The sequence below is a fragment of the Lactuca saligna genome, chromosome 5, assembly GCF_052625555.1.
Source record: "Lactuca saligna cultivar CGN05327 chromosome 5, ASM5262555v1, whole genome shotgun sequence".
NCBI classification, from domain to species: Eukaryota; Viridiplantae; Streptophyta; class Magnoliopsida; order Asterales; family Asteraceae; genus Lactuca; species Lactuca saligna.
The window spans coordinates 222497298-222564894 of NC_136421.1; the positions used below are offsets into that span (position 1 = coordinate 222497298).

General features: G+C 35.6%; 5 protein-coding genes across 5 annotated transcripts; 3 read left to right on the forward strand and 2 right to left on the reverse strand.

Moving 5' to 3' along the window:
* The first annotated feature begins 4154 nt into the window (after window positions 1-4154).
* LOC145045187 (RNA-binding KH domain-containing protein) lies at window positions 4155-9976 on the forward strand. The gene is made up of 7 exons (XM_078993533.1): window positions 4155-5054; window positions 8058-8199; window positions 8274-8488; window positions 8565-8816; window positions 8917-9243; window positions 9432-9575; window positions 9664-9976. The coding sequence occupies exons 1-7, from the start codon at window positions 4314-4316 to the stop codon at window positions 9799-9801; spliced, it is 1959 nt and encodes a 652-aa protein (XP_078849659.1). The 5' UTR covers window positions 4155-4313; the 3' UTR covers window positions 9802-9976.
* Window positions 9977-16589: 6613 nt separating this feature from the next.
* On the forward strand, window positions 16590-21327 carry LOC145045189 (mannosyl-oligosaccharide 1,2-alpha-mannosidase MNS1-like). Its single transcript, XM_078993534.1, has 14 exons — window positions 16590-17016; window positions 17536-17583; window positions 17663-17857; window positions 17930-18042; window positions 18131-18196; window positions 18310-18481; window positions 18570-18659; window positions 18739-18863; window positions 18931-18996; window positions 19077-19185; window positions 19278-19376; window positions 19452-19532; window positions 19612-19782; window positions 20717-21327. The coding sequence occupies exons 1-14, from the start codon at window positions 16861-16863 to the stop codon at window positions 20969-20971; spliced, it is 1746 nt and encodes a 581-aa protein (XP_078849660.1). The 5' UTR covers window positions 16590-16860; the 3' UTR covers window positions 20972-21327.
* Window positions 21328-24076: 2749 nt separating this feature from the next.
* Window positions 24077-27148, forward strand: LOC145045194 (Cation efflux family protein). Its single transcript, XM_078993538.1, has 13 exons — window positions 24077-24502; window positions 24601-24652; window positions 24782-24914; window positions 25041-25096; window positions 25205-25319; window positions 25421-25478; window positions 25571-25689; window positions 25805-25924; window positions 25992-26093; window positions 26175-26247; window positions 26344-26411; window positions 26485-26545; window positions 26824-27148. Exons 1-13 carry the CDS (start codon window positions 24211-24213, stop codon window positions 26946-26948), a joined length of 1374 nt encoding a protein of 457 aa, XP_078849664.1. The 5' UTR covers window positions 24077-24210; the 3' UTR covers window positions 26949-27148.
* Window positions 27149-27364: 216 nt separating this feature from the next.
* On the reverse strand, window positions 27365-29747 carry LOC145045195 (protein MANNAN SYNTHESIS-RELATED 1-like). The gene is made up of 6 exons (XM_078993539.1): window positions 29343-29747; window positions 28910-29048; window positions 28737-28807; window positions 28574-28659; window positions 27918-28500; window positions 27365-27850 (listed from the first exon to the last, which is right to left on the reverse strand). Exons 1-6 carry the CDS (start codon window positions 29451-29453, stop codon window positions 27569-27571), a joined length of 1272 nt encoding a protein of 423 aa, XP_078849665.1. The 5' UTR covers window positions 29454-29747; the 3' UTR covers window positions 27365-27568.
* A 719-nt stretch (window positions 29748-30466) lies between these two features.
* Window positions 30467-32630, reverse strand: LOC145045196 (WD repeat protein). Its single transcript, XM_078993540.1, has 7 exons — window positions 32083-32630; window positions 31676-31738; window positions 31326-31462; window positions 31174-31211; window positions 31055-31100; window positions 30803-30967; window positions 30467-30728 (listed from the first exon to the last, which is right to left on the reverse strand). Exons 1-7 carry the CDS (start codon window positions 32460-32462, stop codon window positions 30550-30552), a joined length of 1008 nt encoding a protein of 335 aa, XP_078849666.1. The 5' UTR covers window positions 32463-32630; the 3' UTR covers window positions 30467-30549.
* Between the last annotated feature and the right edge of the window lie 34967 nt (window positions 32631-67597).

Here is a 67597-nt window from a genome sequence, read left to right on the forward strand (position 1 = left end):
ATACTTAATGAGAATTTATAAGTCTTTGTCTTACCCGTTCGGCTAACGACCCTCCACCAGTCAAGCAAGCGGTGGGTGAGAGTATACACCCATTAAGTCGCTATTTTATAGGCAACAACCTTATACCCACCTTATAGACTGGCTTCGTGAATGAGGCCTACTAACGGTAAAACGACTTGTTCTTATACATATATATATATATATATATATATATATATATATATATATATATATATATAATTAACCATTAATGTTATAAATAGTATAAGTGTTGAATTTTAACTTTTAAAATTCTAAGTGTTGGAATTAAAGTTTATTAAAGTGTGTGAAACTTTTCCAAATTCCAAAACTTGAGGACAAGTTTTGTAACTCTTCAAAACTTTTCATTTCATAACTTATGAATTAAAGGTTTATAAAATGAAGACTCTTCATTTTATGTAACTTATGTGTTTTTAATGTGTGTTAAAGAAATGTGACCTTTGGATATCCATAACTTGAGGACAAATTATGGACTCCATTAAAACACATAAATGATCAAGAATTAATCCTAAACAATTCAGCAAATAATTCCTATCATCTTCTAAATTCATAAGAACATGAACATGATTATCAAAGTTTCAAAATTATATGAGCACATACAAAGCATGAAATTTTGATATATGCTATTGTAAATGGATTAGAACAACCATTACACCCACCAAAATAAGTTTTAAAACATCAAAACAGTTTGGGGTAAAGTTTCTAGTCCATTTCCAGCAGCAAAAGTCGAAAATCTGCATTCTGAACCTTCTACTCGCTGAGTGCACGAATCTACTTGCCGAGTAGGTTGAACTTTGCCTTGGACTCGTCGAGTCCCCCCATGGACTCGGCGAGTCCATCATGCAGACAGCAAAGATTTCGACTTTTTTCACTATTTTGCATCAAGTATCAAACAAACAAGCCTATGCTCTGATACCACTGTTGGGTTTTGAGCAATCTAACACTTCCTAAGTGTGCATGCAATCCTAATAAACCTTGGATCTATGTTTATCTAAATACATGCAAAATAATAATTTTCCAAGGTTCATAACCTATCTAACATGACATGGGGTACTTTTAAACATAAAAGAGTTAGAAGAGATTACATACCTTTTTGATGAGTTTTATTCTTAAGGAGTTTGAGGGCCAAGCACCAATAGTGTGAATGCCTCAAATGGAATTACAAATCACCACAAACTCTTGGAAAACTTTGAGAGAGTGTATACACACTACAATTTTCGGCCACACACAAGCACACACACTAGTGGCTATTTCATGCAACATAAGCATGCTTATATAATGTACATGATTAGGGTGAAACCCTAATAACCCATGACCTTTCCTTTTCCAAGGATCCATGGGTTAAAAGCTCCATGGATCATCCATGGACTTCCATACAAGCCTAGCCCATTAACAAATGGGTGTTAGCCCACACCATATAAAATCAATAGCCCACAATCTAATTAGTCTTCCTTTTAATCTCTAAATTAATTCATAATTAATTTAAAACTAAGACTAATTAAATAACATGACTTCATATTAATATATTATAACTTATAATATATTAATAATAATATGTGTATAACTCTCATAAAATTATCCATAAATAGTTTGGATGAAATGCAACCCAAATGGACCATGCCGGTCGGGTCAAGTATATACCAAATAAGTTATGGACTTAGACACCTTATCCAACAGTTCGAACTATTACCTCAAAATGAAGTCTCTGAATCTTTGGAACTGCTAGGATCGCACCTCCCCTCTTGCTCTTGCACCTCCTTCTTGCCAAACCAAAGATACAAGGATCAAAAGTGACTTCTTCTTCCTCACAACGATTGGGCTCACTTAGGGTTCTCTCAAGGGATTGGTAGCTGCAATGAGAGGCTATAAGTGCCCTTAAATAGGCTCCAAACCCGGGGATTTATGGTTTCATTAAACAACGTGGACTCGCTGAGTCCACTCATGGACTCGCCGAGTCCAAAGTAAATCCGGATGAACAATCACGACCCTATTCGGCGAGTCTACGCATCAACTCGCCGAGTTCCTTCTCATAATTCAAAATAATTAAATAAAATAATCTACCTGGAAACCCGACTGTCACAATTATGAAGTGCTTAAAACATGAATTTGCTGAAATACGATGAACATTGAAAATTTGATTGATTGGTATTCTTGAACTGATCATAAACATTACGTAAAAGATGTTTAGAAGTAGTTGGAAACAAGGTGTAGAGAAAACTTTCTTGAAACATGTTTATATTAAATTACAATTTAATGGTTAGAAAGCTACAATGATTGTTTTCATCATTCAACTTAATCATTTAAATGCCTAACCAAAACATGTTTACATTTAGAGATAGATTTATTCGTATCCCCAGGATTATTAAGATATGAATCATTCAAATGTTAAGATCAAAATTGCTATAAAATTGACCAAAAATAATAAAACTACATGTTAAGGGACTAATTTAGACAATATCAACTAAAATCTGTGAAAATAAATTAATTTTCACTTGGATAAAAAAAAAGGGATTTTTACATTCATGTCCTTATAAACTTTAAAAATTACTTCAATATCCTTATAAACTTGAAAATTACTTGTATATCATTCTAAAAATATAAATATTACATTAATATCCAAATCTATATTTTAATTAGGATTATATCTATTTTTTAATAAATTATTTATCTAATATTCAAAATTATATTTTACTTTACCAAAATACCCTTGCCTAATTAAATCGCAAACTAAATCACAAGGTAGATTAGATTACGTATCATATACCTTCTTGATCAAGTATCTCTTCTTCATACATAAGTAGTTTTGCATCTTCATCACAACAGGTAAACTTCTTTGAATTAATGCTAATCTGATTAGATTAACTTTGCGTTTGATCAATTGTGTATCTGTATTGGATTATCTTTGGTTCACAAAATAGAATTTTTTCTCCATCTATTTCTATCGCTGCCTCATTCTTCATAACAATAGATAATCTTTAAAAAAAATCATAAGTTGTTTTATAAAAAAAAAAACTAAAAAACAAATGGAATTCTTCTTCCTTACCCCTACTATCACATCTCTGTTTTCTTGTTCACAATAGTAGATAATTTTTGTTATATTCTTTGAAGTAATTTTAATTTGCATTAGATTAAATTTGCATTCGATTGTATCTAATTGGATTAATTTGGGTGCACAAAACAGATTTTATACTCCACCTTTTTTTATCACTACATCTGATTAATTTTGACGGATGATATAACACTAAACTTTTCATTTTTTTTGAATGGCTAAAATATTTTAAATATAACAACCAGCAAGATGCTAGGAAAGTTACAATGCATACAAAACAAAAAGCTCCAAAATTAGATGAAAGAAAAGAAAAGCCACCAAAAACATGGTGAAAAATACCAAAATAGCCTAACATGTAAAGACTTTTTAAAAAAACTAGAAACAACAACAATATGGCACTCTACTTGTAGAAGTGTTTCCAAAATAGCAGTCTACTTATGAGATGGCTTCCAGAGGCGCATAGAAATAACACCCTACTTCAAAAGCAACACCCCTTTGTAAAACCCAACATACCTGCAACACCATTATTATAAACAATCCAGTTGATGTTTATTGTTGTAAGTTTGATACGATTAAGAAAAAGGAACCTGATGCCAAACTAAAAATCCAATATTAAACCCAACATACCAATGATCCCTCTGATTAAATAGCCTCTGGTCCAAATTCTGATGTTGAGTACTGCCACCACTCCGACTCCGGCCAACCCCCCGTCTTCCTTGTGTTTAAAGCCAAAATCTAACCGATCATCACAGACCCAATCATCTAGGCTCCGTTCATGCTGTTTAATCCTCTGGTAGTTGGTAGAGGGTTGTAAGGGAGAAGAATGAGTGTGATACTATAAAGGGGGTGTTGAATCGTGGGAGGAAATAATGAAGAAGGCAGGGGTATTTTGGTAAACTAAAGTACAATTTTTAATATTCAATAAATAATTTATTAAAAATTTGATATAATCCTAATTAAAATATAAATTTGGATATTGATGTAATATTTATACTTTTAGAAGGATATGTAAGTAATTCTTGAGTTTATAAGGATATTGAAGTAATTTTCAAACCAAAAAAAAAAAGTGGAAGCGCCGGAACGGAAAATGAATTTTAACCTGCAGAGCTGACAGTTGAGAGCTACCAGACGACGACGGTGGCGGCGGTTTCTTCTTCTGCGTTCTATCGGCTATGAAATTATTTGTCGATTGTTCGGATAATTAGGTTACTTGTGTGTGTTTCAAATGGATGCTTCCTTTCCAAATAAGCGTCCCTTCGACCATTCCACCGCTGATAGGTCTGACCATCCTCACCTTACACCGACATCTTCTACCAAGCGGCGCCATCAACACCACCATCCTCTTCCATCCTCCCCCGCCACTCCTCAATCTAACAACAATAACCCTTTTCGCTCACTCAAACTCTCCTCCGGAGAAACCCTATTCCGTATTCTATGCCCTGCTGCAAAGACCGGAGGTGTCATCGGCAAGGGCGGTGCCATCATCCGCCAATTTCGTGAAGAGACCGGTGCTAAAATTAGAATTGACGACTATACCCATGGTACCGAAGAGCGGGTGATCGTCATAGTGGCTGCTGACTCTACTCATAAGAACAAGGACATTGCTAATAACAATAATGACGATTCTAATAGCGAAGAATCAGGGAATTCTAATTGTGAGGAATCGCCTGCTCAGAAGGCACTGATTAGGATCTTTGAGAGGATCCTGAAGGTCGATGAAGAACGAAGTAAAATGTTCAAGGAGGAGAGTGAGAATGGTGAAGACAACTCCACAGAAGGCAGTGGTGGGATACAACAAGGACCGGTGGTATGCAGGATGTTGGCTGCCAGTAATCAGATTGGATGTGTGCTTGGTAGAGGAGGAAAGATCATTGAAAAGATCCGGCAGGAGAGTGGAGCTCAAGTGAGGGTTTTGCCCAAAGATCAACTTCCAGAGTGTGCATCCCCTGGGGATGAGTTGATTCAGGTAATGGCATATACCATCTTTCTTCAATTTACAAGTGGTATACATATTTGGCATCTTTGATGTGCATAAATTGCTCCATATGTACTTAGTTTGTGTTGGATGAATGATACTCCTTCAATAGAGATGTAGACAGCCTTGCCACACACATGAAACTGATAAAAGAAAAAAGGAGACTAGGAAATAGAACATGTAAAGGAATAAATAAGAACATAAATACATAACTGCACATAAAAATACAGAATAGATAAGAAGAATGAATACAGAAATTAAAGACCTAGAAAATAGAACAAGTAAAGGAATTAGAACCATTGAGAAATACATAAGTAACTAAAGACCCATTACCCATACAACTTATGCGACCTTTCCACTTTAATTATCTTGCCTTTACATTCCCGTTCTTGTGGATTATAGAATTACTTGAAACTCTTATTTGGGTGTTGTGTGTGCTTGTTCTCTGATGCATACTTGTCATCAATATGTTCCATTCTCCCCTTCTTTTGTATCAGATTACTTGTACCTTTCATCATATGCCATGTACTTTGCTTTAGCCATGACCATCAACCCCCTTCGTACATGACTACTGATACTCGTTCAACATCATGGTTAGTTAATGTGATTGGATTTGGTGTTGCTTTTGGCATAATTGACTTGATCTTTTGTCTACTAGTATATGTGTAATTATACATGCCTAAGCACTCGCATGCTTATGCATATGTTGCTTGCTTGTGGCATGGGCGTTCACTTGCTTTGCTTCAATGCCTAACATGACACCTTTTCTTTGGGAGTTCCATTTGCCTTCAGGAATCATGTATATTGTACTCTTAAACAATTATTGTCTTTTTTTTTTTTAATTTTTTTTTTTCCATGTAAGATTAATCTATAAGCACCTTCATAGTGTTCACCTCTCAAATGTGAGGAAATAACCTCAAATAATTCTTACGATAATAAGAACTAAACCTAATTGAAATTCGGAGGTCCCATATTTTCTACAACATTTGACTCCTAACGGGTGTTACTACTTACTACCCCATATCAAAACAACTATACTAAGTATTGAAGTAGATAAACTCTCCAGACTTGCATTACTATCATCAAATAGTACTCTAGTCCTCAACTCACCATCATTATATAAATAAATGTTACAGTTGAATCTGCCAAGTCATCATTTGTTGAAACTGATCAATAAAATTGTCATCACGAACTTGTAGAAACACGTCCATCTCAATGAAAGCGACCAAACAATCTTTTAAAATTTGATCACCCTAGCTATTCTGTAACTTAGTTTTGATATGTCATTCCGAAAAACTCTCTTTACACTTGCCGTAGCAACTAGAAGAATCAACATTAATTTGATAAGCAAAAACTTAAGTGGATAAGTCACATGCCTATTTGTTTCAACAAACATCATTGGAACCAACACCATAGCATATTTTAAAGTTTGCCATCTTTTTGCACACCGCTTATGAATGTAATCATACAATCAAAACTCATCAAATTTGTGCTTGAAAGGATAATGAGTAGCAAGTTTAAATACTTTTTCCTTGTCAAAAGAAGAGAAGCTGTCGTTAGGACTTAAGCAAGCCATGCATGTAAGCTCTTGAGATAGTAAGTCGATTACTCCTATAAACACTAAAATTCGAAAATAATGAAGATTTGTTGCTTGTTGAACAAAGCTCTTTTACCTTCCTTGAGGAATATAATGAGCTTTTATATTCGGACCAACAATGCATATTTATTGCACTAACAATGTCTTGATCTTTTATTTATTAAACAACACACAAATCATTGGTATATCAAAATATAGAAGACATTAGTTGATCCATAAAAGATAAAATCAAATGATTCTAACAGGAGACCTTGGATGGGATACCCACATGAATAAAGTCACATCATTGTGCAATTAATATGACATTGTTGTGCCGAATATGAAAGCCCAATATATTACCAAAGGAAGGTCAAAATGTTTTGTTCAACAAAAGACAAATCTTCATCATTTTCGTGTGGGGGTGTTTATAGGAGTAATCGACTTACAACTTAATATCAGTTTGATAAAGTGAATTTGGAGTTGCTGGCATGCATGGCTTGCTTCAGTGCTAAAGATGACTTTTTCTTTTGATAATGAAAAAGTGCTTAAACTTACTACTTCATAAGCGATGTTGAGTTCCAAACTATGCATGATGTTAGTTCCCTTTCAATGAAACTTGTTGAAACAAATAAGCATGTGACTTATCAACTAGGGCTTTTGCTTATCAAGTTAATATTGATTCTTCCAGTTGACAAATGTAGAGGGAGTGTTAATGCTTTGTGTCAAAAAAGTAAGTTGCATAATAGCATGGGTGATCATGTTTTAAACCATTGTTTTGTCTCATTCATTCAGAATGATGCATCTCTACAAGTTACTATAATATCATTGTCTCATTGATCGATCTAAACTCGGCAGATTCAATTGTAATTTTTTTATTTATATACTTTTGGGATGCACGACTTTAAATATTAAGCAACTTTGAGTACTATTTTGAATTTCTACTATGTTTTTACTTTGTACCCCTATATCCATTTTTTGGCTCCACCGTCGCATGTGATATATATATATATATATATATATATATATATATATATATATATATATATATGTATATATATAACTTGTAAGTACAAGGAATTTATTGCATGTAATACATCATGCAATATATAACCGTACAATGTGACATTTTGACCTCAAATGTAAAATTAATTATCTTTATTAAATGGAAATGCACTGTATTTTATTTAAAATTAATTTAATATAATGATTCCGTCACTATAAATCCCATTAATCCTGACTTTGACCCGAAAAAAGTCAACTCTTGGTCAATCCCTTTTTGTCATCTTTTACTCCCTTAGGCCAAATAATGTTAATTAATCAGGCTCAGCTCATCTACCCTGTGGAACGAGATTTACTTATTTTCAGCCCCATTAGCCCTCTTTCCTTAATTATAGATTTGTATGTTTGGTGATATGCAGATGGCTGGAAAGTTTTCAGCTGTAAAGAAGGCTCTATTATCTGTATCAAGTTGTCTTCAAGAAAATCCAAGGGCAGATGCTACCACCAGTGGCAGTGGCAGTAACAGGCCCATAGGGATGATCCCTCAGGCTCATGGATATGGTATTAATCATACTTTTTCCTAAACAACTGCCTTTCAAAAACCCATAACAATCATTATTATCTATATGTTTCAGGTCCTGAAGGCATGGGGAACCCAAACCACCACAGAATACCCATGGAAGAGGAAGTTATATTCAGATTATTGTGTCAGTTTGACAAAGTTGGCAGCTTGATTGGCAAAGGTGGGTCCATCAGAAGAGCAATACAATCAGAAACCGGTGCATCTATAAAAATCGCTGACTCAGCACCCGAATCAGATGACAGGGTGGTTGTAATATCTGCACGAGAGGCATGTGAGAATTAATTAATTATAAAAAGCTACATATACTTTTTTTTTTTTTCTAATTATTAATTGATTTATACAGAGTTTGGATCAAAGGCATTCTCCTGCACAAGATGCTGTTCTTCGTGTCCATGGTAGAATTGCAGAGATTGGGTTTGAATCAGGTGCTGCCATCGTAGCTAGGCTTCTGGTACACTCACGCCAGATTGGGTGTCTATGGGGTAAAGGTGGCGTTATTATTTCAGAAATGAGAAGACTTACTGGTGCTAACATACAGATATTTCCTAAAGAACAGCTTACAAAGTATGGTATGCCAAATGATGAAGTTGTACAGGTAAGGTAGGTTTTTTTTTTTTTTTTTTTAAATATTTTTTTTACAGCAAATATCATTCTTCTATCGTTATATACTGCTAATTTTGGGGTAATTTATTTAGGTAACTGGCAGCTTACAATCTGTTCAAGATGCTTTGTTTGAAATCACTGGGAGACTTCGTGAAACTGTATTTGTATTTCCTCCTGTGAAATCATATTATCCAAATCATGGTCAAGAAATGAGGCCTCCTCCTCCATTCAGGCCAAGGCATGAACATCCTTTTGAACCTCCACCTCCACCTCCTTATGCCAATGATGGATATGGATATGGATATGGGCCTTATTTTGATCGTGGGCCATATCCATATCCTTATGCCAATGAACGACCTGGATATACTCCTTCACTCAATAGGCAGTCTCCTCCGCCTCCAGGGAGATGGAATTCTCAGGTTGGTGGTTTTATTAAGGAATATGTGCTACAAATACCAATGTACTTTCATTTATTTGTGTATCGTAACATCCTACTTAAATTTCTTTTGCTTTCATTTTTTTCTAAAAAAAACTACCAAATGATAGAATTGTACGTTTGGTAAAACTGGAAAGTGGAAACAGTAACCTGTTTGTATTTGTTCTCCAGTCAGGTAGCAGCAACAGGTATACAGGTGAAGTAGGTGAATCTGAAGGAGGAAGTGTAAGTGTAAGTGTTGAGGTTATGGTTCCTCAAAGCTTGTTAGGCTCCATATATGGAGAAAACAAGACCAACTTAGCTCATATCAAGCAGGTGAGTGAGTCCACTTGCTTTTTTTTTCTTTTCTTTTAGATGAAAGTTATATATTGTTTTTAACTGGAAAAAAGGGGTTTGAGTGCAGATATCAGGTGCACAGGTGGCGATACATGATTCGACGGATGGAGGGCGAGTAGTATTGTCTGGTACATCAGATGAAACTCATACTGCACAGTGTCTGCTTCATGCCTTCATCCTTTCTGAGCAGCACCCCATTCTTTGACTTTGTGAGTAGATGGCAACCAAGAGTTTTTTTTTTTTTTTGGACTGAATCATATTTCCTCAATTGTGAATTTTCTTGATTAAATTTTATGTTGTACTCAGATATGAAAATTTAGAAATTTTTTGTACAACTCAACCATGGAAAAGTTCAAAAGTATTTGAATTACTTTTTTTTATTCATACACAACAATGATATGTTTCTTATGTATATTGTGCAACCCCTCTAAAGCATAAACTGTTGTGCATGGATAAAAAGTGTTGTGTTATAAATCACTTCCCATTTGAATTACATATCTATGAGTTTAATGTGAAGGCTGAAAGTAGAATAGTCAAATTGAATAAGTTGTCTATTTACAGTCAAATTGCATAGTGCCTAGTGGTGATCACTTGGTATGAAAACTTTAAAATAGAGTTAATCAGTCGTTAAAAGAAAATGATTCTTACAATCTTACATAGGTCTTTTAAGGTCTGTTAAGGTTCTGAATTTGTGGCTTGATGTCATCGTTAAAAGAAAATGATTCTTACAATCTTATATATGTTTGTTAGTTATATGGCTTACATCGGTCTTAGGTAGGTGATCATTTACTATATCAGTAAGTTCAGTAATCAGTACAACTCAAGTGATGCCATTTCTTTGATACCGGTTTAGATGGTATCCTTTGAAAGATTATTATGATTGAGAGCTTTTGATGGAACACAAATGTTTTAACATCTTTTGTAGTTATATTTCTGTCTCAGAACCATGAACTCATTAGACGAAATGTTATGCAATGTTTATTGAGTTTTCAATGATGCGTTAAGGAACTTTAGTGAGAAGTACCAGTTCACCGATAAGCGTCTAAACCAAAGCTATAGGATCACTTGCTTAGTTATAACATGGCTTGTTAGATTAATCATTTTCATGAAACAAAGGCAATATTTTAAAACTACAAGTCATATATATATATATATATATATATATATATATATATATATATATATATATATATATATATATATATATATATATATATATATATATATATATATATATGGAGTGGTTTAAATGAGAACCAAAAAATATTAAGAACCATAAGAATCATTTTTTTAAAATGTTTTCATTAAGACATTTTGAAGGTATCCAACATTTATATTTTATTAAACAAACTTTTTTATTTCCTAGTTTATAAACTATTTGCTTGCAACTTGTTGTCAGACCACCATCAAACCGTTGACGGACCACCGTTGGACCGCCTTCGGACTAACATTAAATCTAGTAGTATTTTTCTAGTCGCATTCACAGTTTAATAAAACAAACATTAGAACTCTCATTTCCTTGGTAATAATTTTTTATTTTTCCAGCCAAATATACAAAATCTTAGTAAAAAAATATAGTTATATCTTGAAAAAAATCAAGTTTCTTTTTTCTAAATTGTAGATTTTTTTTAAAAAAATATATCATGTATAATAAATATTTAATATTTACAGTTTAATAAACATATTAATTCACTAATTCACAGTCTATTAATTTCATTCATATTTTAACACAAATTTTATATAGTATACAGAACTTAATACAATTTAATACAGTCCACTATTAGTTTAATACATAAATTTCACAATTAATACAATATGTTTTACACTAATTTATATATTCATAAAAACCAAACTCAAATTTTATCACCACCACAAACTACCACACATCGCCATCAACCACATGTTTCATTGTAACAACTATCATTCCTTCCAAATCATATATGTACACATTATATTTATAGTTTAATAAACCACTTAATTCTTTAATTCAAAGTTTAATGCAAAATAATAATAGAAACTAATATATTTTAACATATTTATACAGCACAAAAAATTTATATATTTACAAGGAAATTAATACAAATATTCGTAAATAAATAAGTCTATTTTTAACACAATATTCTTTAAAAATTCATAGTTTAATACAGTCAATTTACAACTTAATACTACCAGGTTACAATTTAGTAAACAAAATTCACATCTTAATATGATAAATTCATTGGTTAATACACAATAACTATACATTCACAATCATATTCGCAACTTAAAACTTATATTTATACATTTAGATCTATAGCCTAGTACTTCTTTCAAAGATTTTTTACACAAATATTTAGAAATCAAAGTTTACATACTTTATTCAAAAATAGATAAAATTAGATCCGTGTATAGTGTTTTTTTCATCTCATATTTTATATGAAAACAAAGAATTCATAAAAAATTAATAACTCAATATAGTCAATTCACAACTTAATACAGTCAATTCATATTTTGATACATATAATTAACATTTTAATACACAAATTTTACAGCTTAACATAATAAATCCAAAGTTTAATACAAAAAAATATATAATCAAGACTTTAATTCAGAGTTTAATTAAATAGTTTAGGAGTCTCATTCTTAGTATTTACTGCTTCAAAACATTCTTTATTTTGTTGAAACATTTCATAAACACCTTACACATAAATTCATAGTTTATTAAAAGAGTTCATGACTCTCATTCATAGTATGTATAAATTAAAAGCATATAAATTCATCCATTCATAGTTAAAGCTTATTTTAACATAACTAAACAATAGTTTAAACATTAAAACATCACAATTCACAACTTAAAAAAAAAAAAAAAAAAAAAAACTAAATTTACATTGTTTGAAAAAACGCTAGCATAATAACCCACATTCCAAATTCAATTCACATCGTAACAATCATAAAACATAAACCATAAATAACAATTTAATAAAAAATTATAACAAATAACTAAAGAAGCATGGATTCACAAATTAATTGGAGTGGATTCAGAACTTAATATTTTATATAAATATTATAACAAATAATAAAACAAACTTGAATTCCCAACTTAATAGCAGCTAAAATTAAGATTAACAAAACAAAACAATAAATCAGAGTTTTAAATACTAATCCACTAAAACATTTTATTAAATACCTTGTGTAGTAATTTTAAGACTATATAATATTTTATCGTTAAAATTGCACATAATCAATCTCACAATTTTGTATTATTTAAAATTTTCAATTGATTATTAAACCAAAAACGACAAAATTATAGTCTAAAATTTTCAACTTTGATATCCCAACTTCGGAGGACTATAAATCAATGAATATTAAACCAAAAACGATAAAATTATAGTCTACAATCATGTACAAATTCTAAAGTATCGTTGCAAATAACCTCATAATAATCCGATTTCAAACGAATTAGATATGTATTTTTAAAACTTTACAAGATATAAAAATAAACCTGAAAAACAGAAAGTTCACGGTTTTGATATCCCGACTTTGGGGGATTGTAAGTTAATGAATGTGAAGCCAAAAATGATAAAATTGTAGTTTAAAATCATGTATAAACTCTAAGCTACATGTTACAAAAAAACCTTGTGATAATCCGACTTCAAACGAATTAGATATGCATTTTTAAATTTTCACAAAATATATAAATAAAGTCGAAAACAAAAAATTCATAGCTTTGATATCCCGACTTTGGGGGACTGAAGGTCAATGAATATGAAATGAAAAATGATAAAATTATAGTCTAAAATCATGTACAAACTATAAACTACACTTTAGAAAAAACCACATGCTCTTCCGACTTCAAACGAATTAGATATGCATGTTATAAAAGATTCACATAATTAAAAAAAATATGAAAAACATAAAATGTCCAGCTTTGATATCCTGACTTTGAAGGACTGTAAGTCAATGCGTATTAACTCAAAAATGACAAAATTATAGTCTAAAATCATGTACAAACTATAAACTACACTCTGAAAAAACCTCATGTCAATCCGACTTCAAGCAAATGAGATATGCATATTTTAAACTTTTCATAGAAACCAGTTCCAGTTCCTAACACGGTTCCGGTTCTTAAACACGGTTTACCCGGACCCAAAACCCAAAACCCGGATTACCCGGAACTCAAATAAAGCCATTGTTTAAACACGGGACACGGACCGGTTCTACATATTACGGTTCTAACGGTTTCGGTTCCAGTCTGATTCCGGTTCCGGTCCGGTTTTCCGCTTCTGAATCTCATCCTTATTCCACACTATTAGTTTTGGTGTTATTATTTATTTGCATCACAGTTTCTATCGTATGTCTTAATGTTAATTTTTTATTCTAAAATTGAAGATTTATTACAACAACTACATCAGTCATTGCTAATCTTGATTTGGTCCATATGAACGATCAATTTTTGGAACAGTCACCTATTTGATTTCATAAAATTGGGATAATGGTCTTGCTATTGAGTTGCACTCACCTACATGGAATGTACCGATCACTTGAAAACTCTCATTGATGTCCTACTTGATTTGAAGTGAAGCTCATCAAGGCCTCTTTGAATTCTATCCGCCTCTCCCTAACCCTAACTGAAGTATTGGTTCATAGTTAACAAAAATTTTTCTTGAATTTTAGTTTTGGGCTGATTTTGATTCGTTGGAGAGATGAATGAATTTGAACAAGGTAGAAAGCTAAAGTTTTTGAGGAAGGGACACTAAGACCTATTGAGATGAAGAAGGTAAATAAACTTCAATAGATCTCTGTTTCTGCTTAATTAGTATCATTAATTTGTAAGTTTCATCAGAGTTTATTTTGTCATGTTTGTGTCTTTTATGGGTTTTAAACTACATAAAGTTAGATGTGCAGCTAATCAGACAACTACCATACTTTCATCAACTCAGACCTAACCCTAGTAAATTACCTTTAGATATAGATTTCATTTCATTTTCATTTGTGTTTGTGGTTGTTTATATCTAATGTTATCTATGCTTTCTACATCAGGGCTATAGCACATAATGGCCATGCTTTACTAGAGATTAACATCATGTGAAATGTTCTTAAAATAGCTGCTACTCTGGCCGACCAATATCTCAAATATGTAAGTTTTAGATGTAATTTTCACTTTCATTAAATGTATTCATTGGAGAAGAAAATCAAAATCTTTTTTTTACTTTAAGTTTTCTTGATTGAGCTTCTGCTTTTGCTTTTTGGAGATTTACCCAAGATTCAATCTTTGCTTCTTATGTTTGATATCCAACATAAAAGGTGTATAACATCTTGCTTGATGCATTTGTGATATCTGGAATAGTGGACCAGACCAAGATTGTGTTCAAGAGTATGTGAAGAAACATGTGAGGGTATTTGCATCTTTTTTTTTTTCTTATAAACAAGAGATAAAAACTAAAATTCCTTTTTCATATGCAGATGTACACCGGATTTTTGTCCATACACAAGTATGTTGTGGACATATCACATATGTGAATACATCTGACATGGAACGAGTTGAGAAGTTCTTTAGAAGGATGAAGGAAGATGGACTTCAACCAAATGTTACATATCAGACTCTTAAAGTAAATATGTCCTGATTTTCCTAGTCGAAGGAATTGGATTGGTAATTATGCTAAATGGTTAAATTACCCCATGAGGAAGCCATCCTTTTGTGCTACTTTAAATTGAAGTAATGATCTTAACATTTATTTATATGCTTTTCGCCTTATAGGGAAGCTATGAGTGCACGTATAGTGGTGACCTTCTGTATATAAGAGACCATGATACATGCATAAGTACGTCTTTTTTGGTATGATGGGATGAAGTAAGGAATGAAATTGTTCATTTGGTTGCCAGATAGAATGGAATGGACCATTCTGTTCCTCATATTTGTTAATTTTTCATTGTTTACTGAGTAAATGTTTTTTTTTTTCTTTTTCATTCAATCATGGAATGTAATGGATAATTACAACGTAAACAAATTCTATTTATATAACTTTTAATGCCATTTCCAAAAAGTTATTTTCAGCTTTTTATTTTCAAACATTATTTAAACTAGCGCCAACGGTGCAACCGAATTCCTTCTAGTTTAAAACAATGAATGTAGAAATATAAAAGTTTTAAAAGTAATATCTAATAATTTAATAAGTTGGACGACGAATACATCAAAATACAAGAATTAATGTGTTTCCTAATTATATAAAACAAATATTTTGTATTTTAAATATTAATAATAAAAAAAAGAATTATAATGTTGATTGTATACATTTAATTTTAGCATTGTAAAACTATAATGAATGAAATAGTCTTTTAAGCAATGTTCTAAAAAACTCATTGTAGCCCCAAAGTTTGTATTTGCTATCAAACTTTGACAAAATACCGTCTTAAGTTTTATGTATATATATATATATATATATATATATATATATATATATATATATATATATATATATATATATATATATATATATATATATATATATATATATACAAAATTATCGCCTTAAGTCACACTTTACAAACGAATTTGCTCGTCACGACTCAATAAAACTTGAGGTTTGATTTTAACACCAAGTCATGTCTTATGTTATTTAGATCATTGCTTTTAAGTTTCAAAAAACAAATTCATTTAAACTTTTTTTACACAACATGCTGACTTTAAAGAACACACAATTTTTTTTTTCTTACAGACTGTAGACGTTTGATCTATCTTTTCTTCTGTAGATGTCTACAGATATAATTGACAGGTTGCAAACATTTTACTTTCTAGTATAGCGGTATCCGGTATTGCCCTTCATTTTTGAGATCGATGGTTTAAGTCCTATAAGGGAAGATACGTGAAGATTTAAGAAGAATTGTAGGGGTAGAATATAATATATTTGACGGTAAAAAAAATCATAATAAATTTCTTTCCTTTTTCCAATTAATTTCATAGAAAACAAATTAAAAACTCATAATAAATTTCTTTCCTTTTTCCAATTAATTTCATTTGGTGACTTCCGTCATAATAATCCATCCAACATCAACGTCGTCTTCGTCTTCCTCCCGTTTCTTGGAGGATAACAGATTCCACACCGTGTGCGAAACGGGAGAGATCGCCATCTAGATCCCATTCCATTTCTCCGATTTATCTTCAATTTTCTATCCGCTGTGTAACATGTGGAAACCTGATTTCATATTCTTACACCATTGATCGGTTGTTGTAACATATTTATAATAAGTATATACACACATATAGTTGTTAAATATTGAAAGAAAAATGGCAAGGAGCAGATCCTCATCGTCGATCCGATGGAGGTACGTCAATCCGGCATATTACTTGAAACGCCCCAAACGTCTTGCTCTACTTTTCATGGCTTTCGTCTTCGTCTCATTCTTCGTATGGGATCGTCAGACTCTTGTTCGGGAACATGAGGTATCGTAGAGATACATTTCTATTAACTTTTACCCGTTGCAATTCCATTATAGGGTCGTGAGATCATAGTCTTATTTGTCTCGTAGTTTATCAAAGGTCGCTCAAGTAACACGCACTGATGATCCCTGATTGGGAGTGATTGTGAAATAACTCTAAATTCTCTACTTTTGACTGGATTTGGGGAATACCAACTAGAATCAGTCAAAATAGGTGTTTAGTGATCTCATTTAGGTCTACACAGGAAGAGAAGAGATCCACAGAAAATTTCCTTCAATCAATTTCTGTGATATGTTAATAGAAATTCGTGTTAGCAAGAGATCACCAACCTCAGTCCTTTATTCTAGCTTCTGGTAGATTTATAGAGAAATAAGAACAACTCTTCAGTATCAACCAGGCTTCAAGCTATACGATGAGTAGAATATCATGTTAAATTTTAGGGCTTGTGACCTATATGGAAGGGTTAGAAATGCATTTTACTTGTTTTATTTCCTGTATTTACAAACCACTGTTGATTGACAGGAAGAGCTCTCAAAGCTGAAAGAAGAGATGGAACGTTTGCAAAATGAGGTATCACATTTTGATCTTTATCTCAAGATCCATACAACTTGGAAATCACCTGTATTCTAAACTTATTGCCTCCTTGCAGCTAGGAGAGTTAACGCAAGAAGGTGGTGTTTCAGTTAAAAAGATGAATACTACAACCAAAAGAACTGATCTAACCAAAATGGACAGTTATGTCCCTGATCCAATTGAGACTCAACGAAGAGAAAAAGTCAAAGATGCTATGGTTCATGCATGGACCTCATATGAAAAATATGCTTGGGGCCATGATGAACTTCAGGTATATCATTCTTTAAGTCAAACATATCATTTATATTTAAATGCTGAGTTCTTTTAAAATCTTGTTTTGTAGCCCCAATCAAAGAATGGTGTGGATAGCTTTGGTGGTCTTGGTGCAACTTTAATAGACTCTCTTGATACCTTATATATAATGGGCCTAGATGATGAGTTTCAAAGGGCTAAAGAGTATGATCCATTATCTTATTTTCATTAACTTGGACTCTTTGTTTTTGCCCATAGAGATTATTTTATATATCTGTGCACTTTTATCTAGGTGGGTTGCAAACACTTTGGACTTCAATAAGAATTATGATGCCAGTGTGTTTGAGACGACCATAAGGTTGCTTTGTAAGGTTTAATATATTGTTGCTTATTGTTCAGTAACCAATTTAGTAATTATTATACAATGAGACAACCTAATCGTTTGAAATATTTACCATTTTTTTAAAACAGGGTTGTAGGTGGGCTTTTGAGTGCTTATGATTTATCCGGAGACAATGTCTTTCTTGAAAAGGCAAAAGACATAGCTGATAGGTTACTTCCAGCATGGAATACTCCTTCTGGTATCCCTTACAACATTATTAACCTGGCTCATGGTAATGCACATAACCCTGGTTGGACTGGGGTAAGTTGTAAACTTTGACCATAGAAAATAAAATGTTGACTTGTCTTTTTCTCAAGTGTTAATGTATATATTTCTTATGTTTTCTTAGGGTGATAGTATCCTGGCAGATTCTGGGACAGAGCAACTGGAGTTTATTGCATTATCTCAAAGAACTGGAGATCCAAAGTATCAACAAAAGGTATGTTCCCCGTAGTGTCATTCATATATGAGGATATTTGACCAAATTTAATATTGTAATTTGTAAATTGATATTTCAGGTAGAAAATGTTATTCTAGAGCTTAACAAGACTTTTCCTGCTGATGGATTACTCCCCATTTATATAAATCCCCACAGAGGAACAGCATCTCATTCCACCATTACTTTTGGGGCCATGGGGGACAGGTACTAAATGTCCATTTTTTTTAAACAATGGCATGATTTTAAAATTCATATATAAATTTGGATGCAGTTTCTATGAGTATTTACTTAAAGTTTGGATACAAGGAAACAAAACAGCAGAGGTGAAGCATTATAGGTGAGAATTCTTTTAGTAATTTTGGGTAATTGAAATTATTTCAGCTTCACATTTTCTCATGACAAATTTTATTAAAATAGGGAAATGTGGGAGACATCAATGAAAGGTCTATTGAGCTTGGTTCGAAGAACTGCACCTTCATCTTTTACATACATTTCTGAGAAGATAGGGAATTCTTTGATTGATAAGGTACCATTACCATATATATATTTTTTATTAAAATCCATTAACTGTATAAAAAATCTTAAAAACTTATACTTTCTTCTTATGTATGCATGCAGATGGATGAGTTAGCATGCTTTGCACCAGGAATGATAGCCTTAGGTTCATCTGGTTATGGTCCTGCTGATTCCACAAAATTCTTAAATTTGGCAGAAGAGGTAATTAAATTCATCCCACCATAATTATATATAATTTGTTAAAGATAAATATGCAGTTTTGGCTTTTGAATGTAGCTTGCGTGGACATGCTATAACTTTTATCAGTCGACACCAACAAAGTTGGCAGGAGAAAATTATTTCTTTCATTCAGGGCAGGTTAGTTTTATTACTTGATTGATTGGTCAAATATATATAAAATAATGTTAATAATAATAAAAAAAATACTGTATTGTAGGACATGAGTGTGGGCACATCTTGGAACATATTAAGACCAGAAACAGTTGAATCGCTTTTTTATTTGTGGCGTTTAACTGGTAACAAGACTTATCAAGATTGGGGGTGGAATATATTTCAAGCTTTTGAAAAGAACTCCCGTGTGGAGGCCGGATATGTTGGACTTAAGGATGTAAGTAATCTATTCTATTTTCTATCCATAAACTTTTTTATTATTTTATGGGATCTTTATTAATAATAGATTTTGTCACTTTTTCTGGGTACAATCCGAAAACGAATCTTTTTTTTTTTCTCTCTGTCTTTCTGAAAAAAGGTCCTTTTGGGTAGATTCTGTTCTAAGTTTGGTCCTTCTCTTTGATGGTGTTGCTTTTTAGCTGTTAGGTTTGTAATATGACCATTTTGCCCTTGGACCAAGTTTGAAGTTAATGACTTGTTAATTAATATAATTGTAAAATAATTTAAAAACTTGTGCTTTTTTTTTTTTTTTTTTTTTTTTTATGATTGGTTGACAAGAAACCTTGTTTTATTTTCTCTTCTTTAAATAAAGGGTAAATTATATTTTTGGTCCTTGAGTATAGCTGATTTTTTGCAATTTTGTTGCAATATTGGTTCTTATTTGAGGTTTCTGTATTGCCTTTGAGGTCCCTGATTCCAGTAAAATGACTATTTTTGTCCCCTCTGATTTTTGTTGGTTTGGTCCCAAAAATATGGTCATTCTACTTTGATCAGTGACCCAAAAAAATGCTCTCAAATAAGGACCAAATTTGCAAGATAAAACTTATTGGGACTAAGGTTGAAAAAATCAGTTGTACTTTGGGACCAAAAATGTAATTTACTCTTAAACCAAGTATCTATACTTTAAAAAGTAAAATAAGTTATGATTTAGAAAATGATATATAATAATACTAAAAGTATGAGCAAGTTACAAATTTGCTCACTGTGTTTATTTTTATCTCCTGGTTTAGCCCAAGGGCAAAATAGTCATTTAAAAAAAACTTGGATCAAGGAGCCTTTTTAGAAAAAGATTGATTTTTGGAGCAGAATAATATGTATGAGGTTGGTTTAGTCTAAAGATATTAATTTGGTGATTATGTTATGAATTTCAGGTAAATACAGGTGTGAAAGACAATATGATGCAAAGCTTCTTTCTTGCAGAAACATTGAAATATCTGTATCTTTTATTCTCACCCCCATCAGTTATATCTTTGGATGAGTGGGTATTCAACACAGAAGCCCATCCTTTAAAAATTGTACCTCGTCTTGGATTAGGGTTAGGGTTAGGTTCCAAACAACATAAACAACCACCTACCACCACTACCAGACTACGTGCTAGGAGAGAAGGTCGTTTTGGTGGAACTTAGGACTTAGGACTACTATCGTTAATTAAAGCCTTGTGAGAAAGACCCACTTCTGCCTTTTTATGGAAATTTTGGGTGGCAGGCAGAGGATTAGAAGCCCAATAGCCTAAGGATTCATTAGGCTATTGGGCCCTCTCATTGGCCATGCCAAATAAAGGAAACATTTACATGTGGGGAGTTAGGATCAGATGATTGTACTTGTTTTATAATTCTATTCTTAATAGACGTAATAGTCTAGTAGTTAGTCCGTTTACACTTTAGAGACCGATAATTGTACTAGTGGTTTTTGTTTAATTTTATGTTAAACTATAGACTAGCAGCACCAAATCATCTCAACGGATTTTATTTTTATTTATCTATACCACTCTCGTTATTTTTGTTTCTCTTTACATTTCTGTTTTTAAATTACTGGGGTCATTTTAGTAAAAACATCTATGGATCTTTATCTAATTTGGATAAAAAAAAATAAAAATAGATGTAACAAAGCCATGTTAGGCAACTTTTTGATTCTATCCAAGGTAAAAATGTTAGGCGACCTTTTTATTCTACTTCTATGTATATTCCTAATTCTTGTCAAAATATCTACTCCTAGAGTATCTTCTATCTGGCTATTTATTTTCCATTGATAAGGATATCAACACTTGTTTATATGTTGGGAACAAGTATAATCAAGCCCACATTCCACACGGCACTCACGGAGTTCACCATCAAAAAGTTATTCCAATCACCATTGAGATGGAAAAGTTCCAATATATGTCTTGGTACAGATGATTAAAAAACTCATTAGCTATAAGTCCATCGACCACATTATTGCACCCAAACCATACTGAAACATGGTCCCCTTTAGATGCTATTGTTCTGAAATCAATATAATGCCACCAAAATATTTTCCAAGACAACAAAAGTTACATTGTCGTCTACCTAGAAACTCAATTCTCCAATTTAATTATCTCGACGGTTTTTTCAATGTTTCCTCCTACTACAAAGAGTTAAAGACGTTTGCCGACTCTCCGTGGTTTGTGTCTCGAAACTAAACACCATGTGGTGTTACAACTCATAATCGGCATTATGATGGTGTTGTCTCCTTCATTCAACAAACCAATCATTTCGTTCCTTGTCTACAAAACACACTCGAAGTTTGTCCTTGAAGTAACTCGACGTGCTAAGCAAGTCGCTTAAGCTCTTCTCACAATCTCAATGCCACCCACATTTCTTCTGCCAAAATCCCTATAACCAGGGTATTGCCCAAAACCATCAACGATTAGACAAGCATTTCAATAATAATAACGATTGATGGTCAACAAGACATGCATGATAATGGATCCAAAAACCAAGATAATGGTTGAGGCCGCAAACCCACTTCCAACAGTATCCCATGACAATCGGTATGGCCCCCAATTCCACATTCGCAATTGATTTCGTTATTTCAATATGATTTATTTAAACAAAAATAACCTTTAATAATAGCATATGTGCTCTCAAGGCAATCGATTTTGTTATTTCGATATGCTTTATTTAAACAAAAATATAAACTGGAAATGGTCATGCAATTCAAATTCACAAATGTGGACATACCACTCTTCTATCACCTCATCGTCTCTTCATTCAAAACATGTTCTTCATTGTCGTCATCTTGTTAAAAACTTAATCTATGTCGGTTGTCTTTCTATCGATAATAATCTCCCTTGACTTTGATCATTTCGAGTTTACTATGAAGGCCCATCTAATAAGGAAAATGTTCATTAGATGCAATAGTATCGGGGACCTCTATCGTATATTTGCTTCCTAGATTCATCAACTTTGTGCTCTGTCTGTTGTGTTTTACTGCTATTTCTCAAGATTTATGGCATCATTGTTTAGGTTATTTTGAATTTACTTCGAAATAGTTATTACGTTCATTGTAATAATAGTATATATATATATATATATATATATATATATATATATATATATATATATATATATATATATATATATATATATATATATATATATATATATATAATGTTTATCAACTGTGTGAGTTTGGTAAACATATAAAGTTACAATTTATGATTCTAATTATGTTTTGTCTCCTTTTAACATCATTAACTTGTGAACTTCACCGGTTTTAAGCTTCGGGAGACATCGATACCATGTGTTATTTCTTAATGATTATTCCTAAGTCCTAACCTCCTTTCTACCTTTCCTTTTAGACGTCGATACCATGAGTTATTTCTTAATTATTATTCCTAACTTCCTTTCTACCTTTCCCTTTAGACATAAATCAAAAGTTTTCTCCATTTTGTCATTTACCACATTTATTAAACATAGGGTGCAAGGTTTTCAAATCATTAGAATTTCAGGTTCTCATGAACATATGAGTTTTAACATACAAGTTGTTGGTGTTCATCTTCACATTTCATTAGAAACACATCTAGGTTTCTTGAACACACACAAAAGATTTCTTGAACAATTTTAGAATATATGTTCTTTTGAACTTCAATTTCTAAATTTTTGAATCTAAATTTCTTGTTTCGAGAACACGAACATATTTTGGTTTTCTAGAGTGAGAAAAAACCAAGTCATCAGGAAATCTATGTTAAACTCATCGAAGATGCCAAAGTCGTCTCTCAACCTACAATAATTGGTCATAATTAAAAACAAATTTAATGATAAATGGCTGATTAGTAAATAATAATCCTTTGTCTCACACACAACAATACTATGATTATTTTTATATATTGAACAACAAAAATCCTCCTTAATAAATGAAGGTTTTTTTGCCATATGTCAACCTCTCATTAATTTTGACACTTGTCATTTTGTGGTATTTTTGAAATTAATTTTTGGTTTATTTCAATTTTTTAAAATTAAAATCATATAATTATATATGTAAAGTATTATATATGATATATATGATATTAAATTGCAATAAATATGTATCTTCTTTATTTTAAAGTTATACATTAAAAAAAAAATTATGTTTACACTTTAATGTTTAATTTTTTTTAAATCAACCCGTGTAATACACGGTTTCACTTGTTATGTAAAAAAAAAAAAAAAAACCTTTGCAAAACTCATTTTAAGTCATGTCGACTGTTTATCATCGATTTAGCGGAACCAATGAGCAAATAAACACCCTCAAATAGAAATCTAAGGAAGAAAAAGAGGTGGGGACTGCGGATGATCAGAGATGGAGTGGTAAAACTCTTTCCTGGAAAACTTCAAACCCTAGTAAGCTGATAAACAATAATGGTGTTATGCACGATAAGCTTACCACGATAATACTCATGCCAATCTATCATCATCGTTGTCTCCTCTCTCGCCTCCATCGTCGCCACCTCTACCCTGTACTTACCCGTATTCTAGACCCCCCACCACAACCCAACCACAACCACCCTCTCTTATCCCGTTCTTATCACCGTTTACGTCCCATTTCAGACCGACGCCTTCTCAATCCTCCCTTTTCATTACAACGCCCTGTTGTCCCCGATTCTCCCCCCTCCACCATCATCCCTAATGACGCTAATTACCGATATTCTATTCACCGGAGTAAACTCAATTTTACTTTGTTTACACTCATTCTACACACCATCAGCTTCGTATTTTCTTTTGTAAAATTAAAACAACAAATTGTCGCGGTTTTGCAGGTTTTATCACTAGACCTAAAAAAATTAAGAAGATAGAGGTCGATGATCATAGGTATCTATCTGTAACCCTTAACCTATTATCGCCTGTAAATTGACTAACAAGTTGTAACCTTCGATTTCTTTATAAGAAGCCATTGTTTCCTATCATTCATTTGTTGGTTGGTGAAATTTTTCTTGCTAGTCAGCGAGCTGTTACCACAGCCTTATGGTGCAATTTTCTCGTCTTTTCACTCAAGTTGGGGGTCTGGCTATTCACCTCAAGCCATGTCATGCTGGCTGAAACTGTCCATTCTGTTGCAGATTTTGCAAATCAGGTGAAAGTGAAATAACCATTAACTAATCTCCCTTTCGGATTCAATTCTTGCTTTGTTTTTATCCGAATCTTTTCTCTTGTCTTTTATCTTAAAGTTGAAAGAAATTAACCAACATTCATGTCATAGGCACTTCTTTTATACGGCTTAAACAGTTCAAAACGTGCTCCAGATGCTCTTCACCCGTGAGTATAGTATCTCCTTTGCCATTCATATTTCCTCATCATGTTAACAATTTGCAATTTACAGATGCTCTTCATCCATGTGCTAATTGATTCCCCTTCTATTGTCAGGTATGGCTATTCCAAGGAAAGATTCGTCTGGTCTTTGATATCTGCTGTTGGGATCTTTTGTCTTGGTTCTGGTGCCACAATTGTAAATGGAGTTCAAAATTTATGGACTACACAGGTACTTTATGCAGATTATATTTAGCTACTTTAACCTCTGTTAGTCTCTCATCTAACACAAAAATGGAAATGTAAACTTGTTGATACTTGTACACTACACAGCCACCTGGAAATATATTGTATGCAGCTTTGGTGATTGGTGGCTCATTCATTATTGAAGGTGACACCGAAACTATATGTAGATACAAACATTTTCATACTACATGATAAATGGATTTAAAGAAACAAGAAAACGTTTTACTTTGATTATAGGTGCTTCACTTGCTGTGGCTGTGGATGCTGTCAGAAAAGGTGCAGCTGCAGAAGGCATGACAATTAGAGACTATGTTTGGCGTGGACATGATCCCACATCTGTTGCAGTCATGACAGAGGTTAATAAAGCTTGTTGCTTTTATTTTTATAAATCATCATTTTAGCCACTTATAATGATCGTGGAACATATATTTGAAAAACAAGATTATTCATGTTTATTAATTGAAAATGCAGGATGGTGCTGCAGTTACTGGACTTGTTATAGCAGCTGCATCGTTAGTTGCTGTGAATCTAACAGGCAATCCTATCTATGATCCCATTGGTTCGATCATTGTTGGAAATCTTCTTGGAGTGGTATGTATTTTCATAGCTATATTTTGAAAATCATTTTTATAAAAATTTCCTCATTTTTTTTTTGCAGGTGGCTATATTTCTCATCCAAAGAAATCGGCATGCACTGATTGGTAGAGCCATTGATGATCATGATATGAAAAGGGTTCTTGAGTTTTTGAAGAATGACCCGGTAAATATTACAGTTAGATAACTCTTGTAACTTAAGATCTGAATCTTGAATTGATAAAACTTATCTATATTCCTGTTGCAGGTTGTAGATTCTGTATATGATTGCAAAAGTGAGGTGATTGGGCCTGGTTTCTTTAGATTTAAAGCAGAAATAGGTGACAACTTTGTTTTTTCTATCCTATTTTTGGGAAGCTGATTATTGGGACTTTGAATGTTTTGTTGAAGATTTTTAGATGTGTAAAATCTTGCAGATTTCAATGGAGTGATATTGGTCCAAAACTATCTTAGTAGGACTGGACCTGAAGGTTGGGCTAAAAAGGTAAGAGGGTTCCTTTGTTTGATGAATATGACTATATGAGTATGAATCTAATGATTTATGATTGTGTGCACAGTTTCGGAGTGCTGCAAATGAGGAGGATGATGCTGAAATGCTTAAGATCATGTCCTTATATGGTAACTAATCATGTCCCGAGATTCTATTTAATGGATTTATGAGCAGGGTCTATTTGGTTGTATGGAATGGAATGAGTCATTAAAAATTTTCATTCTTTTCCATGATGGAATGAAAAAAAAAGCCTACGAAATGAAAATGAACAAAATTTAAGGAATCTGGCAAAACAAACAATTTTTTTTTGTTCTTTTATAAAATTTCCGATGGAATAAACCTTCTCCAATTCTGTCATACAAAATACCACCTGAGAAATTTTACAGTGATGATTATATGTTTTCAGGTGAAGAGGTGGTAACAGCTCTAGGGAGTGAAGTTGATAGACTTGAGAAGGAAATCCAGGAAATTGTGCCTGGAATTAGGCATGTTGATATTGAGGCCCACAATCCAATTATCCTACCACCATGATTTTTCCCACTCTCACAAATTTTATTATTATTATTATTATTATTATTATTATTATTATCTGTAGATGTTGATAGATGGATTTTGTTTTGATCTCTGGAGGAATAAAAACACAGATTTGAAAGAAACAGTTGAATCGAGGTATAAGAAATTAGCAAGAGTTGTCTCATTCCATTAAGTAATTTGTTCTTGGTTCCAACAAATTTTGACTCAAAAAATTATTTTTTTTTTTTGAATTTTAAAATCCATGTCTTCCAAAAAAGTTGGTAAAAGATTATTCTGTACATGAAGGTGTTGCTTTAGGAAATGGAAAAGGATATATTGGGTTTAGTTACTGCTTAAGTTCTATGATATTAATTCATAGCGGTGCTTTTTAATTTTTTTTACTGAATCAGTAGAAAACTACAAATACATTGGTATTATAAGAAGAATACAACTCCGTATAAGATTTTTGTGACTCACAAAATGTTTTACAACGCACTATCGTCGGTTGCTATTATAAATATAAATATATGGAAATCCATCTATCAAAATACAAAAAACAAGCATTCCTAAATCAAGCTCTGGATCCTACATAGCATTTCTCACGCATTTATTTCATACAACTAGAACAAGACATCCTTTCAGCAGAAACAGGAATACGCCATATGGTTCTTCTTTGATACATAACGCGAAACATAACTTCCCAAAGAAACAGACGCATCAGAAGGAATATTTGCAGGAACCAATATTCGTGTCTTCCCTGATCCTATTCTCTTTCCAGCAACATTTGCATAAAACAACCCTGAAATTGCTGGCACGAATACATCACTCTCTGAACATACGTAGAAATCTATCACCTTCTCATACTCGGAAGCATCCGTTCCCAAATACTTTTGCTTCTTCTCCATTGGCATTATTCCTTCCTGTAATAAAAACATTAGTCGGATACGATATAACAATGTCTAACTGATTTGAGACTATGATAGTTACCTTTGTGTATGTTTTTGGGAAGAGGTCTTTGATAGCATCAAGACTGTTGTCCCATCGTGATTGTGTCATATATATAGCACTGTTCTTATCAAACCCTAATTTTCTCAAAAACATTGCGATCTCTTGTGGGCCATAGCATTTTTTAGATCCATCGCCATTTCCTTGGCACCCCTTGTTGTCCAACATATCAAGTCTCACATCCACCGCCACAAACTGCCCGTCGGACTTCCGACTCAACGTTTTGAGCCGGTCCACCATTGAGTCAACCACCTCCCGGACTTCTGGTTGGAGTTCAAGCGTTCCAAACATGGCTAAACATCCGACCGAGTTTCTCTCTTTTTCTTGCTCGATTTTACCCTTTTTCATGTTCACTGAAGGGAAGTACGTCGCTACTCTTACGTTTCCTTTGCTTTTGAAAACTGGTTCGATGTTTTCTGCGATGTACTCATCTGTAACTCTATTGGGAATCCTTAGAACAGCGAGATTCTTTGATGATAACTCGGAAGGCTGTGATTTTACTACTTTCACCACTCCCTCCAGGCTGCTTACAAACTTCTCAATGTCGTAAATATCTCCAAAGTTCCTGGAATACGTGTATGTTTTGCATGTGTAAATTGTAATGAAGATGATGAGATTGAAATGACATGGACACTAACCTCCAGTCACCAGGTTGGCTTCCCCTTATGTCGGGAATCACAAGTGTTGCCCTGAGGTATCTTGCCACTACCACTGCATCCGTAATCTGTGGTTGACGATGATTAGATGAAACAAAAAGTTGCGCAATACATGAATGATTTGTAAAGAACTCCAATTAATCACCTGAGAAACATGGTATTCGGGTCCATTGGTTAATGAGAAAGTGACGAACCCTTTAGAATCTTCATCCTCTTCTGCTTGCCGGATATGATCAAAGTTTGAAGGTTAGAGATAAGAAATGGAATGAAAAGCATGTAATTGAGATTCCTGGATTAGTTCTAATTTGGAGGACTGACCAAAACCTGGCTTAGACCAACAAGGCTTGAGACCAGAACTTTCCTCCTTCCATGGGCCATCGCCATCGCCATCAACTGCAAGGCTTTTATCCGAATCCTTGGTGTCTTCGAAAGCTTGGGTAGATCCGGCATGGTTGACCTGCAGGAAGGAATTTATGAATTAGTAGCTAGTTTCTGTCCATGAATACATGTACAGTGTAATTCAAATTGGGGGAAATCGGGATATAATTGGAACAGAATCAATCATGTTCCATACATTCAACGATTATTGTGTGGAAATTATAGCAGGTGGTCGTGGTACCAATGCAATTACGGAAGATGAAAAAGTAAGGACTGAATACAACAAGTAATTAAGGAAGGAATGTGATTAAATTGTGAATTTGGAGAATGAATAGATGAGTTAGAGTAGAAGGAAGGAAAAGAAGAAGCATACATGATGAGAAATAGGAGCATCAAAATGTTGACGCTTAACCATGTTACCAAGCATCAGAAACATGGTGACTGTAAGTACCCCTGCCACTATCTGTCTCGGATCTATTCCCATTTTTCTCAGATCCTCCCGTATCTATCTATATATATATATATATATATATATATATATATATATATATATGTATCAATCAATCTATATATGCAAGTGTAATAAATACTAATACTACAACACTACCACCATAGATAAACGAATCAAGAAACTTGTTCCAGTTCTATCTAATAATCACTCTTTCAAAAAGGGAAAGAGAAGGCAGCCACTTTTCTGACGTCACAATCCAGAAAGAAGGGGAGATTGTGAAAAATGCAGTCTGTTTCTTGTTGGCTACATTATATAAGAGAAAGGGAGATAGGCTTGAGGCTTTGATTTGATCTATGTATCATGTATGTATGGCAGGAGTCCACATGGGTGAATTGCAATTTGCACATGATACCCTCCATGTTTTTACCAATATGTACTCACCTACCTTAACTTTATCATCACGTGTAGCCTCCCAGAATCTATTCATCGTTGAAAATCTCCCCCACGTCATAACTTTTATTATACAAAATAAATCTATACGTTTCCTATAGATTTTTTTGCATTTATTTTGATATCAACGTTTTGAATTGCAGTTAAATCGTTCAATTAAACACAAAACGAAAGCTTGAAGATTAGAATCCGACTCAAAAGATAGCCTCAAATGGAAAAGAGTTGAAGTCGGAGGGGCAGTTTGTATTTTGTAATAAAAAAGTTAAAGAAATGGTGTTTGCTAGTCCACCGACACACTATGGCCACATCTACTATTTATTTCTCGCATGCAACATATTTTAAGCAACATCATGATCGACCAATAATCAATTTTTAGAATCGTAAATTGTTCTGATTATGTATTTAATATTTTATATGATGACTTTTATTTATTTATTTATTTAAAAAAGCACCAACAAGTCTTAAAAAACTATATGGAAGCATCTTATTTGACTAGCATCAGTTATGGAACACAAACTATGGCGCAAATCAAGCAAGTTTGAATACGACCCCCACCCTCATTTCCAGTTTTCCACTCTCACAGTCTCACCATCCCATTGTTTTTTATTTGTTTATTTATAAATACAATTAATAATGATAATAAAACATGAATAACATTAAAAATCAAACAAGTACTTCGTCACCAACTTTTATCTAATTGTGCATCATAATCTTTAACCATTAAAATCTCGCTACATATTTTCTTAGGCACTTGTTTCAAATCTTGTCCTTCTTGCCATACTTGTCCCACCATAACACCAGGCCCAACGTTTCTTACATATATCACAACCTCATCATTAAACGGCCATGGATGTTTTCCTGCAGTAACATTCAAAACACCTCATGAATAACACATACATAATTTACAAAAATGCCACATGTAAGGTAATAACCTGGTTTTGGAAATCCTTGAGGGTATTCCTGGAAATCGAAATCTCCACTTCCAAATTCATATGCCACATCACATGGCTGCTCTGTTGCCATCACTTCAGTCACCTCTTTCACTTTGAAGTATAATGGAGCAAACGAGTGTGATAATCCATTCAGAACTGTTGCATCTGAGAATCAAATTTATAATTTCTTTATCGGATGTTGGATATCATCAACAGATTGATTACTAGTAATATATATTTTTCCAAAATTACCAATAACTCTTCCAAAAATTTGGCCATCCTTGCAGCTAAATAAAGCCTGAAATAACATGTTTTTAATAAGATATGTACATAAGAAAGGAAACTATTGATTTACAGAACACGGAATTCACCTTCTTGAAGTAATTAATCCAGGCTACAGCCAAGGGCCCTATTTGAAGAAAAAACAAATCATCAATGGTATAAAAAGAGGAGCTGTATACACCAGTAGTGCTATGGTTAATGACAACCACAGTATAAGTGTGTTTAAGTCTGGTGAAGTTACCTCCATTCGTTCTGCAGTGCCAAAATTCAAGCAACTTCACACCTGTTTCATCACCAAACAAGTTAGATGAACTTTTCTTTGCCAAGTTTGAATTATCATATCTTGTGCCTGCGACTTCCCAAGCTCTTGAAATAAGTCTGCACAGTTCCAACCAAAAGAAAACAGGACAAATTAATAGATGAAATTTGAACCTCCATTTTAAATTTTTTTTTTTTTGACTTCTCATTACATGTTCATGTGAAACACACATGAAGTTGTATTACCAGACATAATCATCTAGATAAAGAGGTAAGCAGCGCTGAAAACATATTTCACTAATAGGGAAACATACAAATTTCAAAGAGAAATACCTGGGATTAAGCAATGCCAGCAAACGATGTCTCCTTTCCTCTGGGATGTCATCTATCTTTTTCCTAGTGATCACATACATATCAAGGTTTCAGGCCAAGACTCCAATCACATAAACTTCCATTAAAACCAAAAAGCATAAGCCTTTCATGTAAGTGGAATTTCATAAAGCTAGGAACTGTAATTTCACGGCATAGATTGGAACCATATCAAGACTAGTTGAAAATTTAGCTGAATGAGGTCCAACCCCTAATCCATATTTTGATTTCGATGCCCTATGTGTTGGCAAATGATCGAACATGTAGAATACAATCTTGTTAAACATAATTTGATGTGGTAACTGGTAAGTAAAAACATAGAAATACAGAAATCTATCAAACAATGTCTAAAGTGAAGGAGAGAGTAATACCAGAGATAAGTAGCGGGGTTGTAAGAAGATGGATCTAAAGGAATAAGTTGTTTGGGTGGATCGAGAAACGACACCACGTCCCGCTCGTCGTAGTAAGCTATTTCCCCACTAGGTAAGACCTGGTAAGGTTTATCATCCCAGGGAGATACGTGCATTGAAGAAGACGCCGCCGTGCTAGCCCTCCTCTTCCTCTCAGTGCCGCCACTCACCGACAAGTGTTTCACTCCCCTCCCTACATCATAATGACCCCTATAAAGTTTCAAGTACGAAGTTTTTACATGAGGAGGATATGGCCATTTAATCGGGGAGTCGAATAGACTGTTTGGGCGCGGTGAAGATGAAGATAAAGCTGGGCAGTAAGACCTGATGGTCAGGCTCATTTTCACAATTTTGACTTTTGCCTCATAAAACGACTGCAACTCGAATTGTATGGCATATGTAACAGCGGCTAAGCCACACACCACCCACCGCCTGGGAAGTTTTATCAGCGGCGATACCACCGGAAGAAGATGTACGTTTAAATTGGTGTTTTGCTTTTCAAAAATAACTTATTTGTTTATTGGTTTTTTGATAAATCAATAACCTAAAAAAAATATTTGTTAAATATATCATTTCCCATAGCATTTATTTCCTCTATTTTTGTTTAACCATCATTTGTTTTATTTCCTTTATTATCATAAATGATTTGAGGATTCGGAGATCCTCGAGTTGGTGCATCGAACATCATAATGGACGTTGTAACATGGGTTGGGTCATAATTCCGAACATAGTTGTCTTCAAAAGTGACATCAAAGCTTTCTTCAAATACATGAGTTCGATGATTCAGAACTCGGTAGGCTTTAGATTTGGAGGAGTGTCCCAAAAAAATTGTTTCATCAGCTTTGGGTTGAAACTTTATGAGTTGGTCACGATTGTTCTTGATAAAGTATTTGCAGCCGAAAACATGTAGGAATGAGATATTTGGCTTGCAACCATTCATGGCTCCATACAGTGTCATGTTGAGGCGTCGATTAATGATACTTCGGTTTTGAGTAAAGCATACAGTGGACACAACTTCAACCTAAAGATAAAGTGGTAGATTAGTAAAGTTAAGCATTGATCGAGCAGTTTCAACGAGGGTTCTGTTTCTTCTTTCAACCACACCGTTTTGTTGAGGAGTGTAGGGAGCAGAGAAATTGTGGTCGATACCTTTCTCGGAGAGAAATTTCTCAATGGTGACATTGATGAATTATGAGCCATTGTCACTTCAGATTCTTCTTGCAGGAAGTTTGACGAGAACTTTAATTCCTTTGATGAAATTAATGAGTTTCGAGCCTGTTTCCGATTTTAGCCTAAGGAAGAAGACCTATGTGAACCTTCTAAAATCATCAACAATCACAAAAATGTACTTTTTGTGTTGTAGACTTTCTACGATGGAGGGTCCACAAAGATCAATGTGCAGAAGTTCTAATGATTCCGAAATTGACTTTTCAATGATAACATGATGGCTCTTTTTCGATTGCTTCCCACATTCATAAGTAGCACGTAGATGATCGTTTTTGGATTTGAGGAGTGGCAGACCTCGGAACATTTCATCGGATACAAGATCATTCATATATCAGAAGTTTGGATGAGCAAGCCTCCGATGCATATCCACCTGACGTTAGGAACAAATTTTGAGAGTAGACAAAGTCGAGGCTTTCCAATGATCATGTTAATGTCTAAAAGATACATGTTCTTGTTGTGATTGTACTTGATCAGACACTCTTTCAGGTCTTCTGTTATGAAGTATCTATGCTTTTTGCATAATTCAACTTGGCGATTTGCATCAGTAAGTTGAGCCACACTAATCATGTTGTGTTTCGGATCAGTTAGATATGCCACATTTGAGACAGATAAACTCCTGCTGATGGGGATGCCATAACCTCGGATTTGTGAATTTGAGTTGTTGCCATACATCATGCAACCAACATTTAGAGAGAGTTTGAGATCACGCAGAATGTCCTTCTACCATGTCATGTGCATGGAACAAGCACTATCAATATATCATATTTTATCTTGTTCTGAAGCACAAAGTGCCTATTGAACGATGCTTTCGCATGGTGGATCATTGGTTGCCATGTAGCAACAGTTTGGCTCAGCATATTTATCGTCTCCTTCTGAACCTGAAGACCAATAGCCTTCATCACATTCAATTATCTGTCTAGCCAAAAGACACATATTCCTTCCAGTGCTCACATCATCCTCATCTCCAGATGACCAGTATCCTTCACCATCTATTGACACAGTTGTAACAAAATCTTTCTCACTAGCATCCATTTACTGAGCTTTGCAAGCATAGTGTGCAGAACCCTTGACTTTAGTTTTTGGGTGGTTTCACCTAAACAATCTTTGGCAAAATGATTACCATTACCAAACTTGTGACAAACTATCTTAGGTTTGTCTGATTTCAAAATATAATAGGATTCCAATGAATGATTTGATGAGGAGATGTTAGGTTTGTAAGCAGTTGGGTTCTCTGAAGGTTTAGGAATTGGTTGAGGATTATTGTTATAAGGTGCTTGAAAATGGTTTTGATAAGGTTTTTGATTGTGATTCCATGGACGTTTGTATTTCATGGACAATAGTGCAAACTCTTGTTGGAAACACAGTTCGGAGTCCATGGCTTCAGCATCGAGGTCTCCATCAAACTAATAGTTGGGATTTGAAGGAACAGGTAGAGTTGGTTTGTAACGCCTGTGTTTCTAGGCTAAGCATTAATGATGGTGTAACACTCTAAGTTAACCTTTGTAACTCGTTTTGAAATAATAAGAATGTATTATTTGAGTATTATGTGTTTATTGCTTAATTGTGTGATTTAAATGGATTAAAGATAAAAAAAAAATAATCGATAAAGTAAAATATTAGATAAGCTCGATATCTATGAAGGAAGTTTTAGTGATCGTGACAAGGTTTCCGAAAATATAAAGAATGCCGAAATCCGAGTTATAACGAAGGAGTGTTTGACATGTCGAAGTTTCGCGACAGAACCGGTACGACACTGCTTGATGTAATTAGTAAATTTACAATGGAGCGATATTTAGCCTTAGTGATATAAACAAAAGTGGTAGAATACGTTAAACCGAGAGCGTGCATAAAAAGAACGTCTAAATCTGACTTCGTATTAGGAAGTTATGATTTTTCGAAGTTTCGACTTAGCGGTATGCAGTCCAAAGTTCGAATATGAGATCGAGTGGTTTCTAGTCGAAACAATTTAAACGATAATCGAATATCTCATCGATAGTAGTCCAATGGTAAAAATACAGACGAAAACGGACGTCAGATGAAGAAGTTATGAATTTCTAATGGAGACTTGTGGAGCATAGTCTCACCTATGCGTGGATATAAAGAACGTCAAAAACGGAGCTCGTATGTGAAAGATATGAGTTTTTGAAGTTTTTAAATAAAAATAAATTTAAAAAATCCGAAGCTTATCCAGAGGGAACGCCCCGCATTCGCAACACCCGGCCTTGGATTGGCCACGTTGCCCTCTAGCCGCATAGCCCATCACTTCTGAAACTCGACAAGAAATGACGCACCAGAACGCGCTGCGTTTGTCCATGGAACGCGTTGCTTTCGGGAACGCACTGCATTCGTTCAAGAAACGTGTTGCGTTCGGGGGTCAGACTCACCCTATAAATAAGATGCGAGGGCAGCCGGATTTGTTGCTAATTTTCATTTCTTTCACCCCTTTTTCTTTGTTCTACTTTGCAATAAATACCCCCGAAGTCCCGGTATCATCCCAACACCCGAAGCAAACCTGAAGATCCCGAAAAGAAAAGAGTTTCCGAGCCGAAACTCTGCCTACAAGAAGCCCGGTTTCTGAGAGATATCCTGGTTTCATCGAAGAATTACTACTTGAAGAGCATTAGTGTTGTCCGATAATCATCTTATCAAGTGAGTGTGTAGTTACTTTCTTCTAACACATAAATACGAAGTATTTCCATAAAATATGTGTTATGTGTTTATATGTTATGCATTATATGAAATGAGTATTGATTGAATATTTTATACATGTTTTGTGTTGTGTGTGTGTGTGTGTATATATATATATATATATATACACACACACACACAAAGATGTTGGGTAGAACATGGGTAGATAGTGGATGTGTGATGAAATAAAATGATGAGAGGCCTCGATGTTATTGTTGATCTAGTCATCTAGCGGAGTATGGATGACGACCACAAACTCTTTCTAGACAGTCCAGTGGAACGCTTGCAAGTTCATAACCTGTAGGTGATGTGAACGATGTGTTCACCGGTATACTCTATCCCCCTTATGGTTGCCTTTAGGATATTTATTGTTAAGGAAGCCCCTTTGCAGTAGTGTCCATCTCGATGAAAAATCCTAAATTAGGTCCCTTGTAATAGTTGTTTTAGGGACGTAAAGTGAGGATAACGGGAATGGGTAATCGGGGTATTATTAGTTGGTGAAATTAAATATAATTATTTATTGTGGGTTGAAAACCCTATATGCTCACCAGGCTCCCAAGCCTGACCCAATCAATTTCTTTGTATTACAGGTAGTGGCGCGAGAGCATAAGTTGGACAACTTGTGAAGATTTTTTTGTTTATAGACCAGTAGCTGTAAATAACTGTTGTAAGGTCTATGTTGTATTGTTTATGCTTTTGGTCTGTATCGGAACATGACACCCCGAGTTCTATTATATAATGAAAATATATTTCTTTAAGAAATGCTTTGATAAACTTTATTTTATCATATTGTGTTTTGGGAACAAATTCCGCAACTCTTTTAATCAAATGATTACTCTGAAATTATTTTAAAAGCATAAATCAAACTGGTCATTTCTGGCCGTGAATTTGGGGATGTCACATGGTTGAACAGAAGGAATAGGTGAGGTAGTTCTGAAGGGTCGGTCATTGGTATGTTTGGAATAAGTGGGTCAACACAACTAACCAAGGCAAGAGGACCTCCAGAGATTTCTCTTAATGTTTGTGCAACATTGGTTCATGGCCTTGTAGTTCGTCAAATAGTTGCTAGAGCTTTAACTTTTTCAGAGATCCGTTAATTTGAAGACATGACTTGACGTTTCCCCAACCTTTTCTGAGGCTATTGATAAACTTTAAATAATACTCGAGAGGAGTTCTAGTTACACCATGTGCAATCATGTTGTTGACAACAATTTGATACCTATTTGATGTCGAGGCAACTTATTCGTCGAGAGTAGTGGTGAAGTTATCAATCTCGTTGACAACCAAAGTCAGATCATTTTCTTTCATATTCTCGGACCATTTGAACAGATCTTGAAGAGTGTCCCAAATCTCTTTAACAAATCTTCACAACTTAATGTGCTAAAGGAGAGAATGAAGGACACCAAGCACCATCTCGGAAAATACAACATAGTCAACATGTAACTTTTCGATGTTTGTTGCGGTAAGAGGTGTTGGACATTGATCTTCTTGGCTCATGAGAGTTGCAGTGAGATCTCTCTCTGTTTGTCTGATTGGAACATATGGACCATCTTTCACAGATATCCATATTTCTTCACATTTTTCCTTACCAAGTAAAAATCTTTCCATTCTAACTTTTTAGTGATCAAACTCTTCAACAACTAGCAATGGAGCACGAGCAGGGTAGCCCATGCTATTTTCCATTTACATTGAATACATTTGTTTAGATTGATTAGGAGAAGCCCTTGAAGTTAAGAGTATGATAGTAGAAGTGGTATATATAAGAACTTTTATCTTGAACATAGAAATGACTGAGATACCAATGTAATCTCAGATCAACTATAACCTGTTCTTATGGATTCAAAAGACAACCACTCAAGCTTTGCTACCAATTAAGAGAACAAGATCTATGCGCAAGCAAGGTTTGAAAACTCAAACCCATAATTAACAGTAATAAGATTAATGTCTGCTTCTAATATGTAGTTTCAGTCAAGTCTGGTAAACCAGTCAAGACTTAAAGATATTAAATCAATAAAGTATTCAAGTAATAAAGGAAGTAAACTTGAGTATAATCAATGCAAAGATAATTTAAGAACAAGAAGAATGTTAAGAAAGAACTTTGACTTGAAGGAAAATTGAAAGTGATGTGAAGAGAATAATTGCTATTATTGGATTGATACTTCGATGTAAACTCATGAAACATTCACTCTGTCACAACTAGGAATTTGGTGCCTTGTAACCATTGAACAACGATAACAAATGTGAACCAACAATGTGAAAGCGTGTATGATGCTTAATTATAACAACAAACTTCCATCAAACGCTTTATAAGAGCACATCAAATAGTCAACCAAAGTTTAGAAGCCCTAAAAATCCCGGTTTAAGTCCATTTTGGACTAGGACTCTTATATGGGCTCTAATTTGGAGCCACCTTCATTATTTTAACATTTTGGGCCATATTGGGCCTAGAATGAAATAAAATACCCTAATGGGCTCTTTTGGGCCATAACAAATCTAATTAACCTAATGGACCAATAAGCCTCCAATTTGACTATCCTGAACATAGAACTCTCAAATGGGCCCTAATTGGACCCATATACATGAAACTTAATAATTTGGGCTTTACAAGATTAAAATAAACTAGGTTAACTTTAATGGGCCTTATTGGGTCACAACAAATTTAAATTAGCCCTAATGGGTCATAAAAATCATACTTTGATTTATTTGGGGCCATAAATTATCTAAGTGAATCATAAGATGGGCCTAAGAACAAAAAGACTACTTTTCTTCTTTTCCCCTCTCCTCTTCTCTGCCCAACAACCCAAAATGGAAGAGGGTTGACTTTCATTTTCCACCTCACATTTACCCATAGGTCCTCCATGCATATAACTCATATCTCCATGCAACCATCACTTCATCTACTCTCTCTTCTCCTCTCTTTTGTCTTTCGGCCGAAATAACACAAACACACACACACACACACATTTCACTCAAACTCTCTCAAAGAAACTCTCTTGATTCTTCATCAATTTTTTTTTCGAGATTTAGAGCTTGATAAGGAGTTTCTTCCACAAAAATCATCATTCAAGGTAAGTGTATGTTTGGATCTATGATCTAGATTCTTTTTTTCTTTTTTTTATCAAAATATCTTCCTAATCTATCCAAACTCATAATCACCATCTTAGAAACATCTAAGTTCGAGATCCTCCAATGAAAGCTTACTAGGCCAAGATTTGCACCAAACCTCTTCATTTCTCTCTTCAAAACCGAAACCACAACTCAAGGTGAGCTTCATACCCTTCACTTTTCAGTTTTCATATGTTTTATGGGGGAGAATACAAGAAAATATGTAGATCTATGTGTATGTGTATGCTATGTGTGATTTTATGCATGTATGTATGATTTTATGTGTTTTTGATGAACATGTAACTAAAAAGGGGTGTTAACTCGAGATCTATGACATGAGAAAGTAAACAAACATGATCTAAGTTATTTTACACCAAATAAGACAAGAATAATAACTTATAAGATTGTGTTAAATATACTTCAACATAAAACCCATTTTTGGGCTTAAATTGTCAAATATACAAAAACTTGGGTTAAAAGTTGCCAAATCACGGTTTCTTAAGGGTTAAAGAGTCAAAACAGATAAAATAATTGTTTTTATGAACATTAAAATTTTCAAAGGACTTGAAATGTAAATTTTTGGCATAATGGGCTAATTTTGGGCTTTTCGGCCCAATAGGCCCAAAATTGCGAAAAATGACATTTGGAAGGGCTGAAATGATAATTTCCTTGAAACTGGGGACAAAAAGTGTATCAAAACTTTTTTAAGGATTGAAAATGCTTTTTATTTCCAAAAAGGGATCAAAATGTAAAGTTTTTGGATTTTGGGCTAAAAGTGTAAAAATTGCAAAAAGTTGGGATTTAACCGGAAAATATCATTCTGGAAGGGATGAATCTGTTAACAAAATAAGTTTTGAGTTAAAAATATCATTTCAACCAATCTATGATGCAAAGTTGTCAAGAAAATGTTTGAAGGACCTAAAATGACTTTTCTTTTATATTAAGGACTAAATTTGTCATTTTACAAAAGAAAGGGGCTGAAAAAGGTCAAACCACTATTTTTAAATCAATTATGTTATTTATAGAAGATTGAGTCAAAAATACTAATCTACGGTTGACAAAGTTTGAAAGACAAATACACGTATAACTCCATATATCGTATAAACAAGTCGATCGGTCTCGAGTCGATACAAAAACAAAAACCATTAAATTGAACCCTCCAATAGATATGCGATACCAAATACGAGTAATTATTCAAACTTTGGGCTTGAAAGTTTCAAATCATGCTGGTTGGACCTTGCAAGTCCATTGACATAATCTTTGAGCCCAAATGGATAACGCTTATATGTTATTGGGCCTCCTATGGCCCAATTCTATATAAAGGGACCTTAAATGGCTCTCAAGTGCTTTTGGGTCTTAGTGATCCAATAGTATTGCCAATAAGGTCAAGGTAATCAAATGCGAGATGGGCCAACGAGTCTTTCGCATCCCCGATGGCCTAAAGTAAACTCACAGAAGTAGCAGGATTGTACCCCTCTTTTTCCTCGTTTGATAGGCTTATGAGTAATCGACGTAAACAGATTCAGGGTGATAATCGAGAGTAATCAAGGTGGTTGGATTAATTGAGTTATAACGGGCGATGCCTCTAATGTGACATCCACATTTTCACGGCCAAAAAAGACCGATTTGTTTATGCTTTGTTTTATAAAATCAGAGCAATCTTTTAAAGAAAACAGTTGCGGAATGTGACATCTCCAAATATGGGATAAACTTCATTTTTTCCGTGAAACTTGTAGCGTATTCAGTAACGCTCAATTTCCCCTTCTTCAAATTCTGAAACTCATTACTGATTTCCAGAAGGTCCTGCTCGGAGCAGTATTGCAGTTTTAGTTGTTCCAGAAAGTCTTCCCAAGACATTTTGCTTGCTTCTCCCTTGGGCATAGAGTCAGCTAACAGCTTCCACCAACTCAACACGCCAGATTTTAGCAGAGGGATCGCAAGAGCGGTCTTCTGCCTGTTGCTGCATTCGCAACTTTCAAACATAGTCTCCATTTCGGAGACCCAGTCCATAACTTGTACCGGCGTCGGGCTTCCGGATATGCATGGTGGTTTGGATGCCATGAAATCCTTATACTTGCACCCACGACCATCATTTCCTCCATACTGGTTATCGCGTCTAACCACTGGTTGTTCGTCTTGACCAATGATCCCACTAAATTTTTCTCCTTCAGACTGCCCTCCATTCTCCTCGGGCTCTTCCGCTTGAATTGATGGTTCTTCACGATTCTGCCTAAGCAGGCGTCTTGTTTCTTCCATCTGACGATCCAACATCATTTGAATCATCATTTGTACACCAACCATTGTTATCGGCTCAGGTGCAGCAGCTACGACAGGTACTTGCTCGATTACAGGTGGTTGATTCCTGTTTTCATTAGCATTTCCAACTCCGCTTCTTGTTCTCACCATTTTGGTCTATAAACCGAATAATTTGACCTTATTACTCCAAACGATTACATGCTAGTTCTAATATCGTACATATACGCTTAGAATCCTAAACACATAAACCTTCAGATCCGGTTGGCAACAAACCATAGATCCGAACAAATAATATCATATATGGCAACATATAACATTTAGCACATAAAAGCATTTTAGGCAACTTTCCTAAAATAAACTAGTGCTTGTGTCTAAGATCCAACAGACACACACCTCGCAATCTCCACTTAGAATGCTAAGTTTAAGTTTAGAAATCCTACAAATTCCTAATTCGCTTAAACTAATGCTCTGATACCAACTGTGACATCCCCAAAATCTCGGCCAGAAAAGACCGATTTCATTTATGCTTTTTAAAATAATTTTCAGAGTAAATCCTTTTAATTTTAAAAGAGATGCGGAATTTGTTCCCAAAAACAAAACATGATAAAATAGATATTTATCAAAACATTTCATAAAGAAATATGATTTCATTTCATAATCAAAAGACGGGATGTCATGTTCCGATACAGATCATAAAGCATAAACGATAGCATTACAAGTCATTCAACAAATATATACATATACAGACTTGTAAACAAAACAACTTGATGTTCGCCCATCTTAAGCTCTTGCGCCACTTCCTGTAAAATAAATCAACTGAGTGGGTCAGGTTTGGGAGCCTGGTGAGCATATAGGGTTTTCAACCCACAATAATTATATTTAATTTCAACAATCAACAATAAACCCGATTACCCATTCCCGTTATCCTCACCTTACGTTCCTAAAAATAACGTCTATTATAAGGAACCTATTTCAGGATTTTTCATCGGGACGGACATCATTGCAGAGGGGCTTCCTCAACAATAAGTGTCCTAAAGGCAACCATGTGGGGGATAAAGTACACCGGTGAACACGTCGTTCACAACACCTACAGGTAATGAGCCTGCTAGTGTTCCACAGGACAGTCTAGAATAGTCCGTGGTCGTCATCCATACTCTGCTGAATGACTAGAATAACACCAATAACACCGAGGCCTCTCATCTGTTTATTACACACCAATTATCTACCCATGTTCTACCCAACATATTAGTAGATAAAAATATACATTTTTATACATAGTTTAAAAACCTGTATGACATGCTTTAAGCAATACATATTCCACATAACAGATGAGGCATACACACATAACACGTATTTCATAGAGAATACATCAGATCTGTAAGATAGAAGAGAGTGAATATACACTCACACGTATAACAACCAAATATATACACATAACACGTATTTTATAGAAAATACTTCATAATATTGCGTTGGAATGAAAATAACTACACACTCACTTGATCAAAAGATGATTGGGCAGCACTACGGCTTGCAGAAGAGGTGTTTCTCCGTAGATCTGGAAGATCTTCACAAAACCGGGCTCTTCGCGGGCAGCGTTTCGGCTCGGGAATAACGCTCTTCGGGATCCTCGGGGCTTCGGATCTTACTTCGGAGCTCGGGAATATTACCGGGGCTTTGGGGTATAAACGACACGCAAAACGAGGCAAAACTTAGAGAGAGGGAAGAGTTTGAACAAGAGAAAATGGCTGAATTCGAGTTCTATTTATAGGCTGCTGGGTCTGGGATTACGCGGGGCGTACTCAAATTACGCGGGGCGTACTTTGACGTCACTGCGTGCGTCGACTGGTGGCACTCGAGTATTGGTCAGACAAGTTGCATCCGACTGAGTACGCGGGGCGTACTCAAATTACGCGGGGCGTAATTGACTTGTCAAACTTCTAAATTGCGTAACTTTCGCATACGAGCTCCGTTTTCGACGTTCTTTATATCCACGCGAAGGTCAGACCATACTCTACAACTTTCATTTAGACTCCGTCGGCTAATTTTGACTTTTATTTTTATTATTTATTTTTAGAAGGCCGGGACAGAAAAACTTCGTTATAAATTCATAACTTTTTCGTCTGACGTCCGTTCTCGCCTAACTTGTCATCGTTTCGCTACTAACAATGAGATCTTCGTTTCTCATTTAGATTGTTTCGGCTAAAAACCGCTCGATCTCAAATCGAGTATTCGGGCTGCATACTGCTAAGTCGAAACTTAGAAAATCATAACTTCCTCATACGAAGTCAGATTTGGGCGTTCCTTTTATGCACGCTCTCAGTTTAACGAAATCTATGACTTTCGTTTAGATCGTTAAGGCTAAATATCGCTCTATCTTAAATTCATATTTTACGTCATTCGGCGTCGTGTCGGTTCTGTCGCGAAACTTCGACAGGTCATAACTTCTTCGTTATAACTCGGATTTTGGCATTCCTTATATCCCCGGAATCCTTGTTTCGACCACTACAACTTTATGCAAAGATGTCGGGCTTATCTCACACTTAAATTTTGACGCTTATTTTATTCTTAATTCATTAAATTATAATAATTAAGAAAATAAACACATAAATCACATAATTCACAAATAATACATTTTTATTATTTCAAATTGGGGTTACAAAGGTTAACCTAGACTATTACATTGCTAAAAATGGCAAGCCTAGAAACACGGGCGTTACAATTCTCTCCACCTTAGAATGATTCCGTCCCCGGAATCACACACCAGCAAACAAATGTGGATAGCGACTCATCATGTCACTCTCCGTCTCCCAGGTGAGATTTGGCCCATTCGTGTGTTTCCATCGGACAAGCACTAACTCCACCATCTTACGTCGCAATTTCTTAGTCTTTCGGTCAACAATTGCCTCCGGTTCCTCAATCAACCTTTTGTTCTCATCGATCCTCAACTCTGAAAGTGGAATTATGTCGGGAACTTCTCCCGTGAACTTCCTCAAATAACACACATGGAAAGTGTTATGAATTCCATTCAGTTCTTCTGGTAGTTCGAGCTTGTAAGCTTGGTTCCCAATCCTCTGAAGAACTTTAAACGGTCCAATAAACCTTGGACTTAACTTTCCCTTTTTTCCAAATCTTATAAGTCCCTTCCACGGCGAGACTTTAAGCAAAACCGAATCTCCAACTTCAAAAGTCATCGGTCTTCGCTTTTTGTCAGCATAACTCTTTTGACGATCCTGAGCTGCTAACATTCTCTCCCTAATTATTTTCAACTTTTCAGCAGTTTGATGGACTATCTCCGGCCCCATAAACTGCTTTTCCCCAGCCTCAAGCCAACAAGACGGCGTGCGACACTTCTGTCCATACAAGGCTTGATAAGGTGCCATCTTTATGCTCGAGTGAAAACTATTATTATAGGAAAATTCTACCAAAGGTAAATGTTCATCCCAATTACCTAGGAATTCCAAGGTACACGCTCTCAACATATCTTCAAGTGTTTGTATTGTCCGTTCGCTCTGACCATCAATCTGCGGATGGTAAGCTGTACTTAAACACAACTTGGTACCCAATTCCTCTTGTAGACTTTTCCAAAATCTTGAGGTGAAACGACTATCACGATCCGACACAATTGTTAGCGGAACACCGTGAAGTCTCACAATTTCCTTCACATAAGAATTCGCAAGCTTTTCCATAGACCATTTCTCATTGGCTGCTATGAAATGCGCACTCTTAGTGAATCGATCGACGACCACCCAAATCATGTCGTGATCATTCTTTGTTCTGGGCAGTTTAGTGACAAAATCCGTAGTAATGTCTTCCCACTTACCCATAGGCACAGGCAATGGTTCTAAACTCCCGTACGGTTTCTGATGTTGTGCCTTGACTCTTGCACAAGTCAAACACTCGGCCACATACTTCGCAATGTCGAGCTTCATCGTCGGCCACCAATAATAGGGTTTCAGGTCCCTATACATTTTAGTGCTACCGGGATGAATTGAGTACATGGTCTTGTGAGCTTCTTCCATCAGAAGATCTCTGACTCCTCCTGTCTTAGGTATCCATATCCGATCTTGGAACACCTTCAGTCCATGACTGTTTACACCGAACACCAACGTTTTGCCCAAACGTTCCTCCTTTCGGTCATTCTTCTCCGAAGCTTCCTCTTGAGCTTTCTTTATACTTTCCAAAATGGTTGAGACAACTTCAATTCTCAACGCTCTTGGCCTTCTCTTTTCAAGATTGACTTTCCGACTGAGAGCATCAGCGACAACATTGGCTTTACCAGGGTGGTAAAGTATCTCACAGTCGTAGTCTTTAAGTAGTTCCAGCCAGCGTCGTTGCCTCATATTCAATTCTTTCTTATTGAAGAGATATTGAAGACTCTTATGATCAGTGAAAAGTTTGCACTTCGTGCCATAGAGGTAATGCCTCCATATTTTCAGAGCGAAAACTACCGCTGCCAACTCCAAATCATGAGTCGGGTAGTTCTTTTCATGCTCTTTCAGCTGTCGAGATGCATACGCGATCACCTTATCTCTTTGGGTCAAAACACAACCCAATCCAACACCAGACGCATCGCTATAAACAGCGAAGTCTTCAACTCCATCGGGTAGAGAAAGTATCGGTGCCTCGCATAGTTTCTTCTTTAGCTTCTCGAATGCTTCTTTATGCTTATCATTCCAAGCATAAGTAGCTCCTTTGTGGGTCAAAGCTGTTAATGGACTAGTAATCGAAGAAAAGCCTTGGATAAACCTTCGGTAATATCCGGCTAATCCTAAAAAGCTTCGAATCTCCGTGGGACTTTTTGGTTGTTCCCACTTCATTACAGCTTCAATCTTTGCTGGATCAACCATTATACCTTCTTGGTTGACCACGTGACCCAAGAATTGGACTTCTCGAATCCAAAAATCACATTTGGAGAACTTCGCATACTGCTTCTCCTTCTTCAAGATTTCCAAAACTTCTCGCAAGTGTCTGCTATGCTCCTCTTGGCTTTTTGAATAAATCAGAATGTCATCAATGAACACTATCACAGATTTATCAAGGAACGGATTACAAACCCTGTTCATTAAATCCATGAATGCTGCGGGAGCATTGGTTAGTCCAAACGACATAACCAAAAACTCATAGTGTCCATATCGGGTTCTAAATGCGGTCTTCTCTATATCCTGCTCTCTTACTTTTAGCTGATGATATCCTGACCTCAAGTCGATCTTTGAGAAATAACTTGAACCTTGTAGCTGATCGAATAGGTCATCAATCCTCGGCAACGGATATCTATTCTTTATTGTTGCCTTATTCAGCTCTCGGTAATCAATGCACATCCTCATGCTTCCATCTTTCTTCTTTACGAATAACACCGGAGCTCCCCAGGGCGATGAACTAGGTCTAATGAAACCTTTGTCCAATAACTCCTGAAGTTGCATCATTAGCTCCTTCATCTCCGTCGGTGCTAATCGATAAGGTGCTTTTGCAATTGGCGTTGTTCCGGGCAACAAGTCAATACGAAATTCTACTTGTCGATCGGGCGGTAATCCAGGAAGATCTTCGGGAAATACTTCCGGATAATCACACACAACAGGAATATTTTGCATCACCTTCTTTTCCTTCTTAGCATCGATCACGAATGCTAAATATTATGTACATCCCTTGGTCAAACACTTTCTGGCTTTCATTAAGGAAATGATTCCAGAATTTACTCTGCGTTTATCTCCATACACCATAAACGATTCCTTTCCAGGCGGATTCACTTTCACTATTTTCTTCTTGCATAAAATTTCGGCATCATTGGCACTAAGCCAATCCATTCCCAAAACGATGTCGAAACCATTAAGTTCTATAGGTAATAATTCCTCGTGGAACTTATTCCCATTCAAATCAATTAAAATGTTTTTCATGTGATGGCTAACAGGTACAATCTTGCCACTAGCAACTTCGACTAATAAAGCATTATCTAGTCTCACAATAGGCAAAGCTAGTTTTCTACCAAATTCATGCGATATAAAGGAGTAGTTGGCTCCAGAATCAAATAAAATTTGGGCAGACAATTTGTTAACGAGAAAGGTACCTGAAGCGACGTCAGCTTCATCTTTTGCAGCTTCCAGTGTCATCTGGAATGCTCTCGCCTTTGGCTTTGGCTGAATGTTGGGTCTTGCTGCCTCCTTCTTCTTCGGACAATCCCTTGAGATGTGCCCCTCCTCACCGCAACCATAACAAACATTCTTGGTGAAGGTGCATTCGTTGGCATAATGCCCTGGCTTTCCACATTTGTAGCATGTGGTTTCCCCACCGCACTTCCCATGATGCTTCTTCTTGCACTTGTCGCACCATTTCGCCTCTACCTTTCCTCCACTTCCTCTCGAACTAGACTTCGAGAATTTACTTTTCTTGCTGGACCCTGAAAATCCATCGATTTTCCTTTTCTCACCAACCTCTGACCTTTCTAGACCTTTTTCCCTGATCTGGGTCTCAACATTTCTAGCAGCCCAGATGGCGGCTTTCAATGTGGTTGCTTGCTTAACCATTGGACCATAGTCCGCTGGTAGTCCAAGGGCAAACTTGTTGACCTTAGAGAGTTCTGTAGGCACCAAATATGGGATAAACTTCATTTTTTCCGTGAAACTTGTAGCGTATTCAGTAACGCTCAATTTCCCCTTCTTCAAATTCTGAAACTCATTACTGATTTCCAGAAGGTCCTGCTCGGAGCAGTATTGCAGTTTTAGTTGTTCCAGAAAGTCTTCCCAAGACATTTTGCTTGCTTCTCCCTTGGGCATAGAGTCAGCTAACAGCTTCCACCAACTCAACACGCCAGATTTTAGCAGAGGGATCGCAAGAGCGGTCTTCTGCCTGTTGCTGCATTCGCAACTTTCAAACATAGTCTCCATTTCGGAGACCCAGTCCATAACTTGTACCGGCGTCGGGCTTCCGGATATGCATGGTGGTTTGGATGCCATGAAATCCTTATACTTGCACCCACGACCATCATTTCCTCCATACTGGTTATCGCGTCTAACCACTGGTTGTTCGTCTTGACCAATGATCCCACTAAATTTTTCTCCTTCAGACTGCCCTCCATTCTCCTCGGGCTCTTCCGCTTGAATTGATGGTTCTTCACGATTCTGCCTAAGCAGGCGTCTTGTTTCTTCCATCTGACGATCCAACATCATTTGAATCATCATTTGTACACCAACCATTGTTATCGGCTCAGGTGCAGCAGCTACGACAGGTACTTGCTCGATTACAGGTGGTTGATTCCTGTTTTCATTAGCATTTCCAACTCCGCTTCTTGTTCTCACCATTTTGGTCTATACACCGAATAATTTGACCTTATTACTCCAAACGATTACATGCTAGTTCTAATATCGTACATATACGCTTAGAATCCTAAACACATAAACCTTCAGATCCGGTTGGCAACAAACCATAGATCCGAACAAATAATATCATATATGGCAACATATAACATTTAGCACATAAAAGCATTTTAGGCAACTTTCCTAAAATAAACTAGTGCTTGTGTCTAAGATCCAACAGACACACACCTCGCAATCTCCACTTAGAATGCTAAGTTTAAGTTTAGAAATCCTACAAATTCCTAATTCGCTTAAACTAATGCTCTGATACCAACTGTGACATCCCCAAAATCTCGGCCAGAAAAGACCGATTTCATTTATGCTTTTTAAAATAATTTTCAGAGTAAATCCTTTTAATTTTAAAAGAGATGCGGAATTTGTTCCCAAAAACAAAACATGATAAAATAGATATTTATCAAAACATTTCATAAAGAAATATGATTTCATTTCATAATCAAAAGACGGGATGTCATGTTCCGATACAGATCATAAAGCATAAACGATAGCATTACAAGTCATTCAACAAATATATACATATACAGACTTGTAAACAAAACAACTTGATGTTCGCCCATCTTAAGCTCTTGCGCCACTTCCTGTAAAATAAATCAACTGAGTGGGTCAGGCTTGGGAGCCTGGTGAGCATATAGGGTTTTCAACCCACAATAATTATATTTAATTTCAACAATCAACAATAAACCCGATTACCCATTCCCGTTATCCTCACCTTACGTTCCTAAAAATAACGTCTATTATAAGGAACCTATTTCAGGATTTTTCATCGGGACGGACATCATTGCAGAGGGGCTTCCTCAACAATAAGTGTCCTAAAGGCAACCATGTGGGGGATAAAGTACACCGGTGAACACGTCGTTCACAACACCTACAGGTAATGAGCCTGCTAGTGTTCCACAGGACAGTCTAGAATAGTCCGTGGTCGTCATCCATACTCTGCTGAATGACTAGAATAACACCAATAACACCGAGGCCTCTCATCTGTTTATTACACACCAATTATCTACCCATGTTCTACCCAACATATTAGTAGATAAAAATATACATTTTTATACATAGTTTAAAAACCTGTATGACATGCTTTAAGCAATACATATTCCACATAACAGATGAGGCATACACACATAACACGTATTTCATAGAGAATACATCAGATCTGTAAGATAGAAGAGAGTGAATATACACTCACACGTATAACAACCAAATATATACACATAACACGTATTTTATAGAAAATACTTCATAATATTGCGTTGGAATGAAAATAACTACACACTCACTTGATCAAAAGATGATTGGGCAGCACTACGGCTTGCAGAAGAGGTGTTTCTCCGTAGATCTGGAAGATCTTCACAAAACCGGGCTCTTCGCGGGCAGCGTTTCGGCTCGGGAATAACGCTCTTCGGGATCCTCGGGGCTTCGGATCTTACTTCGGAGCTCGGGAATATTACCGGGGCTTTGGGGTATAAACGACACGCAAAACGAGGCAAAACTTAGAGAGAGGGAAGAGTTTGAACAAGAGAAAATGGCTGAATTCGAGTTCTATTTATAGGCTGCTGGGTCTGGGATTACGCGGGGCGTACTCAAATTACGCGGGGCGTACTTTGACGTCACTGCGTGCGTCGACTGGTGGCACTCGAGTATTGGTCAGACAAGTTGCATCCGACTGAGTACGCGGGGCGTACTCAAATTACGCGGGGCGTAATTGACTTGTCAAACTTCTAAATTGCGTAACTTTCGCATACGAGCTCCGTTTTCGACGTTCTTTATATCCACGCGAAGGTCAGACCATACTCTACAACTTTCATTTAGACTCCGTCGGCTAATTTTGACTTTTATTTTTATTATTTATTTTTAGAAGGCCGGGACAGAAAAACTTCGTTATAAATTCATAACTTTTTCGTCTGACGTCCGTTCTCGCCTAACTTGTCATCGTTTCGCTACTAACAACGAGATCTTCGTTTCTCATTTAGATTGTTTCGGCTAAAAACCGCTCGATCTCAAATCGAGTATTCGGGCTGCATACTGCTAAGTCGAAACTTAGAAAATCATAACTTCCTCATACGAAGTCAGATTTGGGCGTTCCTTTTATGCACGCTCTCAGTTTAACGAAATCTATGACTTTCGTTTAGATCGTTAAGGCTAAATATCGCTCTATCTTAAATTCATATTTTACGTCATTCGGCGTCGTGTCGGTTCTGTCGCGAAACTTCGACAGGTCATAACTTCTTCGTTATAACTCGGATTTTGGCATTCCTTATATCCCCGGAATCCTTGTTTCGACCACTACAACTTTATGCAAAGATGTCGGGCTTATCTCACACTTAAATTTTGACGCTTATTTTATTCTTAATTCATTAAATTATAATAATTAAGAAAATAAACACATAAATCACATAATTCACAAATAATACATTTTTATTATTTCAAATTGGGGTTACAAAGGTTAACCTAGACTATTACATTGCTAAAAATGGCAAGCCTAGAAACACGGGCGTTACACGGAATTTGTTCCCAAAACAAAACATGATAAAAATTATCAAAGCATTTCTCGAAGAGAATGTATTTTCATTTAATAATAAAACCTCGGGATGTCATGTTCCGATACAGACATATAAGCATAAACAGAACTTACATTTAATTACACAATTGATTTATATCTCCTTTAAATCTCTCTGTGAAATATGTCTTCGTATTAATACCTGTGATACAAAGAAAACTGAGTGGGTCAGGCTTGGGAGCCTGGTGAGCATATAGGGTTTTCAACCCACAATAATATAATTATTATATTCAACCATCAAACAATCAACTCAATTACCCATCCCTATTATCTTCTTTAATTCTTAGGATTTTACCCTAGGAATTCAACTACCCGTCATTCATTCATTCCTAAGGATTGATCTAAGGAATTAGCACAAACTTCCATTGCTACATAAGGCGCATCTGCCAATATTATCCTTTAAGCGCCTCTGCCAGAATTACGTCATACACTATGAGGCGCGACTGCCAGGTTTATGACATTCTCTTTTAGGCGCATATGCCGACATTATCCTATAAGCGCATCTGTCAGGATTATCCTATAAGCGCATCTGCCAGGATTACGACATTCACTACTTGGTGCATCTACCGATATTATTCTTAAACGTATCTGCTAGTATTATGATATTCTCTAATTGGTGCATCTGCCAATATCATTCTTAATCATCTTTCATAACTCATCATTTTATCACATACCAACTATCTCATCAACCCATGTTCTACCCAACATATTTATAGATATAAAATACCTATACAGTTTAACTCATTTAAAAACTATATAAAACATCCATCCCACACTCATCTCAAATAAACAACAATATATAAACACATAGCACACATTTTATAACAAATACTTCATATTTATGTGTTAAAGGAAAGTAACCACACACTCACCCAAACATATACTTAATACAGTCAAACAATACTTGTATTATACCCGTGTTTATGAAAGGGACTATACACCCACACATATAAACAACTTTATATTATACACATAGCACGTATTTTATAGCAAATACTTAATATTTATGTGTTAGAAAAAAGTAACTACACACTCACACATATAAACGACAATATACTTAATACACTCAAACCATACTTGTATTATTATCGCGTTTATGAAAGGTAGTATACACTCACTTGATCAGAAGATGATCGGACAGCACTACGGCTTGTAGAAGTAGTATTCTTCGGTAGATCTTCACAAAAACCGGACTCCTCGCGGGCAGAGCTTCGGCTCCGGATTTGCACTTCTCGGGATCTTCGGGGCCTCGGGACTTGCTTCGGGGCTCGGGAAATGATACCGGGGCTTCGGGATATTTCTTGCACGAAAAACGATGCAAAAACGCGAGAAACGGGAAGAAATGAGCAAAAAACTCGGTTGCACTCGACCTCCTTTTATAGGGGCTGGAAGGCTGATTTACGCGGTGCGTAAATCTTATTACCCGGGAATAAGGCCGGTGACTCCCCCCCCCCTCCCCCCATGGATAATATCAACGGATTTTTATTTAAATTTAATACCGAAATTATTAAATAAACTTCAAAAATTCATATCTTTTTCATACGAACTCCGTTTTCGATGCTATTTATATCCCCGCGTAGGTGAGACTACGATCTACAACTTTCGTTTAGACTCCGTCGGCTAATTTTGAGTTTATTTTTATTATTTATTTTTAGTAGGCCGGGATAGGAAAACTTCGTTATAAAATCATAACTTCTTCATCCGACGTCCGTTTTCGCCTATCTTTTTATCGTTTTACTACAATTAATGAGATCTTCAATTCTCATTTAGATTTTTTTGGCTAAAAAACCGCTCGGTCTCAAATCGAGCATTCGGGCTGCATACTGCTAAGTCGAAACTTCAAAAAATCATAACTTCCTCATACGAAGTCAGATTTGGGCGTTCTTTTTATGCATGCTAATGGTTTAACGTATTCTACGACTTTCATTTAGATTTATAAGGCTAAATATCACTCTAACATAAATTCACTTTTTACGTCGCGCTGTGTCGTGTCGGTTCTGTCACGAAACTTCGACAGGTCATAACTTCTTCGTTATAACTCGGATTTCGGCGTTCTTTATATGCACGGAAACCTTGTAACATATACTATAACTTAATTAAGATTATTCCTTCAAAATAATCTTCCACCAAAAAGTCATTTTTGACGCTTAACGTCTCTAATTGACTAGCCCGGATCTACGAGCATTACATCTAAGGATCGTTCGTAAACGGTAGTTATCAACTAGTCATTACTAATGCATGGTTATAACAACTCACAAACCTTAATTCATCCAACACCACCTGAGTAATCAAGGAAGAGTAAACAGAATCATTCATTGCGGCGATATAATAATTTGAGAAATCACTGAATTTTATGTATTTGGAAAACGTCGGGTTTTCCGGTGAAGTTCAACATTTTCACTTGTACGTTTAATACTAAGTTCTTCAATTGTACATGTTTTGAAATCATCATGCATATTGTACGAATCTTCACACATTTTTTTTATAAACAATGGTCTTTTCAGAAAATATCGGATTTTTTGGGTTTTACAAACTACACAAATCATTTTAACACAACATACTTATGAACTCACTAACATTTCATATGTTGACCGTTTTTCAAAATAACTTGTATTCTCAGGTAACAGGTAAGCTGAGGAATAAGTACCAAGTGTGTTAGGGTGTTTTTGCTTTTGAAATCTATCAAACAATGTATGTATGAATTTGAAATGTTAAAACAATGTACTTGATGTGAACAATTCCAGTTGTAATATATTGATGCATGGTGATGTTTATGTTATGATTCATGTATATTCATTGTGATGATATTCAATTTAAATCACACGAGCCCTCGGACGTTTCTGCCGTCTGGTTCGGGGGTGTGACACACTCCTTAAATAGTGAATGAGGAACATGGTACAAACCATTAAAACATTCTAAGGACTAGATAACGCTCAATGTTTGACAAATTGACACTGAAAAGATACACACGTTTTAGTCCTATGAATTGTTACATCAAAGTAAAGACACAATGCATTTAATGCATGTACAGACTCTGACTTCGAACATCCTCATATCTTGGATTCAGCATGAACCTCAGATCACCCTCACATCTCGGACTCTATTTGACTTCAGATCTTTGATTGGTTCGGATTGCTAGAGGTTCACTTTTCATGTATTAACAAAAACTCATATCATACTAAAGGGACCATATCCCAACAAACCCTCGGGTTGTGACGTCCCTATTACGCGTACGGGTCATGTGCTTCCGGTAGTACGAGCCCGTACTACCTTCCACACTTACCCGTATTTGTCTCAAAAGATCATCACAACAACCCTAGCAATACTCACTAGAATATGCATACACCATATTCTCACTTCCTAGATAAAGGCTAGACATCCCTCGACTGGTCGACTGACCCCACATAACTCATTCATGAAACTTGCACCAACCCTACATCACTTGTGTATGTTAATTCTACCCTAAGCCCACAACTAAATAAGGAACATGAAATAAGGTTAAAACAAACATTCTCATGCTATAAAATCTTAGTTATGTATAATTTTGATGCATACACTAAGCAACTACAATAATTATGTCAATTCCATATAAGAAAAAAAACCTAGGCTACCAGGAATTTCTAGCCTAGCACTAACACATTGTTCTAACAAATCACAATATCAAATAACTATGTGGTAACTTGGGGAAACTTTCTTGCTTCGGCTGAATGTACACATGGCATCCTTCCTTGGTTACTTTTGAAAACCATTTTTGAAAATCTTACTTTGAAAACTTTTATAGATCCTTGGTTTGAGTTAGAATTTAAAAGAATGTCCATCCAATTCACTCAAACCAGGACTTTGATACCAACTTGTAACATCCTAAAAATCACAACAATTTTAAACTCTTTTAAACAACCCAAAACCATAAAATGTTTACAAAATCATTGTTTCCAAAATGTTTATCATTATTAGAGTATCCCAAAATCATAAAGCCATCAAACATGAGGATGTGTACGGTTACGCCGTCGCATTTCTTTTGTCATCAGATTTACCTGAAACAATAACTAAAACCGTAATCCAAAGCTTAGTGAGTTCCCCCAAAGTACCACCACACAAAACACATATAATAAACGAACAAGCATGCTAGGTCGAATAAGTCATCAGACTAGAATACCCACGGGTCCACAACCATCGGGTTGGATTACCCCCTCCTAGCCCAACTAGTCATTGGACTAGAATGCCAATATACAACAGGTCCACTCAGTTATCGGATTGGAATACCAATATACAGTGGACCCACTCAGTCATCGGAATCGAATACCCTCGGGTCCACTCAGTCATCGGACTGGAATACCCCGGGTCTGTTGACTCATGCACAAAGTAGTAAAGTCTTAACCCAACACAATATGTCAACATATAACAGATAACAAACATAATTAACAGCCAGATAAACATGCAACCAGAATCATTAGTTCTACCGATCTAAGCATAACAACAACTATCATATAATCTTACAGATCTATCCCATACTAAGCATATCATAAGTTCATATATAATAGGATGCCAATCCAATGGGCCGGTCTTGGTGCCTTCAACCCGAAAGTACAATGAGGAAAACTCACATCACAGTCTGAACAATAACTTATGAGGTCTCGACTCTGAATCTCATCTCTAACCGCCACCTATTCATCCAAATGAATAATTCTCAAACACCATTCAATATACCCAAAATACCCCTTGGTCAAAGTTAAAGTCAACGATTCAATATAACCGAGTTGACTCTGACCTCGTACACGGGGCATATAAGCGTTCGAGGCATCGGAGCCATATCTGCGTACGTGCAGCGTACCCTGCGTATGGCCAACATACGCAACTAAAGATGCAAATAGGGGCGAATATTAGTGGATACTAAAAATCCATCCCCGCACCCGACCTTCAATCCACATATCCATCCCCGCCCCCGCCCCGTTAAATCCTCGACGGGTTCGGGTAGAAAAATCTCCGTCGAATATGGGAAACCCGGTGAATACCTGTTTAGTAAAAAAAAATTGTAGATCTGATATATATATATATATATATATATATATATATATATATATATATATATAATAATAATAATAATAATAATAATAATAATAATAATAACGATAACCAAAACAATTTAGAGTTCTTACTTCATTCTCATACACGAAATAGTAAAAAAGATAACGACAAACCGATACTAAACAACTAAAAGAAGAACAAAATTCATAACATTCAAGTTTGTTTTAATGAAACCACAATAAAAACAACAATTCTTCATAAACTAAAAATCAAAATCCAAAAAGCTTAGACCCTCTTTATCATCTTTTATAACTTCAAACTTTGCAAGATTTTTTTCTTTATTTGAATGTGTACCTAACAATAAAAAATAAACAAACATAAGTCTTGTTGCAAAATATTTTATGTTAAAAAAAAGTAAAATATAAAAGAGTAAAAGAATATAGAAAATCATACCTAATTTCTCATCCTATAGCCAATCTAGGACACAAATTATTGCTTCTAATGTATCCGAATGAAGCCTATTACGATGAGGAGTGACATGTTTTCCATCAGTACTAAAGGTTGATCCAGAAGCAACTATAGATACAGGTATAGCCGAAACATCTCTAACAACTCGTTGCAAAGTAGGATATTTAAGATCATTCATCTTCCACCATGCTAAAATATCAAAATCTCCGGTCCGTGGCAAAACGTTCTCCTGTAAATAACTCATATTTGTAAAGTTAGAATTTTAGATTAAGGGGGCTTATACAATAAAGAAGCTGTCACATTGCCACTTATGTTTTTCGTTTGGTGTAACATATCATGATATTTGATAAATACACTAAAATACTGTAAATGAATATATTATAAAATATAAGTCCAAGTAATATAATTTTTTTCAATAGTCGAGTTATAACTTAAATGGTTGTTGTCGATATTTTAGAACAAAACTTAATTTGTCTAACAAATAAATATTAACGTATTCGGTACATGTTCATAAAAAATTAACATTATACGTTATTTACACTGTTTTGAACTTATCTAAGGTGCTATTATAATAATTTAAATAAGTAAATAAAACTAATAATTTTGAAAAAAATATGAAGGTTAATTAAAATTTATAACATTTATACTATATTTACTATTATATTTTTACATAGAGTCATATATCTTTATATTAGTGTTCCCTTTATTCATCATAAAAGAATAACATTTAACAAAAGAAATCAATAAAATTTAGATAAGGACAACACATAGGTCAAAGTCTATAAACATAAATGCTGTCAAAGTCTATAATCACACGCATTCATATTTGCAAATAACCAAAGGATATTCACTTGAGAGACTTAAATAAATAATGATGCATATATCAAAGAATAAGGGATACCAGAGAACGTGATTTCAGAATTAAAAAAATACTCACAGTATCTCAGTGAGAGGCAGTGAGAGGCTGAGAGCTATAGACGGTGATGAGACCTTGAGACGACCAGCTGAAGAGTCTGTTAAAAGAGCACGAATGTAAGTGACTGAGTGGTGTTTCCGACGGACTTATATTGGGAGGCGATTGCAGGAGGAGGAAGATGATGATAATGGTGGTTAGGTTTCTTAGATTTAGGTTGTTTGATATTTATTTTTGTGAATTTATCGTTTGTTATAGAAGTTTTAAAGAGTCCAAGAGGTTTAGGCTTATTTAGATTACAACAGTTAAAATTTTGGTATTGTGATTAGATTTAGGATATTGATATTCAAATTACCATTTTTGGTGGTTTACTTAACTAAAATACGTAATAAAATATTTGAACTTATTTTGCATATTGTCAACCTTAAAATCCTCAAAATTGAGGAGTGTTATTTTATATTTTCTCTAAAAATTTGAAAGTTTTAAGTATAGAAAGGAGATCTCCAATACATTGAGTTTGTTCATTCAAAAGTTAGGGGCAGAACATAGGGATGTCAAAAACCCCCGTGGGACCATGATACCGTATGGAAATAAATTTTAAAAAAACCGGCAGCGGGGATAAAATTAAACCCCGCTTATTTTCGGGATCGGGATCGGGAGTTGGTATTTCTGTCCCGTACTTCCGCGGGGACTCCAGTTGTACATTTATGTAAAAAATATATATTTATTATAAAATATATATACAAAATAGATTTTCTAATTTTAGGTTTAGATTAGGTTTTACTTTCCCATTTCCAATTAATGGATATTGAAGAGGTAGTGAATTGATCATATACTTTTGGACATATAAGTATTTTATATTTATAATATTGAATTTGTCGTATTTTATATTTATAAGATTGTTAGAATTTTCATTTTGTAATGTTGGATTCGTAGTGTTGGATTTTTAATTTTTTAGTTTCTAAAAGATTATATTTTAAGCTTTTAAAGTTGTTAAAAATAGTCTTTTTAACCTAAACCAAAGTAGTTGTTTAGCAAAAAAAATCAAATTTTAAGCCTATAAACCGGGGGACCGGGTGCGGGACCGGGAGCGATGGAGGTAACCGGGGGAGCGAGGGCAGCTATTTCCGCTCCCGTTTGGTCCCGTTGACATCCCTACCTGCCAACCCCCCTACTGGCTCCGCCCCTGTTTGTAAGTATCAACAGTTGAAGTGGCACTTACAAATAAATTAAAGCCCGCCAAAGGATCTCCATAATCATCGATATTCATGCCAAAATTATAAATGTTCAACGAAAATTTGGTTTCTTTAGCATCAATTGGCTTGTATTCTTTTACCAAAACATAAGTTAACTTTCTAACTCGCTCAACTTCATGTAGGGATTCATCACCATACATTTTGGGAAAATAATACTCAATCAACTTCATGTTGAATCTTGGGTCCAAAATAGTGGTTACGACTAATACTCCATGTATGAGAGACCAATATTATTCAAAATTCCCAACCATATTGGTAGCCATTGTCTTGATCACCACATAAGGTGATATAGCACACTCTTGAAGCAACATTCGAATCTCACAAATCTCTGGGAAAAAAGATTGTCAGTTGGATATTTGATCCCAGAAAACATCTCAGCCACACTATAAAACATTTTGAGTTTCTCACAAATCACTTTTTCTAAAAGCCAATCATGATCAATAGGTGTTTACTTGTATCTTTTTATCTTTGTGTACAAGGCGATTGAAGACTTCTTTATGATAAATCGCACTCATAAGCATCAAATAAGTTGAATTCCATCTAGTTTTACAATCCAAAACTAACTTTCTCTTACTTGAAAGAGACAGGCCATCCTTCGTCCCCTCAAAATTCTCAACTCTTTTTGGAGTTGCAGTCTAGAAAACAACACTCTCTCGAATAGACTCTATCCCACTTTGAATTGCACTTAATCCTTGTTGAACAGTTAAGTTCAATATATGTGCACAACATTTCTTGTGAAGCAACTCCCCTTTCAAAAGAATATTATTAGGTCTCGATTTTTCTTTCATTTTCTCTATCATAGAAAATTTTACACTACATTTATCTAAAGTCAAGGTAGATAACTTGCGATCAATGGACCATGCAACCAAACACCCCATTAATGCATTAATTAGCGTTTTAGCATTGTGAGGGGCTAGAGCATACATAAACCTACAATTTATAAAATAGAAAAATAATTAGTTCACAATTAAGTGAGTTAAAATAATATAAAAGAATCAAAATAACTAAATACCTTAAAATTTTACTACACAAGTTCCACGAATCATCAATATAATGTGTAGTGACAACCATGTGACCTCTTTTTTTGTTTAGAGGTTGGCTGTGCACATATCAGTAGTCACATCAATTATGTCTTTGTTAGAATTCAACATCTTTTTTAGTTTTGGTTTTTCACTCTAAAAAAATGTCCTTTATGTCACTTGTAATGGTAGTTCGTGACACATGTTTAAATAACGGGTTAACCAATTTAACAGTATTTCTAAATCCAACATTTTGCACCATGTTCGGTGGATACTCATGAAGAATGATGATCTTTGCTAGTTCTTCACGAAAAACATTATGATCAAATGTATGTGCACCAAGTGATATAGTCCCATCTTTTTTCTTGGCATGGGTTCAAGATTGATTGTCTTATGTCTCTATTACTTTTTGACAACCATTTTTGTAATGCTCATGTAAGTGTGTAGTCCCATTCTTGTTTATCCTACTCAATTTTTTCTTACAGTAGTTGTGTATCGCTTTATCAATACCATCAATCTTTTGCTTTTTATAATGTCTCCAAACTTCTGAAGTTAATCTTCTATTTGTATTTTTAGCAGCCTCTGCATCTGTTGTTCCCGCCCATCGCCATCTGTTGTTCTAGCCAACTATCCATCTGGTGTTCCAACAACCTCAACAGTTAGTTGTAGGGGCTGTTGATCTTGAATGTCACTGTAAAAGGATAAATAAGATGTAATCAACATCACAATAAACATGATTATTTTTGAATCAGATAAGTTTAAAGAAAGCTAAATGCCTGAACTCATAAACAAATACAAACTGAAGAGATTATGAAGTTTATATCAAATTTCAAATTACCTAAATAAAAGTACATATTTAAATGATGGTTGCATACGGACAAATTGTAGTTAAAGGAAAAAAACTCAGATAGACAGATTGCACCATTGTCAAGCTCAAGGTAAAAAAGGCCATATCATATTACAACCACAACAAAAACTCGAGCGCACGGAAATTTAGATGGACAAATTACAACCACAACACATAGAAGTCAGAAAATTTAAGATGGTCATATTAGAACCACAAAAAAGTAGCCATATCAGTTTATTGTACATACATATCCAAAGCAAAAAAGAAACCAAGTTCATGAAATATATTACTAATCAGCTACAAAAAGGTTACATATTGTTTCATGATTCATGAAAAAGAAGCCAAATTCATACATATCCGGTTAATGAAAATCTAGTAATCGCAGATGAACACATTGTTGGAACAAAAATCACCACATTAATTGAGTAATACAACTAAAATCGAGTGAAAGGTTAATCAGTTCCAAAATAAACTAAAATAGATGCAAGTGGGTAATCAGGTTTCTACAAAAGCATAGTTTAATCAGGTTTCTACAACTAAAATCACTCAATCGAGTAAGTAATAACCAAAATCAAGTGCAGGAAAAACGATTGAAGGATTAATTAGTTACAACTTAATCTAATTTACTGAAATCGATTAGTTGGGCTTAGGATTTTCTGATGAAGCAAAAACTTCTTGTACGCTATTCTCCTTCAATTCCATGAGTGCAAAGTAAGTTGAAGCCTGAAGATGAAGGATTGATGTCGTTGACTCGTCATGAAGATTGAACTGTATAGTGAAGGATTAATGTCGTCATGAAGGTTGAAGGTGAAGGATTCATTGAAGAAGAACGAGGGACCGATTCCAGAAATAAGATAAGTTTGAATATTGAATTTGTAACATTCTGTTTAAGATCATTCTGTGATTTAAGGATCGTGGGCTGTAATTCAGGTTTGAGAAGGGCTTTAGGCTTTTAAAAAAAAGGTTTAGACCCTTTTGGATGTGGGTAAGGCCGGTTGTGTGATAAAAGAGTTTGGTTTGTGCTTTACAGCCCAAGGATATCGGTAAAGGCATTGGTTCGGGCCTTTCATAAAGTTTGAATATGAATTCAAGTGGGTTTCAGGAAAAATAAAGTTGATAGAAGTGTAGGGCTTCTTGTTACCTTTCTTTGGATATAAAGAACGTTAAAGGAGTTAGAATGAAGAAGTTATGATTGTTTGAAGTTTGGGTGGTTCTGGGCCAAGCTAAGTACGCTGGGAGTACAAAAAAGGTGTACACTAGGCATACTAAGAGAATCCTGAGTATGGTGGGCATACCAGGAGTGCGCTGGGCGTACATAATCAACGTCTAAACCTTATTTTAGTGGTTTGAGCCCTATTTAAGCTCCTTAACTCCCCCAAACCCACTCCATTCTCAGCCTCCATCCCTCTAACACCCCTTCCATGAAACCCTAACCCTAGTTGAGCCTTGTGAGCTAAAAGAAGGTGTTTTTGAGTGCTCTGGAGTATGCATGGTGCACCTTGGAGAAGAAGGAACTTTTTGGAGAAGTATTGGTTGCTTTGGAGCTTGTAAATCTAGACTTTGTTCACCCTGATCTATTTTCTAGAGGTATAAAGTTTGAATCTTGATGATGCATTTGTTAGATCTAGCTACTTTTGGGTGTTATGAGCTTTTGATCATTTTAGTGCATAAAGTTTAGATATTGGAAGTTTGTGACCTTGTTATGGATAAAGTTGGAAACTTTATCCATCTAAACATCATTGTAATTCAAGTCTGAAGGTTGGAGACTTGGACTTAATGGATTAAGTTAAAAAAAGAGGCACTTTTGGTCCCATTTGATGCTTAAAGGCTATATCTTGGTGGTTTGGACCATTATAATGGATAAAGTTGGAAACTTTATCCATTATGGAGCTTTTATGATCCATAAAAATGTGATCTTGATCCTTCTATACCTTCCATGAAAGTGTCATGATGTCTTAATAGAGTAATAAGTTAATGTTTTGGCTTTTGGACCTTTTCTAGACCTGAAAAGTCATAAAGGTGGAAACTTTATGACTTAGAATGATGTTGTGGGACTAGATCTGAGTGTTGGATGAAAGGAATTAAGATATTAAGCACTTAATGGAAAAGTGCCTTTTGACCGAGTACGCCATACGTACCTTTAGTACGTTGCGCGTACTCGTATGGGGTCCCAATTTTGGATGGTGAGTACGCTGGGTGTACTCAGCCTGAAGTTGACTTGTTGACTTTGAATTTTGTTGACCGTTTACTTTTAACTAAGTTTGACCTTTGGTTAAACTTGAGGGTTTGGGTTATTAATTAAGACTTTACATGGTTATGGTATTAATGGATTTGCGGGTGTGAGTAGTGCAAATAAGGGATTGTGTCGTAGTGTTTCAGGGTTCATCGATTCAGGTGAGTCTTCTCACTATACTTACTTGTGTGGTAATTTATGTGTGACCGGAGGGTCTTATTCGTGTTATTGACTGAAAGGTCTTATTTTCTTATACTGAGATATATGTTATCATGCATTTTGTCTTTGTGACTTATGTTATATTATTCTTTGCATATATTAAGTTATGACCAGAAGGGTCCATACCGAGACGTGAGACCAAAGGGTCTTCATTGAGACACATGATCGAAGGGGCCAAACCGAGACGTAAGAGTGGTGGGTCTTCACCGAGACACATGACCGGAGGGTCCTTATCGAGATATAGCCATAAGAGACTAATTATTTGTGTATGTGGTATTTTAGGAAACTCACTAAGCTTTGTGCTTACAATGTTGATTTAAATATGTTTCAGATACTTTTGTAGATTCCGGGAAGGCGGAGGCATGATTGTACACATTCGCCAACTTATGAAGATTTGAGGATTTTGGGATACTTTGATATTGTTTTCACAATAACTTACAATTTATGTGATGACTTGAATTTATGAGTAATATTTGGAGAATTAAAAATGAAAAATTTTTGTCTTGAAATTTGAGGTGTTACAAAACTGAACAATAATCAAAGAGGAATGAAGGGCATAAGTGAAGAAGAATACTTTTCGTGTGTGGATTCATCTTTTATAATGAGTTTTTGATTCTAGGAGAAGCCAAGAAGAGACTAGATACAGAATGGGATCGGTGATTCAATGTTGAAAGAAACAAGGAGTCGAAATATTGAATTCTTGAAGCTTCGTCTTGAACTCTTGATAATACTTGATACTCTAAATAAGATTTCCCAATTCCCGTAAACATTTATATATATATATATATATATATATATATATATATATATATATATATATATATATATAATCAGGTTTTAAACGGGGCGAATAGTGTCATACCCGTTCCCGACTCGTCCTTGCTTTGGGTATGAGTATTTGCATCCGCCACCGCTCTGTTACCCATTAAGACGGGTAATACCCTACCTGTTAGGGTCGGATCCCCACGGGTAGCGGGTAACACCTGATCCGCTTGCATCCCTATACACAACTGCCCACTTCTTAACCTATTCAGCCCTTAACTCTTCGACTTAATTCTTCCATTTACAGATCTAAAGCTAAAATATCCTCAAAAGTCATTAAGTTTCCAACTTTATGACCTTTCATTTCCATTAAGTGCCCAATACCCCAAAGTACAACATCTTAATGCATTAAGACCTTCTAAAGAGTGCACGGAACAAAACCAACCATCAAGACCACATTTTTATGACTTAAGACCCCTCATAAGGTCTGAAAGGATGACTTATTGGGTCAAGAACATGCTATGCTCAAGAATCACCACATTTGGGATAGAAAGAACCTAAAATCAAGCCTAAAACAATATCTAAGTGAAACTTTACCAAGTTCGGAACTTTATACCTCCAAGTGATGCCAAATGATGGTGTGATTCTGGATCTAAAGTGCTTCACTCCTTCAATATGGGATATAGTTTCAATTGGGTATATATCCATTAGTAAACTTTTCGAATATTTAATGAACCAAACGATTATTTTTCGATATAATTTGAAAGCATTGTTGCAGGATGATATTTGAGTTCCATTTTTTTTTCATTTTAGCGGATAACCCTAAATCTATAGTGAAAAGTGAATCTATTAATCGCTGGATAAATGGTTAATGACCTAGAAAGTTAACAAACTTTGGTATTTGTCCACATTTAGGTAATCATGTTCTTTCGTACACATTTAATCATTGAACTTGTTTGACTTGTTCAAAATAGGGTAATATGATCGGTAATTACGGTAGTATTACCATATTATGAACACGTTAAACAAGTTTTGTAGCACCTGGTTTCCCGGTTGTGTATTTTATTTGAGCATTGCCCTAATTTAGCCTTGGACTCGGCGAGTCATAGGGTCCGACTCGCCGAGTAGGGACAAGACTCAGGACACGTTTAAGTGGGCGACTCGGCGAGTCCATATCTTGGACTCGGCGAGTCACCGCTGCTGGATGAAACCCTAAGTTTCAAGGGTTTGCACCCTATTTAAACCTTCATTCTGCCCCAACTCATCCCCATTCACCCCCAGAACTCCCCCAACATCGTTTTCCCTTGTTTCCTTGAGAAATTGAAGTGTTCTTGGTGTGTTCTTGAAGGTTTTGAGGAGAAAGAGGAGTAGATCAAGAAGAAGGGAAGGAGATCAGCCATCTTTGTGTTATTTCAACATTTTCCTTGAGGTATATCTCGTTTTTCCCCTGTTTCTATGCTTAGGATTTCATTTGGGACACCCTTGAGCAATTCTTCAAGCTTGTTTGTGCTTAATGTTTCGTAATAAGTGGATTAACCTTTAGATCTAGGCAAGATTGAGCTCCAGGAGCTCAGATCTGTGAGCTTTATGGCCCCATGTGGCTTGTTCATCCTAGATCTACCCTTTTGAGGCATTTTGCACCCTAAAATCCACATTAGTGAATATCCACACGTAAAGTTGGAAACTTTACGTGTGATTTGGGTCCTAGAAGTCCAGATCTATGAATGGCATGGACTGAAATCGAGTAAATCTGTGTATTTGGTGGATGCATGGCGACGACTCGGCGAGTCGTATAGGTGACTCGGCGAGTCTGGTCGCGAGTCACCGATTTGGTCCCTTCATGATGTGTCGAGTTGAGCCGTGAGTCACAGGGGGTGACTCGGTGAGTTGGGAGCTGAACTCACCCATGTTAGGACTCGGCGAGTCAATGCCCTGACTCGGCAAGTCCAAGGCAATCTTCATAGATCAAGAACAGACTCGGCGAGTTGTTCATACCACTCGGCGAGTCTTAGCATAAAGTGTTCTTCGGATGAAGATGAACTCGACGAGTTGCTCATACAACTCGGCGAGTAGGATGAAGGAGTTGAATGACAGTTAGAAGGTGAACTCGTCGAGTCATAGCCCGACTCGACGTGTAGAACCAGGGACCCAGGACAATAGTTTGCTAGGGACTCGGCGAGTGGAGATCCACTCGGCGAGTCGGGTCAACTGAAAGTTGACTCTAGCTTTGGCTTAGAGCTAGACTGGGGGTAAAATGGTCATTTTACCTAAAGGACAGTTAGCAGTGTTTGATTGAGTATGTTGTGGGAATTGCAGCCGGAGGACTCCCGGAGCAGTAGCAGTCAGTTAGTTCCCGATCAGTTCAGCAGCTACTTTGAGGTGAGTTACCTTCCAGTAGTGGTGGGTCTAAGGCCACACGGCCAGCCCACCAGTAGGAGATGTATGATAGATGATTGTCTTTGTGATATCATCTAGGTTTGCTATCACCTGTTATGTTTCATGCTATCATGATACGTTATATGCAATAGTAGTAGAGTTCGGTTGTTAGGACCGCTGGGTAGTCAGACACCCCAGAATTATCTGACTGTATGTGATGGTATGCTTGTATGTTGGTCTATTATGTTATGCGATAGAGGTAGCGGAAGGGGAACAGTCCCCGAGGATCGGTTGTTAGGACCGATGGGTAGTCAGCACCCCAGAATGGCTTGACATGGGTAGTCAGCACCCCAGAATGGCTTGACACGGGTAAGACGGCACCCCAGAATGGCCGTATGGGTAGGTCGGCACCCCAGAATGGCCGTACCGGGTAGTCAGGCACCCCATAATAGCCTGGCAGTGCGTATGTTATATGATTGTATGGTATGTGGTACGTTGGGGGGACTCACTAAGCTTTGTGCTTACGTTTACAGTTTTGTTTTCAGGTACCTCTGCATCGAAGGGGAAGGAGCCGGCGCGGTAGCGGCACGTCATACACACACTCTTCGGTTTCCGCATTTTCGAGATTTACTGGGATTGTACTCTGATATTTTGATGGGATGTATGGTTTGACCTTTTAGAACATGGTTACGATGTGTTATGGTGTGATCAAACAATGTTTTTATTTATTAATGTTTTCTAAAGTAATATTTTAAAATGAAATTTTCGGACGTAAAAATTGGGTCGTTACAAGTTGGTATCAGAGCCCTGGTTTGAGGGATTCGGACACGCCTTCGGGAGTGTTTGGACTCAAATCGAGGGATTGAAAGATTTTCCAAAAAAGAAATTGTTCTTTAAAACCCGAAAAAAAAAGTCATAAGAAAGAGCAAAGTGTGTGACGTGCGCGACCGGCCGAGCTCAAGTAAGTATTCCCCATAGTACCCATACAAGTTTATGTTATGTTTATCAGCTTACGTAGAACTGCATGCTAGAATAGGCTAAGGATCTAGGAGTGATGCCTTATGTGCCTGCTTATGTGTTATAGCTTTATGAATATTGCATGCTAGAATTGAGTGGACAGCAGTAGGATAGCCTGTTTAGGTTATGCTTGAAAGTATG

What these genes read in the sequence shown, in the direction of transcription:
- LOC145045187 (XM_078993533.1), top strand. Translation starts at nt 4,314, where the DNA reads ATGGATGCTTCCTTTCCAAATAAGCGTCCCTTCGACCATTCCACCGCT. An exon ending in CTGGGGATGAGTTGATTCAG is followed by an intron (nt 5,055 to 8,057) that starts GTAATGGCATAT and finishes GGTGATATGCAG; the next exon opens with ATGGCTGGAAAGTTTTCAGC. An exon ending in CAAATGATGAAGTTGTACAG is followed by an intron (nt 8,817 to 8,916) that starts GTAAGGTAGGTT and finishes TAATTTATTTAG; the next exon opens with GTAACTGGCAGCTTACAATC.
- LOC145045189 (XM_078993534.1), top strand. Translation starts at nt 16,861, where the DNA reads ATGGCAAGGAGCAGATCCTCATCGTCGATCCGATGGAGGTACGTCAAT. An exon ending in ATCCAAAGTATCAACAAAAG is followed by an intron (nt 18,660 to 18,738) that starts GTATGTTCCCCG and finishes TTGATATTTCAG; the next exon opens with GTAGAAAATGTTATTCTAGA. An exon ending in TCTTAAATTTGGCAGAAGAG is followed by an intron (nt 19,377 to 19,451) that starts GTAATTAAATTC and finishes TTTTGAATGTAG; the next exon opens with CTTGCGTGGACATGCTATAA.
- LOC145045194 (XM_078993538.1), top strand. Translation starts at nt 24,211, where the DNA reads ATGCACGATAAGCTTACCACGATAATACTCATGCCAATCTATCATCAT. An exon ending in TTGGAAATCTTCTTGGAGTG is followed by an intron (nt 25,925 to 25,991) that starts GTATGTATTTTC and finishes TTTTTTTTGCAG; the next exon opens with GTGGCTATATTTCTCATCCA. An exon ending in AGTTTTTGAAGAATGACCCG is followed by an intron (nt 26,094 to 26,174) that starts GTAAATATTACA and finishes TTCCTGTTGCAG; the next exon opens with GTTGTAGATTCTGTATATGA.
- LOC145045195 (XM_078993539.1), bottom strand. Translation starts at nt 29,453, where the DNA reads ATGGGAATAGATCCGAGACAGATAGTGGCAGGGGTACTTACAGTCACC. An exon ending in TTGGTCTAAGCCAGGTTTTG is followed by an intron (nt 28,808 to 28,909) that starts GTCAGTCCTCCA and finishes TCCGGCAAGCAG; the next exon opens with AAGAGGATGAAGATTCTAAA. An exon ending in AGCCAACCTGGTGACTGGAG is followed by an intron (nt 28,501 to 28,573) that starts GTTAGTGTCCAT and finishes CACGTATTCCAG; the next exon opens with GAACTTTGGAGATATTTACG.
- LOC145045196 (XM_078993540.1), bottom strand. Translation starts at nt 32,462, where the DNA reads ATGAGCCTGACCATCAGGTCTTACTGCCCAGCTTTATCTTCATCTTCA. An exon ending in CTGGCATTGCTTAATCCCAG is followed by an intron (nt 31,463 to 31,675) that starts GTATTTCTCTTT and finishes GGAACTGTGCAG; the next exon opens with ACTTATTTCAAGAGCTTGGG. An exon ending in GCACTGCAGAACGAATGGAG is followed by an intron (nt 31,212 to 31,325) that starts GTAACTTCACCA and finishes TTCTTCAAATAG; the next exon opens with GGCCCTTGGCTGTAGCCTGG.